Source organism: Boleophthalmus pectinirostris, unplaced genomic scaffold (genome assembly GCF_026225935.1).
Source record: "Boleophthalmus pectinirostris isolate CB_2022bp ecotype Guang Dong unplaced genomic scaffold, ASM2622593v1 HiC_scaffold_21, whole genome shotgun sequence".
Lineage (NCBI taxonomy): Eukaryota > Metazoa > Chordata > Actinopteri > Gobiiformes > Gobiidae > Boleophthalmus > Boleophthalmus pectinirostris.
The window spans coordinates 14,435,540-14,507,128 of NW_026571175.1; the positions used below are offsets into that span (position 1 = coordinate 14,435,540).

General features: G+C 38.4%; 5 protein-coding genes across 11 annotated transcripts; 2 read left to right on the top strand and 3 right to left on the bottom strand.

The window, feature by feature from the left end:
- The first annotated feature begins 9,041 nt into the window (after positions 1-9,041).
- LOC110167211 (hippocalcin-like protein 1) lies at positions 9,042-21,622 on the top strand. The gene is made up of 4 exons (XM_020932531.1): positions 9,042-9,137; positions 12,795-13,076; positions 19,176-19,281; positions 21,525-21,622. Exons 1-4 carry the CDS (start codon positions 9,042-9,044, stop codon positions 21,620-21,622), a joined length of 582 nt encoding a protein of 193 aa, XP_020788190.1.
- A 3,814-nt stretch (positions 21,623-25,436) lies between these two features.
- Positions 25,437-35,463, bottom strand: LOC110167271 (keratinocyte-associated protein 3-like). 2 transcript variants are annotated; one of them, XM_020932602.2, is made up of 6 exons: positions 35,331-35,463; positions 33,208-33,404; positions 32,830-32,889; positions 29,680-29,871; positions 28,117-28,272; positions 25,437-27,104 (listed from the first exon to the last, which is right to left on the bottom strand). In XM_020932602.2, the coding sequence occupies exons 1-6, from the start codon at positions 35,341-35,343 to the stop codon at positions 26,550-26,552; spliced, it is 1,173 nt and encodes a 390-aa protein (XP_020788261.1). In that variant the 5' UTR covers positions 35,344-35,463; the 3' UTR covers positions 25,437-26,549. The 2 variants fall into 2 exon arrangements, with proteins under 2 accessions (XP_020788261.1, XP_055013517.1); XM_055157542.1 differs by lacking the exon at positions 35,331-35,463 and adding an exon at positions 35,071-35,200.
- An 897-nt stretch (positions 35,464-36,360) lies between these two features.
- On the bottom strand, positions 36,361-38,550 carry LOC110167272 (gap junction beta-3 protein-like). Of its 2 annotated transcripts, XM_055157543.1 has the most exons (3): positions 38,506-38,550; positions 37,068-37,647; positions 36,361-36,492 (listed from the first exon to the last, which is right to left on the bottom strand). In XM_055157543.1, the coding sequence occupies exons 2-3, from the start codon at positions 37,632-37,634 to the stop codon at positions 36,427-36,429; spliced, it is 633 nt and encodes a 210-aa protein (XP_055013518.1). In that variant the 5' UTR covers positions 37,635-37,647; positions 38,506-38,550; the 3' UTR covers positions 36,361-36,426. The 2 variants fall into 2 exon arrangements, with proteins under 2 accessions (XP_055013518.1, XP_020788262.1); XM_020932603.2 differs by lacking the exon at positions 36,361-36,492 and having other exon boundaries at positions 36,655-37,647.
- A 1,350-nt stretch (positions 38,551-39,900) lies between these two features.
- On the bottom strand, positions 39,901-42,151 carry LOC110167306 (gap junction beta-4 protein-like). Its single transcript, XM_020932639.2, has 2 exons — positions 40,680-42,151; positions 39,901-40,426 (listed from the first exon to the last, which is right to left on the bottom strand). The coding sequence occupies exons 1-2, from the start codon at positions 41,213-41,215 to the stop codon at positions 40,141-40,143; spliced, it is 822 nt and encodes a 273-aa protein (XP_020788298.2). The 5' UTR covers positions 41,216-42,151; the 3' UTR covers positions 39,901-40,140.
- A 32-nt stretch (positions 42,152-42,183) lies between these two features.
- zgc:91944 (uncharacterized protein LOC436941 homolog) lies at positions 42,184-55,474 on the top strand. 5 transcript variants are annotated; one of them, XM_055157420.1, is made up of 11 exons: positions 42,184-42,364; positions 43,045-43,153; positions 44,728-45,151; positions 45,371-45,456; positions 46,853-46,963; positions 48,057-48,254; positions 49,728-49,884; positions 51,822-51,904; positions 52,446-52,541; positions 52,636-52,763; positions 53,868-55,474. In XM_055157420.1, the coding sequence occupies exons 2-11, from the start codon at positions 43,072-43,074 to the stop codon at positions 54,009-54,011; spliced, it is 1,509 nt and encodes a 502-aa protein (XP_055013395.1). In that variant the 5' UTR covers positions 42,184-42,364; positions 43,045-43,071; the 3' UTR covers positions 54,012-55,474. The 5 variants fall into 5 exon arrangements, with proteins under 5 accessions (XP_055013395.1, XP_055013398.1, XP_055013396.1 ...); XM_055157423.1 differs by having other exon boundaries at positions 52,639-52,763; XM_055157421.1 differs by having other exon boundaries at positions 42,185-42,364; positions 48,060-48,254.
- Positions 55,475-71,589: the final 16,115 nt, after the last annotated feature.

Genomic DNA, 71,589 nt, shown 5'->3' on the forward strand with positions numbered 1-71,589 from the left:
CTTTGTGTAGCTGTGGACAGGGAAGATGTCTGTGCTTAACTCTCAACTGGATTTAACAAAAATTAGATTTTTTAGTTTATTCCGTTGTTGTGACACTTCAACCAATCAGATTCAAATCAGATTCAAATGGTCCTTGTGTTTTCTGAGCGCTTTCATCGAGAGCCGTCCCAGATGTCGTATCGTTTAATGAACACTCAGAAGAAACTGTAGCTTAGTCTAAGACCACAAACAACTGCTGAAACCAGATACTATTCATAAAACACACTTTTTTAAGTGATGCCTTTCATCGCACCAGTGTTTGAGTAAGGTAATAGACTATCAAACCTTTAATATTGCAGCCACTTCAGCAAAATACCACGAGTGCCTAGATTTGAGTTGTGATTGCTAGACCCACACTGCCTCATGGAGAAAATGACAGTAATGGACCACTTTCTACCCAGCAGCAATCCAAAGTGACTGACGGCTTCCATAAAGAGAAAGAAGCTCCACTATCTCAAAGTGCCTCCATTGTGGTCAGCTAATGACTGAAGTTAAAGCCAGCTATGGAGTGCACTTCCAAGAAAAAAAAACTTAAATACGATAAAATCCTTGACATAACATGACATTCTCTCTCTGTTTACTTGAGCAAATGAGAAGTTTCATTTTGATGCAGAGGTGAAGGAGCAAGGTAATGTGTGTGTGTAAATGAGGAGTTCAAGGCAGAGAAGCTTTGAGGATAAGCTTTTTGGAATTGTTTTTGTAGGACTTGGAAAAATATTGTAATTTTAAAGAAATTGTGATTAAATTGATTGTAGACAGAAAATATTGGATTGGATCTGTTATATAAACAACTGTATTTTCATGCGTTAAAGGACACATACTTCTTGAGCTTTTACCCATGTTACAACATTGTTACCTCATCAAATCCTGTACCTCTGAGCACTCACAAAACTGTTGGTTTCTAATTTCTTACGTCACTGAGTCCAGATGTCTCCTGTGCTTTTTTCCATGGTCCATAAATGAAAGTCTGAGTATCTTTGGCTTTACAAATGCATACTTGTGTTAGAAATATTGAAAAATTTTTGTTGAGGCATTTTTAAAGGGCAGTAAAATTACAAATAATGTTATTAGTGATACTGGCCAACTCTAGAAATGTAAGAAAATTTTGATTAATTTAGGTCTTTTTATGTACTGAGTATTTTATCAGGAAATAAAACAGATATTTACGGTCCATTTATTTTGGTGTAGTTAATCTTTGTAGGATTATGCAAATATTAAGTCAAGGCTGTACTATTTTCTAGCTTGTGGTCTGAAATGCCCCCTCAAGTTATAATTATCACTTTGGCTTTGTCTGTATTTAGCATTAATTACAGCCTTTCAGCTCTGCAGGGCCTGGTTCCTGTCCATACTGTGAGTTGGTGATATTTCCCAGAGTATTTTTAAATTAACTGGCACCTTTAACTTCCCCGAATCCAAAGTGCAGAAAAACACCTTGCTGTGCTCCAGTGAAAACTAATTTAAGTTTGGTTGGCCGTACCTTCGCAGAATGTTGAGTCAAACCTCCTACAGAAGGCTGAGGGCAAATCTCTGGGCTGCCGAGTGGAATCAAAGGAGTATTAAAAGAATATTGGCCAAAAGAGACAGCACCATCTGAAGTAGAAGACACTGCTGGGCGATATCAGGTTTTAATAAAGGGGCCATTACTGCACGCTGGCCTAGATTTGAGAGGTAAATGGGAGAATTGATTGAAGTAGGGGAATACAAAATTAGGTGGCAGGAGAGTGCACACAACAAAACGAATCTCAGTCTTCAAAAGCTAGCTATACTGATTACAACTAGTCCCAGTTTTCATTATGTGTCAAAACATTATCCAGTGCAATTAGGTACTAGTTCAAATAGGATATGGTCACACTTAAGTAAATGTCACAAGGCTTTGGTGTTGTTCATTAAAGGGCCCATATTATGCTGTTTTCTGATCTTTTCTGTTATAATGTTTTTATTTAGGCTGATTTCTTCTCTCAAACACTGTTCCATCATGTGATGTCATGTGGTAATACAGGAAGTGCTCCACTGTGGTTTTATATTCCATGCACCTTCACTAGAATTCATTCATCTATCCATCCATCCATCCATCTATAATTTTTCTTCCACTTTATCCGGGGCGGGTCGTGGTGGCAACAGTCTAAGCAGGGACTCTCAGACTTCCCTTTCCATGCAGACTTCCTCCAGCTCCTCCAGGGAGACCCCAAGGAAAGCCCAGGCCAGCGGAGAGGCATAGTCCCTCCAGCTTGTCCTGGGTCTTCCCCGGGGCCTCCTTCTGTTTCTAAGGGAGCACCCAGCTACCCTGCAAACAGCAGAGATGAGTTCCTGTGGTTCCCAAAAAGGACCCCCTCCGGTTCCTGACTGCACCTAGAAATTCTGTCCCTAAGTACAATGAACAGAATTGGTGACAAAGGGCAGCCCTGGTGGATTCCAATATGCATTGGAAACAGGACTGACTTACTGCTGGCAATGCGAACAAAGCTCCTACTCCAGTCATACAGGCACCAAACAGCCCTTGGCCCCGGACCCCATACTCCCAAAGCAACCCCACCTGATACCTCAAGGTACACGGTCGCATGCCTTCTCCAGATCCACAAAGCAGGTGGACTGGTTGGCCAAACTCCCAAGAGCCCTCAAGCCCCCAGTGGAGAGTGTAGAACTGGTCCAGTGTTCCATGGCCTGGAATGGCTTAAAACTCACAACAATCAATTTTGCGCAATATAGGACCTTTAATGTTCACATACAGTCAGTAAGAGTAAGGTATACATTATTATATTGATTGATTATCGTTCAGTGCCATTGGTACATTTGCCAGGAACCACCAGGAGATCTTCCCATGGTGCATGTTTTGGGTTAATGAGGGATACTGGGGTGCTGGAGAAGGCTGCAGGAGACCCACCTAGACACAAGAAAAGCCCTATATGTTGCCTCATCATCACCATGAGACAAGCAGATGGCGGACCCTCCTCCAGGAAAGTTACATCAGATCAGTTATAAAACAGCAAAACGATACCAAACCAGGGAATGAGAAGTTCCTTGCCTTCTCACTCCTTAGCCAAAATGTCTTCCAAAGTGAATTCAAAAGGCGTACACAGAAGTGTCAATAAAAGTTATTGTACACTCGAAACTGTCAGTGGAGAAAGGAGGAAAAGCTTTTAGGTGCTTCTTGTGTTGGCACAAGAGCTACAGTACTGCGATCCTCCTCTCAAAGTCTTTCACTGCCCCACTTTCACTGGAGACTCAGACTATACTAAAGAATTCAGTTTTTGCAAGAAACCTCATGCATTCTTGTTGAATATTTAATACTTTCATTTGTTGGATTTTAGCAACAGAAAATATTGATGTGAACCCAGAATGCTTTGAATTTCCATCTTGCCAGCTTAGCCTATCATATCAGCCTTTTATACTTTATACTTTAAATAGTTCAACAAGCATGATTCAGTCATAATAATTACTTAAATTAAATTAAATTACTTATTATGCAAAATAGATTTTTGGGAGATTTCTACCATGTTATAACCCTCATCAAATATGCCTGAAGTCATCCATGCATGTTTCAGTAATTTAGTGATCTCTCCCAGGCCTTATTTGAACCCTGCTTACGTTTCATCTGAATTCTGTGCAATGCTCAGAATATAAGCGTACGTCGCAATTCTCCATATGCAAAAGCATGATACAAAACTGTGCACAACAGCTTGACAAACCTGATCCGATGTGTAGTAGTTTCATTAGTGGAATGAACACTGTTTGTAATGTGATATGTCTCTGAAGGAGAGCAAAGGGAGCGGAGACTCAGAGCACCAAAAACGAAAGTGAAACTTAGAGTTTTACAATTAGATTTTAGATTTAGATTTTATTTGCACATATAGTGAAACAACATTTCAAACAGGTAGAAACACATGCACACACACACAAAAATAAATAAATAACTGTGCTAGAGAGAATGAGAAGACCTTTTTGGTCTTGTAAGACTACTTTCCCTGTAAACATGGTTTTAGCAAGAGTTGATGTTCAGTAGTTCAAATATTAAATATCATTAGAAATCAATGTTTGCTTTAATTGTCTTTTAAAATAGTCCAGTGACGAAATAGGCCTGAGAAAATGTGTTAATATATTGTTATTTTTAAACTTCATTGATATTCACTAGAATCATTTGAATGATTTCAGCCCTGGAATTGCCAGTCTACTGAAATAAAAGTAAAAGGTAGTTGTTAAACTGAAAACTACCACTAAATGACATCACAAGGTGGTACCGAGCATTCTGAGATGTAGGCAGACTAATAATAAAGGATTACTCAAACATGTGTGAGTGAAACAAAACACAGCTCCAGGTATATAACTATAATAATAATTACAATATGTCTCAAAACTCACACGGGTACATTTTAATGCAGCACCTTTAAAAGTCATATCACTTTTTGTTTCTTTGCTACCTACCTTCCACTATCTTGCCCACAGTGTGGTCATTAGAATTATGGTCGGACATTGGGCCAGAAATGCGAGGGGGGATATTCAAACAGCAGAGCAGACAGAGCTGGAGCCATGTGAAAAAGCCACACATCAAAAACAATGACAACCTCCATTGATTTTCCCTTCGCTCTTCACTCGAGAGCTCCCTACCTCCTGTGCACCAATGCGTCGCAATAGGAGAGGCCACCAGACACAATGCAGACACCATTTTGCCCAATTTACACTATTATGTTGTATCCATGTGCTGTAGCTACCTCCTGGCATTATAGATTAGGATTTCAGAGCACGAAATCGCTCTTCTTCCAAGGAAACCTATTACCTAACCCATATGATGCCAGTTCAAAAGCACCCTACCATCCTCGCCTTCTCGGAGTAGAATCTCTTGAGGTTCTAGGCACTTACCATGATGACAGTATTGTAGCTTTTGACAACGGGGATATGCTAATGGGCTAATGAAATGGCATGCTGCTGTGAATTTCAATGCGTCATTCTTCTCAGAGCTCGAGTTGAGTGTAAGGTATTAACTATGACAACTTTGTTTGCTACTGGAAAAGATGAAGAAAAAAACTGCCAAGCTAGTTAAGAGAGCGGTTTGGAAAGGAATATGCAGTCTGGTTGTTGGAAATTTTAATGATAAGGTTTGTTGTGTTGTCTTATTTTTGTTGTGCAGAGAGGAAGTTGAAAGTTGCAAAAAGTGTATGAAAACTGGCTCTCGCTGAGGTGTGTTCTGGGTTTACTCATGCTTGCCTGTTAGTTGGTAAGAGAAGTTCAAAAGTAATAGTTGGATTTTGAGGACATTTTTTCAGATGGGGAAGAAGGTTTCAAAGTTTGTCCAATACAACAATATAGAAAAAGACTACATGTTGTAATTTTAACTATGCATATCTGATTATAATTACATGTATTCACATTCGACTCTACACACATGTGCCTCTGGTGTGTGTAGGGTTTTTCCATAATACTGATGAATACAATTTTTGGATTATATTATATTAATTTTGTAGAATTAAAAAAACATATTAAAATTTTCAATATGAATTTCCTAAGCTTAAACAATACGCCTACAACATTTTAATCATTGTCATTTAATCACAAATAGAGAACATTTTAGTGGTTGTAGACTTGTCGATTAAAAAGACCATTATCTTTGTTAGAAATGGGATTTTGTTCTTTTCTTTTCTCTCCTGTCTTTGCGTAATAATGTGGAAATTGCAATAAATTGTTGTATTTTAAAAAGACCCAGGCTGATTATTGACTATTAAAAAACAAATTAATCTCAGTCTCATTTAGTTACACAGCACTAGTTTAAAGTATCTGTTTCTGAGAAGTTACATTCAAGCATCACGCTATGAGTGTATTACTGGTGAAAATCTGAAATAATTTATTATTTTTTCCATTTAATTTTGATTGAATAATGCCATTGTCTTTGTTATAAGATCTTTTCATATTTGTTGTAGAGTTTGTATAGTCCAAAAAGCAATGGCTTCATGAATTTATCAATTTGGGATCACAATATATCGTGTGGCTGCTGAAAATTTTAATGATGGAGTTTGTTGTGATGTCTTATTCTTGTTACTACTACTATGGTTATTTTAGTCATGATTAGGCCATTAAATGTTGCAGCCCCACTCTAAGGCCTAACCTGAATAGGCTTCAACACTACAGGTATAATTTAAAACAATGCATTCATTTTTGATTATCAGCCACTATGCGTAATACATTCTCTTATACATTGTTTATTATTGACAATGACAAAATGACTCTTTTCTGCCGATATAAGCAGAGTCCCTGAGAATAGATTGTGCCACGGTGTCTTTATGGTAAAAGGCTGTTAGCAGGAGTGACAGAGGTGGAGGAGCAGAGGAGGATTGATGGCTCTACGGAACAGTATTGAAGGGAAGACGTTAATGGAGTGGTTAAAAATAAGAATGAGGACTGCTCTCCTGCTGCACAGGCTTTTCAGAGCATGGCAAAATCCTACTGGACCCACTCTGCACACTCTGTAGTCTTGGCTTAACGCTGCAGCACTTAAAATCATATACAGTAGCCTGAAGGGTCATTTTGAATAATAAAGACATGCATATATATTTTCCAGTTACTATGAGACTCTTTGAAACTCAGTGCATTCGTCATTGTCAGTAATGGATTTGAATGGGTATATATTCTGTGGTTTACCTGGTCATGGATGGCTGCTCTTGTGGCTGACTAGCTGGTCCACTGAGGGTTTTTTTTTTTTTATATATTTAATTTTCAATTCTTGCATTTTAAAGGTGCACTATGTAACTTTTTATTTAGGGTCCGTCACCTGCTTTTTCTATGGATATGTCATTGCTCTGCTTCGAATGTTCCCCAGTATGACATTAAACAGCTCTACTTTATTTATTTAATTACAAATGGTTTTATAACTCAAACATACCTAGAAAAACTGACAGTGAGCGGGGTCACCTCTCCACAGATCTCACATGTAACTTGATCTGGTTTGGTCTCCATGAAGATAAAAAGGTTTAATACCATATTGAAAACATTTCAGGCAAAGCAATATTGTCTCCATGGAGAAAAGCATTTGATGGACCCTCCACGATGCAGCTTTAACTACTCAGTGCACTTGAATTAACCCTAGAGACAAATAAAGTTATTGATTTATTTATAATCTTACCAAAATGTTTGTCATGCTAATATATGCTTTCACATTGCATTTTAAAATTGCACAGCCTCCAATAATGCTGCTTGTGTTGATAGAAAAAGCAGTAAATCACTTGGAAGACATAGTAATTCTTTTTCTAACTTTTGTAAAATTGATTTTGAATGGAGTTTGCACAGAAATACTGCTTACAAGCCATCCACGATTCCATGTTCTTTTCTAAAACCAGCTGCTGGCTCTGTAAACAACCTGTTTTTACCAATGGATCAAACTATTTCTCCTGATAGTGTCTCTCTAGCCAGATTACATTGAATTTGTGACTGTAAACCTTAAGTTGCTAGTTTCAAATCAAACTTTAAATAACTTCTAAATCCTGCACAAAGAAACTAACAATTAATCTCCAGCTCAATGAACCAACATTATCCCCAATTATCTGACATTTCCCTTGCCACCATGACAACAGGTATCGATCTCTGTAGCGCTTAATCCATCTCTTGATCGCTGCATCTTTGAAATCTTGTTCTGCTCGACAGCTTGAGCTCCCATTGAGATAAGAAAGCTTTTCCCATCACTATTTTGTGTTTTTGCTCTTAATGTCATTATAATTCAACTAAGAAGACATAAAAGCAATAAAGTTAATAGAGTAGATTACTGAATGCACAAGTGCTGGTATTTTGGTAATTTAAGATGTTGGCAATGCAATGAAGATAATAATAGCTTTGTTAGGGAACAAATCTCCTCCGGGTATAAACATGTGGTGATGATGGTCCAGCTTTTTCAGTTCTGATACCGATTTTGATACTACAGCAGCTTTAAGTATCTACTAGTGCAGAAACCGAAAACAAACATTTATTTCCATCAAACAAAAATAAAATAAGACAAAACTGATCCAAATGTGCTATGCAGCTGTGATGTATCTTTCAAGTAACTACAGAACAGCTTTGGATAAATACAAGTTCTTACTGGGCTGAGATCGATCAGTAAATATTCGGTACATCAATTCATATGGCCATCCAGGATATCAACTGAACTGATATTTGGAAGCCAATATCCAATACACTAAATTTTTCAGTATAGGCATCGATATCCAGTACCAGTATCAGATCAGTGCATCAGCATCAGTGTTAATAAGGAGGCTGGTGATTGTGATGCTGCTGTGGACACAGGTTGGTTGAGCTTTGCATTTATATGAACTAAGTAACTTCTCTGGCCCCTGCTTGTCTCCATGGAGATCCAAAATATGACTTTAAACATATCTATATCCATGAAGACAAGCAGATGATGCCAGCAGACCAAGTTACAAGTCAGATCTATAAAGACAAGATCCTGCTCTTAGAAATAATGCTGGTTTTGGGGGAGTATTTTAAGCAATAAAAAAACCCTGGAATTGAACGAATAATTGCAAGACTGTGGAACATTCCAGGCAAAGCAATCACACCTCCATAGAGACAAGCAAGTGGCAAAACCCTCACCGGAAAAGTTACATTGTGCACTTTTATGATGGAAATGGTTGAAAGGCAAAGACAGTTACTGTAGCTGAGATTGACTGACAGTACAGTGACTGAAGATAAAAATTAAGTAATATAGTTTTGAATTTATGCTCAAGGTTTATAAATGTGTGTATTGTGTTTTTGTCAGTTTTTCACAGTATCAAATGTTATCTCCATTTACACTTTCCAATCATCAGCACTGACCCACTCAGCTTTTCTTGAAATCCACTGACCCCAATTTGCCAGGCTATCATGAATTACATCTTATTCAATAGCCAGCACAGTTCTCACTATCCTTTTCTCTTCGCCTGATTGTTGATGTTTTGTCTTTTTGTGCGATTGACAGGTGTGAAACGCAGCCTGGCTAGCGCCGTAGTCGCCGTCGTCGTCAAGGAAACCCAGACTCCTGTCCGGTTGCCATGGGGAAGCAGAACAGCAAACTGCGGCCAGAGGTGCTGCAGGACCTCCGCGAGAATACCGAGTTCTCTGACCACGAGCTGCAAGAGTGGTACAAAGTAAGTTAGAGTTGTGCTTGTTGGAATTAAACTACCAGTCAAAAGTTTGGACAAACCCTCTCATTCAATGTTATTTTCTTTGTTTACTACTTCCTATATTTTATATAAATATGGGAGATATAATTATGCAAAGCAAGATGTTTGGAATGATGCTTAAAGAAACAAAAGTTTAATAACTCAACTGAATATATATATTTAATATTCAATCCTATGAGTAGCCACTCTTTGTTGACATCACTGCAAATCCTTGGACTTTTCTCAATGAGCTTCATGCTGAAGTCTCCTGAAATGGTTTTCACTTCACAGCTGTGCCATGTCAGGGTCAAGAAACGCCAAAGGTGCAAACCAGGTTTCAAACCAAAGAGTTGCTATTTTTAAATCTAAAACATGTTTGTTTTAGTTTTTTTTTTTACTTTATATTTGTTTGCTACATTCCATATATATCCATTAATAGTTTTGATTTGAGGTTCAGTGAGAATCGACAATGCAAAGAACCATGGAAATGAAGAAACATCAGTGAAAAAGTGTGTCCAAACTTCTGACTGGTAGTGTATATGGATTTATTGGGGGATTTCAGAGTAGAAGTTCTGAGACTGTGCAGTCTAAAATTGAATAAATTATAGGGATAACTCAATGTTCTACCCAGCACTGAACTCCATGAGCAACAGTGTGCCATTTGCCCAAGAAAATGAGAGGCCAGTCAAAGCCTTTAATTCAAACTGAAATGCCAAAAAGGTCAGAAACATTTGGAAAGGTCAAAACATTACAGTGACTGGGGTAATTTACCATTTTACCAGTAATTATGTGGGCAATATAGTTTCATCAGCCTCATAGAATTTGAATTAGAAAAATCAATATTTGGGTAAATGTGTGTCTTACATCAGAGCTGTCAAACCAGAGTTCATTTTTTTTTCTTTTTAATGTAGTAAGGTATTACAAATATTATGCTTCAGTACAGATAAATTGTAAAAGCAGCTGAAAATGAAACAGTTGTCTGCTTTCTACATTTTATCCTCTGTGAACCAGGAAGTATGCGGTTAACAGTCTAATTGCTTTATCATCCCTATGACAGCAAAACTATGTCCTGAAAGTTGAGAAAAGCAGTTATAAAACTAATTTGTGAGGATTCACTTTGGGCCATTGCAAATTTAAAATTAACCAGTTTTGTTTTTCAAGTTTTTTGTAAAAATCAGGTGTTACAATTACAACTTAACTTTCATTCAGTATGTTTGATTTGATAAATGTGGTCACACATACATATCATATACAGATTGCATGTGAGTGGAAGATAGTTAAAGATTTTATGGTTGGGTCACAGGTCCAATATTACTATAATCTTTATACTATAATTTAAAGGATCCATATTCTGATCTATGTTATAATGTTGTTTCCTCATCCCAAATATACCTGGAGTTGTGTTTTGCTTCATTCACATAAACCCTGCATATTTAGGCCATGTTCTTCTCTCAGACAGAAAACAATTCCACCTGGTGATGTCATGTAGTAATACAGGAAGTTCTCCCTTGTGTTTTTAAACGTTATACTTTTGCGCAATATATTACCTTTAACATTATGGCATCTTTACTAGTCTGACAATGCACAGACTGAAGATACATGTCTCTGTTCCAACATAGTGCTGTGATTTAAGCTTTTTTCCTGTTAATACCGACCCTACAGAAGCCCTTCACCAGTTTGATTATCCCGAGGGGGACTAGATTAGATTCTGGCGTGATAAAGAGCCACTGTGACCTCCTCGTGCAATTCCCACATATAGAGGAGTGTTTGTGGGACGTGTCTATGGCTTAATGCACGGATTAGATGTACAGGACAGATGTGTGTGGTCAGATCTGGTCCAGTCTGTCCCAGCCTGTGGAGCTAAGCATGAACCCAAGTCTTTTTTTTTTGTTTGTTTGTTTTTTACAGACAGTGGTCATAAGGGTGGGAGCTAACAACAAGGTGACCGCCTCAAGATGTTGTCATAAACACTCCCTTACTATTGCAGATAGACCCGAAAAGGGTCATTACGCTGTTTTCTCTAGTTTATAATGTTGTTTCCTCATCACAAACATAGCTGAGATGTTGTGTGTGCTTTCTTGTTTTGTTTTTTTCATTCACATATTTTAACACACAAACCCTGCATATTTAGGCTGGGTTCTTCTCTCAAAAATACTGTGTTCCACGTTGTGATGTCACATGATAGTACAGGAAGTGTTCAGCTGTGTTTTTAAACATCATACACTTTCTCTAGAATAATTTGGGTAATTTTAGCCCTGGAATTGCCAAACTCTACTAAACTAAAGGTAAAAGGTAGCTGTTAATTTGAAATCTACTACTTCATGGCATCACAAGGTAGAAAGAGCATTTTGAGCTTTGGATATGTAGACACACAAATAATAAAGGTTTGCTCAAACATGTGAATGAAGCAAAAGGCAACTCCAGATATGTTTTTAAAGAGGTAACATTATAACATGTCTTAAAGCTCACAAGAGTAAATTTTGTGTAATATAGGACCTTTACTTTTCCCTCTGTTGTCTTACTTGTAGTTGCACCTGCACTATTTGTTACCATGTCGAATTTGTCAATTTGCTTCATATCATGTCATATTGTGTTGGGACAATGTTCATACAATAGTTACGGAGCAAATATTATATTCTTGCCCATGCCTTTCTACACTTTTTAAACTGTCTGCGGATAGATCCTGTCTGTCTCTATTGGGGATTTTACAACCAATAAAAGATAGCAGTGAGTCCACAAACCGTGCTGGAGGAAAATGTCAAGCTCATAGAATGAAAAAAGTTATTATTAAACACTGAGGTCCTCCTACTTCTGTGGCCTTTTTCTTTAATATAATCGTCAAGTCATCCCAGACCACAATGGACAAAGGCATCTCTGTTTCAGTCTCAGCAGAGTGGTAAAAATGGATGTTATTTCTGTTGAACAAAACCGTGGCTGACATGACTTTTACCTCTCCTTTCTCTTTGTACACAATGAGACATTATCAAATGTGAGGCAGAGCTGAGGCTTGGCAGACTTTATAGAATGGATGATTTACTCCTTTATTTCTGCAGTGCTTAGGGTGATCATGTTATGTGTTATGCTAAATTATATCTATCTTGTGTTTGGGAGGGACCTTCTATTCTCTTTTTTTATGGATTATGTTTGAGTACAAGTACAAAACTTTCCCATGGTCATATGTTATTCATGGGTGTGTAATGTAATGGGATGTAATTGTGGTGATTTACTGGTTCAAGAAGAAATGCGCCATGCGCTCAAGCAGCTCTTTTTAAATTACATTTTATTTTATGCATTCATGTATTAATAACTTTTTATATGGCCTTTTACTGATTTACTTCCAAATAGTACTTTGCTATTACAGCCAGTATTTTTTCTCAAATTGGTTGGGCTGCTAAATAGCAACCCAACACTACAAGGTGTGTATTCATGAGTTGCTGCTTCCTGTTGATAGGCGCCATTTTGGGTGCTCCTTCCTTCAGGCAGATATGTTAGGCTGTGACTTATAGAACCCTGTCAGACCGAAGAAGCTACTTGGTTGAGTGCCGAAACTTATTCACTCTTAAAAATGTTTGTACTGTTTTAGGTGTATTCTTCAGTCTTTTAACTCAGTCATAATTCTTATCTGTATTCTTTTCTACATAGGGGTTCTTGAAGGACTGCCCCAGTGGGACTTTAAACGTTGAGGAGTTCAAGAAGATCTATGCTAACTTCTTTCCGTATGGCGACGCCTCCAAGTTCGCCGAGCACGTGTTCCGCACCTTTGACACCAACGGTGATGGTACGATAGACTTCAGGGAGTTCATCATTGCCCTGAGCGTCACGTCCAGAGGAAAACTGGAGCAGAAACTCAAGTGGGCCTTCAGCATGTACGACCTGGATGGAAACGGATACATCAGCCGTGAGGAGATGCTGGAGATTGTACAGGTGAGGGCCAATAAGATCTGAGACCCCTGGTAATATGATTGTGGTGCTTATTTGGGGGCTTTCTGATCTGAAGATCCAGTGTTCTATAGTATAATTGGCTTGCTGTGAATGGGCTTGCCTCTCCACAGACATTTTTCATAATTTGGTCTCCATAGAGATGCTGTTTCTTTGCCTGGAATGTTCTACAGTAGGATCATGGCATGCCCACCACTTAAAAATTACACCACATTAGCTCTTCTTGCAGAATTCAAAATTAGACCTTCGTATGTATTGTTAGGTAAGGTACTGTGGCTCTACTGTTAGTGGCCTGCTGACCAATTATTTCTTAAGTTTCACTGGAAAACTAAAATACTGGAAAACTAAAACCTAAACTAATTGGCCTCATTTGACCAACTTCTAGTAACATTTTACTAACGCGTTTGTTTTGATTTTGACTCAGCAAAAATATCAAGCTTTGGGCCTTCCTAATTATAAAGCTTTTCTTTCCCTGACTATATTCTAATCCCAACTGACCTCCCCAAGAGCCATAAGTACATTTTTTATGATAAGAGAGAGTATATTGGCCATGCAAAACTCATGCACGTGACTGAGAAACTATTACATTCCCCATTTTATTCTATTTTTTGTTAAATTCCATCTCATTTCATAATCCTATTTTGTCTTATTTATTCATATAATCTTCTCCTATTTGACACTATAGAGGCCAGCCTACAGTATAGAACAACATGAAATTTGACTGTATTTGAAAATCAGTTAGCTTGAGCTCATGGCATAAAAATAAATACCCTTTTGACATTTTAACACCACTAAAAAGTAATCTTATGTTAACATTATGAAATTACCCTGTTTTGATCAGTCCATATGGCACTGCTGATAACATAATACGCCTTATCAACCAACTGCTCTTTTTTAATTTAAATTGTAAATCACATCAATTCTAAACAACCATTGATTGCATGGTGGAAGTACTCATACTCCTTCAATTACAGCGGTAATAAGAAAGTGAATGAATTTGATAAGTGCAGAGTTTAATTATTTAAGTAATTGCATTCCGTGAAGAGGGCATTTAAGAAGGCTTGAGCACAGATATGAGGAACCTAATCTCCATGCCTAATGTGCTGACAGCAGTATTAGCCAGTGCAAGAGTGTGGCCGGACTGGTAAGTGCAGGGTCCATTAGTGAGGTACTTTTAATAATTTTGAGGGTTCAGGGAAGTATTGACCCTTTAAAATACTATATCATCAGAGTGTTCAAAATTCTACCATGGAAGCGAGTTGAGGCAAGTGAAATAGACGTAACACATTTTGAATGATTAACTGACAGCAGATCTAAATCATAAGAATTGTAACAAGTCATTTTAATCATCACATTGACTTTTTGAGCTTTTTACCATGTTATACTGTTGTTCTCTCTTCAGAAACATACGTGGAGTTGTATTTTGCTTCATTAAAATTTGTTTCAGTAATTAATTAATTCAAACTCATCTTCTCTAAGAACAAGTTAAGTTTTTCAGTTTGTCACTTTCACCTTTTTTTGTTGAAAAGCAAACACTTAAACAGGACCATGAATGCTCCTGAAAATGTCTTTTTTGCAGACAATCTTAAAACATTTTCAGTTGTGTTTGCTAATGTAAGCATTGTGTCACCATGGTAACATCAAAAATATTCCTCCATAGGCATACATGTAAAACACCCCGAGCATGATGACACTGCAAAGTATGTATAGCGACTGACACATATGACATGGACTAATGGCGAGTGTGTGTATGCTTATGTCTTCTCTATGGATTAACAGGTTAAATTGACCCCTGGGTTTATCCCTGAGTGTGCAGAATACTGGGATTATCCTACAGTGAGGTTACACACTGCTGGATTGAACGGGGGAAGCCTATTGTGTCACCAAGATGCACAACAATGAGAACACATATAGGCCACAAGATGATAGATAGTACTAGGGTAATGGAATTGTGTTTTGATTTGGCTGCTGACAGTGATGTATGATCTTTGTATTATCTGGTAAAATCTATCTTGTCTCCATGGAGATGTTATTGCTTTGATGTTGCTGGAATGTTCCACAATATTGTGTTAAATTTGTCTGTCTCTATGGAGACAAGCAAGTACCACAGCCAGGTCTAGCAATAAGATCTGTGGAGAGGAGACCACAAGAAGAATGTTCATTTTCAAGAAATTTCTTTCATTTCTTACACAGAGTTGTGTTTTGTTTCATACATCCATGTTTAACACACAAACCATGCATGAGTTCTTCTCTCAAACTGAAAACACTCCACCTTGTGTAACAGTAAAAGATAGCTGTTCACTTGAAAATTACCACTTGATGACACAGATGAGCTTTGGAGATGTAGACAGACTAATAATTAAGGGTTACTCAAATATGAAACAAAACTCTAGGTATGTTTTTGAGAAGGTAACAGCATTATAACATTGTTTAAAGCTCACATGAGTCAAGTTTGTCCAATATAGCCCCTACAAGACTTGTAACCTCACATTTTCCATGTATTTTATGTATTTTATTTGTGACTTTTATCATGCAACATGGACTTTTATTATTAATTCTCATTCATGCTGGCCAAAGTATTTTGAGCCTTGACTTGCAATGCTGAATACAGTTTAGTGGCTAGAAACAGACTCATTTTCTGCATTGGTTAAAATACTTGATTCTGTTTTAATGTGATGTCTGAAACAAATAATGAACACAAGACAAATGAATACTCAAGAGTGCCACATTTCTTAAAGGCAGTGCTCTGACCTTTTAAAAAAGGTCACCCTACGTTTATCCAATCAAAGCTATTGATTGGTACATTTGTCTAGATGCCTTTAAAGCTTGCATTTCTATATTTAGAGTCAGCCTTGTTGGCTAAGGAAATAGCAGCACCAGCAAGGTAGATTTAGGAAATATAACACAGGGGTTGTTATAATGTACTGAATCATGACTTAACTTTTAAATTTCCATGATGCAACTGCCATTTCAAAATCAGTTTGAACTATTACAGTCTCAAAATATTATTGTATTATTCAGTTTAGAACTTGATACAAAAATGTATTGAGCAACATAATATATTACCTCACTACTGTATTGTTTATTGCTTTATTGCTTTATTGCTTTATTGATTTGCGTTGTTAAGTTTTGATTTTGGTGCGTTGGTTTGACTGTAAAACTGATTTCCTTTTCTTTTAATTGAATTTAACTTACTTAAAATAAATACATTCATAGTCATTTTGATCCATATTCATTGCATTAATAAAATATTGCATTATTTCTCATTAAAATATTTCTCCATTCCCATTACTAATCTTTTTCATAATACATATGATTACATGTAAATGATCTGGTAAAGCATATTCCTTAAAGGCGCTGTAATTCATTTTCACTGTCTTAAAATCAAAAACAGACACAGACAAAACAGACAGAAATATTTTAAATGGTTTGCAGTGGTCCAAAGTTAAGCAAGAGGTGCTTATATAATGTATCTGTACTGGAGGAAGACAAATTATGCTCAAATACATGGAAACAAATTGGCTACAGGGTCTTTAAGTATTAATAGGTTAGTTCATCATGGCTCTTTACAAATGTAGACTTTTACACTAAGCACCTCAGAGCATACTTGACCCCTCTGGCCATCGCTTTATTAAATGTAAGACTTCTCGTCATACTAACAGCTTCTTCCCACAAGCTTTAACAATGCACTTTGAACTTTGGGGTCGCACCTTCATATTTTAGCTCCTTAATCTTTGTTTATTTCACAGTGTCATATGCCGCCTGTAATGATTATCTGTTGTTTGTTCATGTGGTTGTTTTTAATATCTCATGGTGCATTTTGAGCTTTTTGCACATTAATCCAATGTGTTTTTAGCTACAAAATTATGCATTTTTGTTTTGTTTTTTGTTTTTTTTAACAAAATTAAACTAAGCTTATATTGTACATTTGAGGAGTCCATCGTTTGTTGTCAGACAGTGAACAGATCACCTTAGTGTTGGTGATCTGGCTGAGCTTACACTCTTTCCTCCCAGCGGAACACATTTGGTGATTGTGGAGGCTGATTGCAGATCAGGGCCCGGGGTCGAGGATACTGCAGACCCCTCTCTCTCCAGGGCCAATCTCCAGGTTAATTTAATGCTGCCACAGGATAGGACGCACTTGTATCAGGCAACAGATAAAAATATATCATGTCAATACAATACAAGATGTGATCCAGCCTCCGCTCCACCCCCAACCACGACGCCAATAACAGGCTGATCGCTATCACTGTGGCCATTTTAAGACGCGCAGAACAGGGATAGAGATGTACAATATGGTACAAGTGGGTTTCTACAGCAATCTTGATAAATGCACACTTCAAAAGTTTTATGTGGAGAAAATTAGATTAAATAAGACTGTTGGGAAAATAATCTGTTCAAATTAGGAAATGATGTTGTTCAGAACTAGTTTTTCTTATGAAACCTTCTAGTGCAGGGATAAAGGCCCCCAGGAAAAACAGTTATTGCTGAGGTAATAACTAGAGGGGCAGCAGAATAAAGGGAAAAGGGTCTATTTCAGTAATCTATTAGGTTTTTCAAGTGCCCCCAGGACTAGGCAAAGACAGTCTGGACAAAACCAGCATCCTCATTTATAAATCGGTTGATGAAATTCTGAGTAAAATGTAATTGTGGTTAAAACAGAAAGTTCTCTTTCTTGCTATTTTGTGAATTTCTGGACCAAATCACTCACTCCCACATTAAATTGTCTTTTTATAGATTAGAACTCATGGGTAAAAATGTAATAAAATGAAGAATAATAAAAAATAAAAAAAAGTAAAGTGATATGTCAAGACCAGGACTACCAGCTTTATGCCATTTTGAGTCCCACACATTACTATAGTTTGTGTAACTATACCATTAAAGGTGCACAATGTGACTTTTCTAGTGGGAGCAAATAATGTTATCTCCATGGAAACAGGTTACAGACTCTTCATCAGAAAAGCTATTTACTACTACATTTTTGCTTATGTATTTATTTATTGTGTGAGTTTCTTTACAGTGCAGATGGATTTTAATGATCCCAAATATGTTATGACTGGAAGGACTGTATGTTTTATGCCTTATATATTTTGCAGTATTGATACTTTGCAGCGACATCATGCTTGGGGGGTGTTCTACATGTATGTCTATAGTAGTATGTATAGTAGTTATTTTGGTGACACAATGCACAATTGGCAAACACTGTCAAAAATGTTCTAAGAAAATACACAAAATGGATTTAAACAACAGTGTGTGAGCCTGTGATAAATAGTGTGTTCATTGTTCTGGCTTGTGTTTAATTTTCAACTAAATAAAAGTGAACAAATGCATTGCACAGTCAGATGGCCGATGTCCAGAAGCTTCTTTTAATTTCTAAATAATTTTGGGCAAAAAAACCTTCGTCATATAATTTTTCTTGCTTTGGACCACAGCATTCCAAAGCAAGAAAAATTATATGATGAAGGCTTTTTTGGGTCTGATGCAGACTCCTTGTATTTACACCGCTACAAAAACTTTGGTGTACATTTTCTGTTTTCATTTAATTTTCAACAAAAACATGACTGTAATGTTATTTTCAAGGGACAGCACAAATCAGCTCATCTATTGTTGTTCCATCTAAGTCAGTTCTTTCTGATCGGATTGTCTTCAAATAAATCTCCAATAAAAGTCTAACTTGAGGAACAGAGCTTCAGACAGAGTGGAGCCAACAGTTAGCATCACACCCCCAGGGAATGTTGATGACATCAGTGGCGAAGTATCAATAGTCAGGGTGGCAATAATAAAAAATGGTTATAAAATACAGAAATCACATTGAGTAGCTTTATAAAAACAGCTGTATGTTATTGTTGTTTCTCTTATTAATTTACTTGTATGAAATATTGCATTAAAGTTACTCAAAATTGGTATTTTTTCTTACTCGGGTACTTAGCATTATGATTTTTTTTTTTTTATATCTAGTTATTTTCCAACACCATTACTACATCTCTACCCTTAACATCACCATCCTCTCTTTAGTCCTTATGATCTCCCACTAACCACCCACTTCTCTCTCTTCTCTTTGCTGCGTCTCCCTGTGTCCCCCAGGCCATTTATAAGATGGTGTCCTCGGTGATGAAGATGCCAGAGGATGAGTCCACGCCGGAGAAGAGAACGGATAAGATCTTCAGACAAATGGACCTCAATAATGACGGTGAGGGCAGGAAATAGGACCAAATGGGACAATGAATGAATGCGGTGCACAGAGGGAGAGAGAGAGGAGAGGCCCACAGCACAGAGCGGTTTATAGGGCATTATTTATTGAAATGTGTTCATCTTGGCTGGAGAATGAGACATGGGGACATTAGCAGCCGAATTATGCTTGATAGGGTTAGCCAATCACGGAGCGTTATGTGGAACTTTGAGAAAGGCTTGGTTATAAATATCCACTTCTGCTGGACATTTGGAGCCTGGTGGAATAATTATAGCATAGAGTCTTAGATCTGTGTTCAATCAACATTACAATATTTCTTTCACAAATGGGACCCATCAAAGTCCGTTTTACTCAAAGGAATAGTTTTGTATCAAATGTTTTCTGTTGGCTTGAAGTGGATTTGAGTGATTACATAAACAAACTTATACTGTTGCCAGAAGCGTACCAAGCGCTGATTTCTGAAGATGGCTATAATCACAAATATGCTTTACAAATGAGTACTGCAGATCTCTGTGTGCCTTTCCCAAACTGTGGTGTGGTTCTATTTGCATTAAGACATAACATAAGATAGCTGTACTGTGCACTTTTAGAAGTGTGTTTATGGCATAGAATAGGAAAGATAACTATTCAGTAATACAAAAAGACCTCAGAATTTGAAATTTAGAGGATAAAATGTTTTGAACTAATGCCTTGATATTTATTAGCAAAGAAAACAATGGTGGTAATAGTTTCACAGGATAGCAGGTAAAACCATTAGCACAGTATCAATAGCATTTTATTCACTAGTTAAAATATATACTTTGTACTTTTATACGAATTTGTATTAAAAGTTGCATTCAATCAGTAACATAAATAATACATTTGCAAATAAATGCCACATAAATGTTACTGGCTCAGGCACAACTTCTAAAGATTATGCACAATGAAACTCACACCTTTGCTGTCGCTGTCCACAACTTTGTTCATGTAGATATACTCCTCATCTCCATCTGAGCAAAACACAAGACAGCAGTGGGATAGTTGGATCACAGATAAACTAACCCAGTGTTAGTTGTTATCCACACTTGCACTGATTTGGTCCAAGTTTGAACCAAGTTTTAAAATGTAGACTTGGGTTGGACCTGTTCCTGTCCAGCCCAAGCCTAGTCCAGTTTTAGTTTCGGATTTAGTTAAACCCAAATTATTCACCCGAGTCACAAAACATGTTTGAATGTTGTTTGTTAACTGAGAGTAACAGTTTGCGATTTTAAAATTTTATTTCATTTTTTTTTTTTTTGCTAGAACTACATAATTGTGCATTATATGGTACAATAAACAAAATATTAACATTTTTTCTGTCTAGGATCAAATAAATATAAAAATATTGCAAGCCAATTTTCCAACAAGGGCCGTACAATAGTAGCCTGATTCATCAGCCGGTTTCACTTCGTGGAAACCATCTGACCTCGTAGCATTAGGATTCATTCTCTCAATGGTAGGCTGGTACTTTTTTTATTTAACCAGTCGCTGCTATTTGGTCGCGATGTATGTAATGCTCCAAATCCCGTTGGAAGAGGGGCAGTAACATCTTTCCCCTTGATAAAATTCACCAAACATTCTCTTTGTTCTGGCTTTAAATCCTTGATCTCAGGAATCGTTGCCAACACAGAATGTATGGCTTTGTCTACATCCATCTCAACCTCTTTGTTTACTGTAGTGCTGTACCACAAAAAGGGACCGAGACAAAGACTTGAGTTTGATGTCATGGCTTCACAGCTCTCTCTCTGATTGGCCGGTGTGCAGTCTACAACTTCTGGGGTTCTTGCAAACCGTCTAGTGTATTCCCATTCCTGAGCTAGTCGCTGGAGTGAAATAAAATTGAGTGGAGGCACTAGGTTGCACCAGCCTGGCTAGCACAATATATGGCAGCTAAATAAAACCTGAATTCGAACTGGTGTTACTGAAACAGAAAAAAATTCAATGCATCTATTCTATTATTAGTTAGCAGTTCATATTTCAGTCTTCACTCAAATGTTTATATTCCAAGATATACGTTTAAAGGGTCTATATTACACTATTTTTAAAATCTATATAATAAGAAAACTACATAATTCCAACAGTTACCTACACCACCGTCAACATATTGATGACACCTCTTCTGGTAACTTATCTGGAACATTTTATGACATAATGTACTAATTTGTGTGGTTCCATATTTTATTCATTCATATTATTTTTGACAATCCTTCTTTTTGCCTCACCAGGAAAGCTCTCCCTGGAGGAGTTCATCAAAGGTGCCAAAAGCGACCCCTCCATCGTGCGGCTACTGCAGTGCGACCCCAGCTCTGCCTCCCAGTTCTGAAGCCCCGCCCCCTCTCCTGCACTGACCCCGCCCCTCTCACCTTCCTCTGTTACTACGGAAACAGTCACTCCAAAATAATGCATGATGGTTCTCGTCGCGTTTATCATATCATTTCTTTGGAGTTGTTGTTATTTTGTAAGGATGAAGTTATTGCTATAATTTAAGTTTTTACGAAAATGAGATGGGACTTTTTTGCCAGTGCGTCTACTCTTGTTCCAGAAAGGATCTTTGGATTAAGATGTTGAATTTGCTTAATTTTATTTTATGTTGTATTTTATTTTTTTGCTATTTGAGAGGCGGCGCATTCTCACTTTTAATATGATTTTTCTGTACATCATGTATATAACGTATGTCTATGTATATCATTACTTTAGTTGTCTACAAGTACAGTGCACATTGACAGGCAGTATTATGTAGCGTAGATTACTGATCTGGTCTATTGTTATACGGTTTGAGATTATATTGATAAACAATCTTAAATTTGAGATTTTTATCGACATGTTTTTGTTATTCTTCATTTGTACATATTTCTTTCTTCATATTTTATTTATTCATTTTTATTATTGTTATTTGATATGCTGAATAAGACGCTGTGATGGACTGAGAGAAAATGTGAATATCCGAAACATATTTGGGAAGTTAAAGGAAGGATTTGTGGATCTTAAAGGTAGGGTATGTACGGTGCATACCGATTGGAAAAGGAACTACAATCTCCACTCAATTTAGGTTGCCAGGGCCTAGAAAGTTTTGCGTTTTCTCAGTAAATGGACAGACCATGCCTCACTTGAAATCTCAGAACTCTCAGGCTCCACTAACACTGATTAATGATTGACTGAAGGTGCTGGGGTTTGGGTAGTGACGATTCAAATCAGAGAGAGTGCTTTTAGATTTAAAACAGCTGCTTTTAGTTTTAGGAACTGGCAACCCAAAGTGACTTATTCTGTTTTCTTTTTGGATATTTGGATTTGCTTGAGAACCACCAAATTACATAACAAACAACTTGGCCATCGTGTGTAATGTTTTGTAACTAGAATAACTTTAACTGCAAAATGGTTGTCGGTAAATGCAATATCTAGGGACACAGATAAGTCCTGTCTATGAAACACTAAACACAAATCTTACATACTCTCCCTCTAAAAACAATTTCCCACAATGCATTTTCAACACCAGTAGCACATATCATTTGAACCGCCATTTTGTGTCTGCGTATGGCACCTGTATGCTTGATGCTAACTTTAACAGTATTATCTAATTGTGTTGTTCTTTGTTTTTATTCTTTAATCAGGCAGTAAACGTAAGATACTGTAGTCGTAACTCGTCACTACTACTACTACTACTACTACTATAATAACTACTGCATGATCCTTCCTGATACAAGAAGAACATAGCAACAAAAGCAGTGCCGCACAGATAGCATACGTTTTCTGCAGCTTTGGTTCAAAATCTCATCTTTTCAGGACTATTTCTCCTCTCTTGTTTTCCTCCGACAGACAGAGAACTCACAAAGGGCTCCTACATCACTTTCTGGCTGAATGCTTTTTGTAACTTCCTGGATCAGTCTGCGCCCACTGCAGTAAGGTGAACGGATATGAAAATGGACCAAGTCTCTTCACTTGATCCTATTTGAAATTTTAAGACTTTTCCAGGTGGCTGCTTTGTTTACATAAATAAATGCATTTTGAAAGAATACTTTTAATGCTCTTGAAATGACTTAATGTTGAAATTGGCCTCTGGTTACATACACCAGTAACATTTAATAATAACTACACTTTGTTTAGCCTTACCAAAGCATTAAGAGAAAAAAAGGATTCAGGCTTAGTAACGCCTTATTCATAAACCTAGCCCCTAACCATAATTAAAGGTAGAATATGTAACCTTTTTCCCAAAATATAAACTATAATGAAAGCTCCCTTACTCTGAGCAGGCTTGCACTACCACAAACCTGACTCTTATTTGACTTGGAGGAGTGTCCCCTGCTTGATTCCATGAAAATGATGTTCCTTTGGCTATAATCTTCCACAGTTTGGTATGGAGAATGTGTCGATGTGTGGCTTTAACCTCCTATTTCCAAGGAATCATGCAGGTGATGTGCCACCTCTAGAAAGTTGCATACCGTGCCTTTAAGTGGTTACTAAGCCCGAATCATTCCTAATAAAGTATTTATTTATGATGAAGTCTTTGTTCATGCTTTAATAAGACTAATTAAGGTGTGATTATTACAAAGTGCTACCTGTACATCTTCTGATAGCAAACATTTGGCAATTGATTTCCATAGGCACCATTGCCAGATCACTACAGCCACTTAACCCAGTCTAATCTGATTAGAATATGACTTCATACAAAGTTGAGAAAAACAGACTTTCGCAGAAAATTGACACTGAAAGCTGAGTATAAGCATGCTATACTTTTTGACTTTATAAAGTGAATAGCCACTAGCTGACTTTATTATTATAAATTAAGTTAAATAACTGGGTCTCTCACTGTGCTCTGAGTACCTTTTGTGGTACACTTGCTCTCTCTAGTGGTCAGGCTTTTTATTTTACACCAAATTTATTTCCAATATTAAAACGTTGATGTGGTAACAAAATCACTTTCAATTTTTCAATTCAATTTGAATTCCTAATGTGCTGTTTTATCTTTAATACTGAATGTTCCTATAATCTCCTCTACCTCACTGATATATGACAACTGTGGCAAAGTGAAATGGCAATGCACGCCTTGCACTACAACAATCAGATCTGTTAAAAAAGTAAAAAAAAAAAAAAAAAACAAAAAAACCATCGTTTTGCACAGGAGCTTCCTTAACCAGCTGCACTTCTGCTTCGGAAATCTTATAGAGTCACTGCCTCCTGCTGGTAAGATAAGGAACAACAGTTGCTTTTCCCTTGACAGTTTTTTTCCTATTCTCACTGCCTCTGATCAAACCTTGTGTTCATAGACAATTACTGTACACCCTCTTTCTTCCTTCCTACTTTTATGTTGCATGAAAACCTCACGTGAGGATGTCATGGATATTCTGTTTGAACTGATGAAGAAATATACCTATGTGTTTCAAAAGCGCACGTGTCTTGTGTTTCTTTCTTTGGGTAATTTCTGTAATGACTGGAATGTATTTAGTGCTCATGACAGGGTTTTTATAAATATTACTTGGACTGGAGGGATAATACCTGTCAACACGTACCATGTACCACTGCTGTTCAGTGGTAGTATGTACGGAAAAAAATTTGAGAAGAAAAGTACAAAAATACAGGAAGTAGTGGTGAGTTCTAAAACTGAATACCTCTACCTATGCCAGCAACTCAGAAAAGTTGTTGACAAGGAGGCATTTGACATTTTAAACCTTTTAACAACATAAAGGTCTCACTATATATTTTCAGTTCTGAAACCATAACTGCTATAAAAAGGTTTTGGTCCTTGTGTACGTTACAGTATTGTATTATGGCAGACTCAGACTTTATTGATCCACAAGGGAAATTAGTTGGACACAGTAGCACAGTGGTATTATGCCTTATCTCCTGACCATGCCCAACCAAAATTATGTACCAACATTTTAAAATTAATTTCTTTTTAACATAATTACATTAACCGTTTCAGTGAAATTAGTAGTCTAAATCTAGCAGTCAAGTCACATCAGCTGCTCATTTGATGTCACTAGCACATGTTAATAACATGCACTTGACAGGTAGTGCATTATGCAGTTAACTGTCAACTTGTCTGGGTCCAACCTGTCGAACCTGTTGTACCACTAAGGCACACCATAATGCATTGACTAATTTCAGCCTGTGTACACCCTTAGAAAATACATAAGCATTAATAATGACCAAGAAAACACATGCAACTTTATTCATCAGACAGTGTAAACATGAAGGCACAGAGACACGTAAAGATATTGCACATTATTTCAAACCTTGGCAGCTGAAAATGTACTTACAGGGTGACCAAGCCCAAAATGCACATTGCAGTTGTGAAATCTTTATTATTTTTGTTTTACCAGTTGGCCGTAGAGCTAGAGAATCTGGCTTGGCTACATAGTGAGATCTTGAGACATGATATTCTCAACTAGTAAAAGCACAACTGAAAAAAAAAATGTGTATGCGAATGTATTATAACACATTTAGTCAGTAACTGTTCTGCCATTGTAGTGATAAATACATTCTAGTCTAGTCTAATATAGTTCAGAATAACACTTAAAACATAACATTAGGGAAAATTAATGAAGGATTTAGCTTTGAAATGGACTTTGCAAGGTAACCTGAACAAGAATTACAGGCACTAGACTAGATAGTAAACATGAGAGACAGTTTTAGAAATACTTTGCAATAGAACACCGCACAGTTAAAAAGGTAAAATAATGACCTATGTTCTGATACAACAGGTATTATAAAAATGACTTTTGAAGTTTGGACTGTCTCTCTGAACATAACCCATGAGGCCCATTCTCACTGGTCGTGTATTCCAGCTCATTGAAAAAGCACCAAAATACTAAAAGGAATTCTGTACATGTTTTTTTTTACATGTTATATTGACCCTCCTAACTATATGCGATCGGTCGGCACCTCACAGACACAGTCAGACATCAACCTTATGTCAGGATGAAACAGTCATGGGGTCATTTGTTTAGTGACCTATACAAATAAACTCACTGCATTTAACTGATCTGGTACATTCTAAGCTAGTGAGGTGAGAAATATGGACTTGAAAATGAAATACAAAATAAAAAATACATTGACACATTTTTTTTTGGTTTAAAATGCTATCTAACTATCCTGGAGAACAGTACATCACCTGCTGTCTCCATGGAGATATGATTGCTTTGCCAGGATTTAAGGTAAATGGGCAAAACTACTAAATCAAGTTAAAAACTAACACAAGCCAAGCTATTGCAGCTGTTAATTTATTGCAGTGCTGTCAGTCCTCCCCAAAATGCCTATATCCAAAAGCTGGTCCTCTCCATAGCCCCCCTCTCCAGTGGTTGGTGTCGAGTTTGTTGTCTGCTGAGTAGCTGGTGCTCCTCTGGCTGTCTTTGCCTTGTACTGGTGCTTGTATTAGTCCTTACCTCACTGGCCCTCTCCCTCCGCGGTTTGGCCAGTGGCTGCCTCTCGGATGGGGGCGCACTCTTATGCTGCCGTGGCACGTACTGAGGAGAAGTGGGGCGGGTAGTGGGCGCTTTCCAACTCTCCCGGGGCGGCCTGGAAGTGGCACTGGCGTTGTTGGGAATCCTCGCCGGTTCATTAGGATGAGACCTGCTTTGGCCGAGGCGCGTGGGGCTCTCTGTATATACGGCCAGTGGGGGGGCTGAGCTGGCAGAGTGCTGTGAGGTGGTTCGGCTGGTGCCTCTGGGGGGAGGAAGGGGTAGAGGGGGGATGGTCGCAGAGGATCTTTGAGAGGGAGAAAACAGAGGGTGATCTGGTGGGAGTAAAGTGCTGGTTCGAGGTGGGCTGAAGTGGGAAGGGTCAGCTTCCAGTGGTTTCACAACATTGATCTGAAACAAGAGGGTGCATAGAAATGTTATGAAATTATTTAATGATAAACAGGTTTCCAGTGGTGTAAGTGGTGTCTCAATTGTGTTACTTAAGTACAGAGAGTACAGACACAAGAGCAAACAAACACACAAGTAAAAACATAGTATCACATAAAAAAAAACAGAGAGGTAAAACTATTAAAATGGCAATTAAAACTGTACTTAAAGAGCAAAAAGTAAACGGTATTTCAAGCATATTTTGAGGTTTTATAAGGCTTCAAATGTAGTGATTTTGATAAAGATTTTTCAGAATTTTGTTCAACAGAAACAACTGAGTTTTTCACTTCTACCTTTCTGCTTTTATTTGTATATTTTTGTTTGCTGTTAATAACTCCTCAGCCTTTTCAGCAGGTTTCAAGCAATAATGAAAAATATTAGAGTAAAATATTTTTACTTCTCAGTCCAGTTCAAAAGTAGTTCTCAAAGGTAGAGAAGTAAAAGTAAAAAGCATCCAGTCAAGTTAAGTACAAATTACAAATACCTAAAATGTATATTCAAGTACAGTACTTTACTATTCTTATCTCCTTACTTTACACCACTGCATATTCCATCATCAACAAGAAATTACAAACTGAAGATTGTTACGCAAAACTAAGAAGATTGTGAAAAGATGACATTTTCTTGCTTTTTTTCCCCCTACATTTTAAATTTAATTAAAAACAAGCCAAATAATTCAGTAATCCAGATAATAGGTGCCATATCGCATTGCTGCTCATCATTGTTCCTCAAAGCTTAAAACTCATACAAAAGCTTACCAGGTTCAGAATTGATGAATATCTACAAACCAAATACAGATTATCAATTTCACAAGTGATTGGTTTTAAGAAGATCTTTTGTATCACAACAAACAGGTATTGCTTTAATCATTGGATTATGCAATTAGGAAGAGCTTCACCAAAAATTTATATTTCTCAAACGTTTTACCTCTGAAGAGAATGTGTACAAACAACCTCTCAATATCTCAAGGTCTCACCGATCTTGCAAAAGACTTGGACCCTTTCTTGTGAGGGCAGCAGCAGCAGGGGGGCAGTCCCAGGAAAGTGATGCAGACTGCAAAACACCGAGACAAGAACACCACCTGCACCACAGAGGTGACGATGAGTGGCACCCACAGGATCAGGGTGGTGCTCTGGGAGACACAGGTGAGAAAAGAGATTTTAACCATGTTATAATGGCATCTCCTCATTTGTATTGTCCTACATTTAAGGAAAATTTGTTTTCACCTAACCCCCCCCAACGCCCACCTCCCTACACTCCTTAAAATTAAAACTCCAGGTTATATATAATGTAAAATTAAAATATGTTAATGTTATAGTTTATTTGCCCCCCATCCTACAAAAACTCCACATTGAAAAATGTAGTTTTGAAATGCATCATTACCCAAACACAAAAATACAGAAGCCAGCTGGGGTGGGTATCTCACAGGAATGCCAGCACTCAATGAAATATGCAGTATGATATTATGATCTATACAGAGGGAATAAGGGCCTTTGTTAGTGTGCTGACTTGCAGACTACAAAGGGAATGGAAGTCACAAGTCAAAATAGCAAAGTCACTTTAGCTGGAATTTATGATGAAATATGCACAAAGAACAAAAACACAGCTTGCATAACTGCCATTTGCCTCTAAGCAACTATGAGAACTTAACTTCGGAAGTTCTATCAACACTTGGTGATGCAATCCGCCCTTGGGCATTTGGGTTCTCGCAAGATACAGTGCATTAAAGGACAAGGAAGAAATCCCACATAGAGTTTTGCCCAAGCTTTAGCCCAATCCAAGAGCCTTCCACTTCAGAGGTTAATGCTCTACATCAGTACAAGAGAGCACCTACATTCTAAATCTTAGTTTTGATGACAGTGACAATCTAAGAATGAACACATATATATGAAATGTTCTAAACACAAAAAATTTAAATAACTTAACTGAAAACATGTTTTAGATTTTCCAATTTCACAACTGTGAAGTGAAAACCATTTCAGGAGACTTGATCATTGAGAGAAGACCAAAGGTTTGCACCGCTGTCAACAAAGCAAAAGGTGTCGACTTTTGTACTATCTGCATAATTGATTGTGCCACAGTGTGGCTATTTTCTTGCCAGGATTCTCTCATTTCATTTATTTATTTAACAAGGACAATGTACTCCATGTTTATTTAAACTTTCTAGGACTTAGTTGTTCTTTTTAAGCTGCATTTTAAAATGTTACATCACCTGTATAAGATAGTCTTCCCAAGGACTACAGGGTTTATAGGTTGTAATGAATCATAAATAATCAACATTTATAAATTTGGTGCAACTGTAGAGTGAATACAATCTACTGCACACCTACTAACCATCAATGTAGAGTGCAATAACTGAAATGTTAAAAGGTGAGCTGTAATTGTGATAAGATAAGATTGTGAGAGGGGGACTCTAATGTGCATTTTTCATTAGACATGTCGTGTGGGCCTGCCAACATGATTTGTACCCAGCCCCAGATTTTAGTGCTACACTCTTGGACAGGAGCATGTACTAGTACGTGCATTCTAATAAACTCACATAAATACGTGTGGGGTCGAAAGGGCACTCGTTGGTGACGCTGGAGTAGCCGATGGCGTCAGGGAAGCGGCAGTGGCTGAGAAGGGTGCGGCCGTGGTGCTTGATGGCCATCACCACGGCAATGAACAAACCCAAGGCAGACAGCCCAGCAAGGAGGGCTGCAGTCAGGCTGAACACAAACACGGTCCAAGTCTATAACAAAGAGAGATGCATAGAAACTTGGTGCATCACAAAGAAAAATTTATTTTTTAGCATCTTGTGTTTTTTACCCATGCAAAAAGGAAAAACATGCTTTTGTGCTAAAAAGTTAGACAATGATAGTTTAAAGGATGTGTAAAAATACAATACTCCAATTCACTTCTAAAACTCCAGCTAACTCACTTCATTCCCTTTCTGTTGTTGCTACAGACTAAATAACTAAATATCTACAGCTCTAATACTCCTTGGTATATTTTCATATACAGGATTTTTATAATGTGATAATCACTACAATTAACAGCCATATACTGTACTTCTTAACCAATTGTAGCCATTGATTCTGTCTAATTGTAATGTGACAACATGGAAATCCAAATCTTTACTTTTTAGGTTTCACCGGACATACATAACACAAACCAAAAATGACCATTCCAAATACCATACAACGCGATGTCAACAAAATTAACAAGCACAGTGGCCAATCAGACGCCAGAGCTGTTTTCTATAGGGCTAAGCAAACAAATGCATAATCACAGCACATGTAAATAACAAGTGCAGACTCTAATCAAACTTCCACTCTGCGTACATACATACATACATGTACACACATAGCTGGACATATTGACTTTGCAAAGCTCGATTATCGCTTTCAGGAAGGCATGTTTACAAGAATCAGTGAAGAATCCTTCACTGCATATAATAAAGCAAATATTGAATAGTTATTATTCACATGGCAAACTTAAATAATGTCCTTTGTTCCAATTTCCTGGTCTGTCCTGCTTCACCTCTTAAAGCTGCACAGAAGTAGACCTATACGGGTGGTGAGAACACAAAGCCTGTCTCTCCAGTTTGTGTATACAAGCACATGCTGCCACAATATCATTAACAGTGATGGCATGGTGGCTGAGTGGCTAGCACTCATGCCTCACAGCAAGAAGGTTCTGGGTTCGATCCCCGGCTCTCCCGGGTCTTTCTGTTTGCATCTTTCTACCCATGCCTGGACGGGTTTCCTCCGGGTGCTCCGGTTTCCACCATCAACCCAAAACATGGTCTCCATAAACTGTGTGTGTGTGATGGTCGGAGGGACCGATGGCGCCGAGTGGCATGGCAGCTGTGCCTCTGTCAGTGTGCCCCAGGGCAGCTGTGGCTACAATAGTAGCTTACCATCACCAGGGTATAGAGTGAATGAATAATGCTGTATGAATGAATGCTGAATAATGCTCTGTAAAGCATCTTTGGGGACAGAACATTTCTGTGAAAGTGCTATATAAATAAAGAATCCTTGGTAAGGCTTCTGCTAAATAGTTACTTAAGTGGAATGCACAACGTAACATGTAAAATATCTGATTATGATCTTTATCTCATCTGTACAACTAATATTTCCTGTAAACAGAGATATACTTCTGAACTAATCTACATTGACTTGAAGAAAAATAGCACTATCTGTAACTGGGCTGTAACTGATGATAAATATTATGATTATTCTTTGTTGTTATCTTGTGAAATGCCTGTGGATTAGGGAAGTTGAAACCGGAAATGTTTTAATCCACAAACAAGCTTCATCGTTAGTAAGCACATGTGGTTTAGAGCAGAGTTCAGATTTTGGAAAAAGAATTGGAAAATGGAAATAAAGTGCTCATGTTGCTTTATTGCTTATGTTCAAGAAATTTATATTGAAATCCATTTTACCAGACCAGAAAGTCCAGATAATTTGCATTTTTTTTCTTAACAATTTTGCGGTGCACAACAATCTAAACCAACAAGAAAAACAAATGTCAGTGGGAGACCTCACAATCTCTAGTCCGAGTTGAAAATGTGCTATGACTTTGGTAAGAATAAACTAAATTATCCGCTTCATTAGATCTTCGTTTTTAAAAATGTAGATGCACCAACAAGTTATACAAGTTCACAAAGAGGAGCCAGAATCCTTGGTAGGGCTTCTGCTAAAACAATTTAAGAGATACCTCAGCGGTAAACCATAATCTAATCATGATAATACAAGCAGCACTCAGCCACTCTTCTGATAAACTACAGTGGTCACGTGACATAAGGGCATGTCGACGTGTGCATTAGGTGATAGATGGCAAACAGCTGAGCGTTGTGGCACTGCCTTTTCTGGTTAACGAACACGAGGGGAGACAAAGGCACCTGGGAGTGGTTTGGATCAGACAGGTGCTTAGTCATGGCCCAGAGCGCAGTACCCTGTCAGTCCTGCATGAGTGGTCACTGAACAAACAGCACATGGAGGCAAACCTGCTGCAAACACTGTATACAAGCCAAGAGAAGAACACTAGATAAAATGGTAAAAAGAGGCAGAAAAATAGGAGTGGGGGAAATGAACATCACAGTTTCATAGAGCCTAGATTATAATTTATGCACTTTGTATCATTAAATATAACATCTGGAGAGAGGTAACTGTTTGGGCGTAGAGGTGCATTAAACCCACCATTCTCAAACCAAGCTGTGGTCTTGAAAACATCGATCATGACTGTGCTAAACATGAAACACTATGAGGCATTAATCTTCAACAAAATTTGACTGAATACAAAGTCGGAACTTGCAAATTAATGTCTGACCCCCTCTGCTGAAGCCCCTGCATTAAATAACATCACACACACACTTCTGATCAGGAAAAACTAGTCTAGACTTCCCACACACTACCAAGTCTTGTTACGATTAAGACTAGCATTTATTGTTCCCAAAGGGAAATTTATCCACTGCATTTGGTCCATTCTTCAATGCCACTGGGGCAATGTATCAGAAGCAGTGGGCAACACAGGGCCATGTTCAAGACCCATTTCCAGATCTTTCAACTCAGCTTGGTCAAGACTGGAAGATTTTACCCATTGTGCATTTTTAGGGTTCTTTCCTTGGACTATGTTGCCCACTGTTGGCTCAGAAACAAAGTTTGTGGTTAAAATGAGACTATAGTAGTGTTTTCATGATACTCACCAAACATTTGCTCTTCTTGTTCTTGGCCAAGACAATGGTGAGAATGCCTACGATAATTCCCTGTAAACACAATAACATTGCTTAAACAATTGAGCAGTACATTTTCAGATTTCCTGTAGGATTAGTCTTAAGAATGCAGAAATAATTTTGTTAAAATGTTAAAGAATATAAAGTGACGTCTTTTTTTTCCCATGTGGTCCATTAGACACAGGTGAAAAATATATTTCTATATATAAATTTTATGCCTCAAAACTACTGAGGGAAGGAACAGAGAGACATTTCCATGGACAATTGACTGCTGCACCCTTTTGCAGGTAACATTAGCTTTGCACATTTAATGTCTGCACCAGTTTGGACCATGAGAATTTGCATACTCACCAACAGGCCTGACGTTAGGGTCACAACAGTGGAGATGGCGTACTCCAGAGCCCGCTGGTGCTTCTGAAAGTTGATGTGTCTGAGGACCACTCCCTGCACCAGAGCAGCCAACATGAAGCTCACATGTCCGATCAGGATCACTGTCAGCCCCATCTTCATCAGGGGCTTTGGCTGCTCCAGACTGCCACAACACAGACCTGCAGAGAGGAAAACATGCATGGAGTCTAGAAGTATACAGTACCAAATACAAATCAAATATAAAACGGAATCAAAATTGAAATTCTGATAATAAAACTAGTAGTTAAACTAGCATGATGATTATCTGAGCAGGTAACAATTCTAAGGTCACATTGACAGGACAGAAATGAACTTTTCTTGAACATCTTCAGAAAGAGTTTGAGCTGTATCAGAACATGTATTGACGACACAGGCTAATATATGTCCATGGAACACTGTGGATCATAGAGTACCTGGACACCTGACGGATAGCACACATAAAAGGCCCCATGGTAATAATAATAAAATAAAATAAAAACTTCTATGATTAAATGTTTGAAATCACATTCTTCTGTCAAAGTTTTTTTTTTATTTTTTTATCATGATTATGGTATCAAAGTCTTGGTATCAAAATCAATTTGAAATATATTTGAATAGTGCTCAAACTCACACAGTATTATTATTTAACTAAAGTGAATTATTGTTTAAAAAGTTCTGAAATCTGAATCAAATGTCAAGCCATAGTATTGAAAAAGAGTTTGATATTTTAGTATTATGACAACACTAGCCAGTAATACATCTATGGTAATGTAAACAGAAATGAGTATCAGTTACATTCACTCAAGTTGCAAACTACTATGGGAAGCACAATATTATTACAGACAACTCTTTAAGTCTACAAGTGACAGAGGCTTTAGGTTGAGAATATTAATTATTTTCTCATTCTTGTCATGTTTGTTCTTTTGAAAATACCATTGTTCATTACTTAATGCTTTAACCTTCTAATTAAATTAACCTACCGTAAATTTTAGCACAACCTGAGTAGACTATAGACATATATATATATATATATACACACCACAACTTTGATTAAGCAGTACTCTAATTAACAAACCATACCACTGAATGTATAGAGAAGCAGTAGTGAGTTCAGTTTTATTGATGCTGGACTACTGCATCGATCACAGAGACAGGTCAAAGCACCAGCGGTAACAACTGGTATTAATGATTAGCTGCTCAGCACATAATGTGGACCTGGAGAAAAAAAAACTGCTTCAGACATGTCATCAATGTTCTCAATTTGTGATGTCCACCCACAAACTAATTAGTTAATAGGCCACTGTATGCCACAGATCGAAAAAGATTCCAACAATATCAAAACTGCAAACTAGATTTCGATATGAATGTAGACGCTTAATGGGTCTATTCCATACAGAATTTTATACCAGAGAGAAAAAAAAAAAAAAAACACACACACAATTTTTGTCATGAACATAAAATGCACTTATGTACCTGGTCTATATTGTGAAATCCAATCTTCTTTACCATTTCATTAATTTTAATACTTATTGTACATATATGTAATTTTTATGTTTTTCTTACACAAATAGTTTATTTGATAGTATCAAGTGGTTGTACTACTTCTGAAAGATTTAAAAGAAACTTGCCTATCAAGCCTATCAAGTATTTGGCAACTCTACTACCTAAAAATGAAGGTATTCATATATTTGCTGGTAATACAGGATAGACTGTATATCAAGATAGGATTAATATCTTAATTGAGAGACATGTGGACATAACAATAAATCTGGTTATCAAGTTGGCTGATATGATTTCTTTTGCCTTAAGTTGTAGGATTTTACTTACTTGCTGGTCAAATGGCACTTGATTGAATGAACACAAGGCAGCCTTGTCTTTCAAATATGACCATGAGTTAAAACCCAGTATTTTTCCCAAAACCACAAGGCTCCAAAGTTTTCCTGGTCCCATTTATAATTGGAATTAACCACAGCAGGTGCAACGCCTTATATGCCTGCCACACCACACCCAAACTTTTTAACATGGATCAACGGCTCCAACTTTCTCATCCTTACTTTTTTCATCTACTGTTCGACTATTGTGGTTACCTTGGCCCGGCATGTTCGTCAGGTCACCATCCGCGTAGCTTGAAGTGGAGACCGGAGATGATTCAGTCGCGTGGTCCCAAAAGTCTGAGCTACAGCTGCAAAACGCGCACGGGTCCAGATGAGCAGGAATGACAACAAGTGACACCCAGCGAGACACCTTTGTGCGCTGCGCTGGCTCTTCAAAATAAAAGCTCCACTCTAAAGTGAAACCACGCGTGCGTAAAGGCTGGATAATAGCCTACAAGTAATATAACTTAGTTTGAAATACGTGAATCATTTTATTAGTAAAACGCTACCATTTGTCAAAGCGTTAGTATCAAATTTTCATCAAATAGGCCTAAGGATTTTCTACTGACGCAGATACTATTCCGAAGTTATTCTTACTTCTTTTCTATCGCAATTTATTTCGTTCTTTAAAGTGCATAAAAAATATTTAAAATAGGATTAAAATGAAGCATCTTCTCGGGTGTTCTACGCCTCTGAAGTGGTCCAATGAGTGTTTAGGGTCTGTGGCGCTGGTGCCATCTTGTGGCTATATTTATAATAGCTTTTTTTTTTTTTTTTTTTTTTTTTCAGTATATAGAAAGGCCACGCCTCATGTCAAAGCCCAGAACCTGCACAGTTCCCTCACTGAGCTGCAGCGGCTGCACTAACACTGATTCATGTTTGTGTGCAGGGACTGGGGTTTAGAGTGACCAGAGAGTCCTTTTAGGTTTAACCCAACTGGCATTTCAACACTCAAACTGTTAACACAAATGAGAGACTCAGGTGAGGCTCATTCTGCTTTCTGATTAGATAATTGTCTTTAGAAACAAAACATCATATTATAACATAAAAAAGAGACATTTTTTTTTTTTCGGAATTAAGATTAAATCAGCATTATAATAGTAAAAGCTGACTGAGTCAACCGTGTTTACCTCATATTTAGGAAAAGGGATATGTCAAATGTATGACATTGTATTACATTTAAAATAGGCGACAGTTCTTTTAAAAAGTTTATTTTCAAGCAATTATCAGATTCTTTTTGGTTTGATGAAGTTGTTTTGTCTTCAGTATGACACAGTTATCGTTTACTTTGCATGGTGATTTCCCTTTGCTATAGTAATTTCCGTTTGCTGCTTCTTGAGTTGTAACCACAATGCACTTTGAAGTTGGGAAGGAGCTGTACCAAAACATAAAAAATGTAATTAAAAAACTTAATTGTTGATAAGTAAACCCGTATTTATTCTATCAACAAGTTAAAATACACCAATGAACAAATGAGGAACTGTGAAAGGTTGAAGATTCTTGATGAAAAGTAGTACTATGAAGTAATGTAGTAGTATGAACATTTATCAAAATCAAACTACAAAATATGGACATTGTAAGTGTTGTTATTATGCAAAGAAAACCTGATTATAATATGAAAATGGGGGACAGCCACAGTTTCAAATTCTGGCATATTCATCAATACATTCATTAGACTACAACATGTCTAAAAGATCAAGATTTTTTTTTAAATAATACAGGCTTATAAAATGTGTTAACATGAAAAGAAAAAAAATATATATATATTCAAAAATCAACATTTGTCTTCAATTCGTGTACTGGAGTCTTTAAGTAGTGGCCATCTTAATCCAAAATCTTGTCACACTTGGTATGGACACTCCCTCTTTGCTTCATGGTCACTGCACGCGCCGCAATCAAGTAGAAAATCTCACAAACATTTAGAATGATACACACTACGGATGCGCCCACCATGAAATACGTGAACACCGTCTTCTCCGTAGGCCGAGCTATATAACAATCCACCAGGTTGGGACATGGGCTCACATCACATTGGACTTTCCGTGGCACTCTGAACGTATTGTAGATGTAGTGAAGCGTGTAAAGAAATGTGACCTCAAATGCAGTCTTTATGAACAAACTCATTAAGTATGTCCACCACAGGCCACCGTGCTTCTGTCCCGGGTTATCGTAAAGTCGTGTATCTTCACCGTGCTTGACTCTGTATTTGCGTTCTCGCTCTTCTCTGTACGCCACGTGGAGTACGACCAAGAAGGTTGGGCAGGTGACGAAAATGAGTTGGAGGGCCCATAAGCGGACGTGAGAGATGGGGAAGTAGTAGTCGTAGCAGATGTTGGTGCAACCGGGCTGGCGCGTATTGCAGTCGAAATGTCCCTGGTCATCGCTCCATACTCTCTCCGCCGCCACCACGAAGACGAGCACGCGGAAGACGAAGACCACGGACAGCCAGATCCGTCCAAATGCAGTGGAGTACTTGTTGACTCCACTGAGAAGATCTTCAAGAAACTTCCAATCCATTTATATTTTAGTCCTGAAAAACACAAGGAAAAGGTTTATAGCAAAAGGAGAAAAGCACAGGCCGAGTTACAGGTTAGATCTGTGACACAGCTGGTAAGGGTTTCTATTTTTCAAGATATTTTTAGCAATAAACACCTGCAAATTAATGCATGAAAGGTACGCCTAATCCAGGTGTAATCTCATATGGAAGTTTCCAGACAAAGCAATAAAATATTCATGAAAACAAGCAGTGCACCTTTAAGATGAGTTTGCATGTCCTCTGGTAAAGCTAAATTAAGTTGAGTTTGTATGTTCTCATGTTTCCTCCATATGCATTATTTCCCATACACCAAAAGCATGCACAGACAAATCCTCCCTTTATACTCCTATAAAATCCAGACTAAAGATAATCCCTAAGGGCTTCAATGGGCTCACACACTGCTCTTGAAAGGTTGTCAAGCATTATAGGATGGTCAAATGCAGATGACGAAAATGAAAAAAAGTCTTCTATCTCTATCTTAACTTTAAAATTTGTTTCATTTGTTGATGTATAACTTAACTTAAAGTTGTTGCTCATTCTTAGGTTTTTTTCTCTAAAAGTCCCTCACAAATGTAATTTAAAAAATAAATACCTTTTGTGCTAATAATACTTTCAGTTTTGATTTAGATAAGGGACATTGAAGCAGTTTGTCTTAGTAAGTTGAGTAGTTTAGACTAGTTATGATCATTAAAGTGTTTATTCAAGTGTATAACAACTGACTAAGCATTGATTAAATGTGCAACCTTGTATTATTAGCAGCCATGTTGTAATTCTATTGCCATGTTCTAATAAAATTCTAAAAAGGTGAGGCAAAGCTGCATAACACATTTAAAAATGCTAAGAAAACCTTACCTGAGAAATATTGGCCTTGAAGACAATGTGTTCCCTTCACGTTTCAGCAAGTCTTGAATGAACTGTGTACAGAACACTACTGTTGACCATAACCCAGAGGAGTGGCCACTGCTGGCAACCACTCAATATTCCTTTTTAAATGTCCAACACCTAACGTAGCCCAAACACTGCTGTTGATTAAAACCAAAGTATGTTCCTTTTCTGCCTGTATCTGCAAAATCAAATCTTTTTAAAATACTAGTATTTAGCAACTATGTACAGTTGTTTGATAATATTGCGCACATATAAAACGAAAACTTCAAGAAAATTCACATGCAAAAAGCGTGCTGACCTGGCCCTAACTCGCTGTACTTTTGTGACTGTTATCAGGTTAGTAAGAATAAACAGGGTTACCACCTACGATTAATTTGTTCAGACATTAATGCTATCAGATATAGCTGATATTACTAAGACTAATACTTGGGTGTGAAAATGCCAACGCAAAGTCATTCTGATATGGCTACAATCTACGGCTTAATACAACAATGAGTGAATGTGCAAAGGATGTAGCCATTGCGCCTACAGGTACACTGAAACTTAGGAGTGGTGTTTTATCAAAATGTCAATATTACTCCCATAATTACATGTCTATTGATTTAAACTTGTTTAGGAGACATTTTGGTGTGTCTGAGGTGATTACAATATACAAAAAATTACTCAAGTATATGTCAAATTAAGTTACTCATTACTCATGAAATGACTCCTGTAAGAGTAAAAAGGTAGTCATAGATATATAAAAGTATACATAGTTTAATTCATGTCCGGGAGTAATAAATTATATCTAAGTTCTATTGTTCTATTGTATTGTTTCAACAGTGCAGTCTTGTTTTGAGTATCCCTAGGGTCAAATCAAACAACTATTCCCAAACTGCCTGTGAGAAAAACCTCTAATATCCCATACTATCACTGGTACAACTTATTGTTCAATAGGATTATAATATATTTTTATCATGTGCACATTTCCTTCTCACTACTGGTACATGTTTGGTTATTATTTGGCTATATGATAAGATATGAACCGTAGAAGGTTGAGGGTTGTTTATTTATTGCAGCTTTTGAGTGTGTGTGCGCATGTTTTTGTGGTTTTTTTAAATGATTATTGCACATTTAGATTTGTTTTTATGGTATAAATCTGCTCTTGGGCTATTAGTGGCACAAATTAGTTTCAATATTATTATTTATTTATAATTTCTTCTACATGATGCTTCAAAATTTGTAAGCATGACAGTCCACAGGATACATGCTGGAGCAAATTATCATAAAAGTAAAAGTCAGTAAAAGTAAAAGTCAGTATGTGGAAAAAGAGTCTTTATTAATACTCATTATATACAAAATACAATCTTTATTTTTGTTCAGATGTGCTTCATTTGCAATATTTAAAGCATGGTTGTAGGAAGGCTTTTAGATTCAAAGGTTGGATAAATGATTAGCTCAATGCATGGGCTCACTGTCTTGTAGTGGTAAAAGAGTAAGTCTTAACCACTTGTTTGGTCTATGGATCATTGACATCATGTGTATTTAATGATAATATTTAGTCCATACTAAAACATCTACATTACGTATTTAATCCCCTCGATCACACATCAACACTATGGCTCAAGACAAGGCAACAGCATATGCTGGTGCAGAGGACTCTATGGTCACTTCTCCATTGTCCAGTTTGTCCATGACTGGTCCTTTGTACATGGAGCCACGCTTCTCGGTCAGAGGTATGCTGGGCATCATGAAGGAGGAAGGGGGATCTCGGCTGGACTTGTGCCTAGCTCCACAGCACTCAACCAGCCTCTTTCCACACAGATACAGGACCTCCATCAGAGTGAGGATGATGCACACCAAACTGGTGATCACCATGAAGATAGTGAAGAGTTTCTTCTCTGTGGGCCTGGGAAGTAAAAGATAAATAGCCATGAACTGCTAGATTCTTTAAAAATAATAATAATTTGTAACACAATTTTTGTTTGTTTGTTTTTTTGCTATTGTATCAACTTTAGATTAAAAAAATCAGTAGCCCTATATACAGATCAACTCTACTACTGAGGGACATGATCATGCTGGGCATTTCATTTTCAAACAATATGACTATTCTATATCTACAATACAATTAATCACTGTCTTATATGTCAAAGTACACCTACCTTGCAATGTAGCAGTCCACTACATTGGGGCAAGGATCTTCGCTGCATTTGACCAGAGGTGGAAAGAAGGTAGCCTCATAGATGTAGAACAACAAGAAAATAAAAACACTGTCCACAGTGATCTTAAAGAGCAGGCTAAAGAAGTAGGTCCACCATAACCCTCCACGCTTCTTCCCTGTGTTATCATATAGCGGGGGGCAGTCTTCTCCGTGCTTCAGCTTGTGTTTGCGCTCTCTTTCCTCTCTGTAGCTCACATGCAGGGTCACCAAGAGGGATGGGCATGTAACAAAGATGAGTTGGAGGGCCCAGAGACGGGTGTAGGAGACAGGGAAGTAATAGTCGTAGCAGACGTTTTGACATCCAGGCTGGCGGGTGTTACAGTCAAAGTCTTTCTGCTCATCTCCCCATACCTTCTCGCATGCCACCAGGAACACCAGGAGCCTGAAAATAAAAACAATAGCAAGCCAGATTCGGCCAAAAGCAGTGGAATACTTGTTGACTCCGCTGAGAAGACCCTCCAGGAAACCCCAGTTCATTGTGATAAACAGGTAGAAGCAATCGCAGCAGACTAGTTTGAAGAGACTGCACACACCTTATGGCACTAGTACTACAACTGCTTGACTCTTCAGTTAAAGGGGTGGGAAGAAGTGTGATATGCTACGCAAACATTCCATTATACTGACAAGTGCAATCACAGATCGTAAGAATAAGCAGCTGACTGTACAAAAAGTGATTTTAGTTGAAAACGCCTATAAACAAATCATGTTATATCATCCCATTAAATATAAAGGCCTGAATGAATGGGCTTAACTTAAACTTAAAGCTTTACCTCCACAGTAAGGCATAAAACATATAATGTTCCCAAGTATAGTTTTACTTTACTATGTCAGGGGAATTGTGGAAAGATTTTTTAAAAATGTATTGATACTTGCTTAAGTGTACATCAACACTGTGACCAATTAATATAATTATATTGTTACAGAATTAGGTTGTAGCATATGTATACATCTTTTACATCGCTATACTGTGTGATAAACATGCATTTTTAAATGTGCTATTCCAGACCACTTGTTATCAGAACTGGATGCAATGTTCTTTCCAGACAGTGTGGTAGCCTATGCACATAGACATACATGCCAGACACTTTACGCCCACTGTTATGCGCTGCAATGTCAAGTGTGATTGATAATGTATACCACTTCCTGTGCATACCAAAATAAAACATAATTGTCCAGCTATTCTGTACATTATGTACATTAGAGATCCTCGTGTTCTGGAAATGTCTACAGTGGAAAACAGTTTGTAGATGATACGACGGGCTTGCCAAAAGGTAGACTGGAGTTTCTTTTAGATGTCTTTATTTGCATTTGCGTTTGATGGCAGTAAATTCCACGTCTGTCTGTACTGTAACCGGAAGTTGTGATTATTACAATGTCTACGATTACAGTGGTGTCGGGTGAGGGGTCATAAATTGAAACAGACTCCCCACATTTGCATACTGTATTTCCCCTCTGCATAGCTCAAAGACAACATGACCCTGTACACTTTAGCTTGTGCACGCTCGTAACCGCTCTGTTGCTGCTGAAGTTGGATTTTGCTTTGGAGGACAATTACACTACTTTACCCAGAGTCTTTGCCCCATCTGTCCACAGCTGGCCGCGGCGATCGCTCCTCATCCGCCGGAGGTGGGTAAGATCTCCGCGGTGGGACATGGCTGTTAGCTGCTTTGCTAGCGCTATCCGTCGAGCTAACTGGTTAGCATAATGGCGCTGTCCCAGCTGGTTTTGACTAATGCATGCCATCGTGTATAGCATTTAACCCATTTGACAGTCTGCAATAACATAGGCTCGATCTAAATTAACCGTCCACACTGCATGTTGTCAAAGTTTAGTTATTAGCCAACACAAGCAGATTCAGAAAGTCATCGAAGACACGCTCGAACGGAATCCTGCAAAACATTCAAAATAAAAGCCGTCTTCGTTGCAAATACAGCCTACTGCTTAATGTTTTTAGAAACAGCTGGTGGAAGTAAATGGGAGCTAATTAAACTATTTTAGTTTTCACATGCATACATTTGTATTGAAACCATGAATGTTTAGTGAGTATTGCTTTGAAGGAGCGCTCGTCTATGTTTTTACGCTGTAGCCGTGCACTTCCGTTTTTGGTCTGTTTTGCAGCCCACTTGACACAACCTTTCCATCGCATCAGCTGCAGCTTGAGTTGCGCTTGCCTATCCCCGTACGGGCTGTTCTTGATTGGGGATGAGCCGCGACTTTGGGGCAGGACGGGTGATGCCACGGGACGGTGTTTATATTAACCACAGTCGTCACTAAGCTAAGAGCTGTGTGCGTCTTTTCTTATGCAGGTCTGGAGAGACGCGCTCCGCTGAGCCATGCGACAGTGGAGTGTCCCCGTTGCGACCCCACGCACCGAGCCACTCCCGGGCTGCCTCTCCGTGTCACCCCCGCCCGCAGGTAACCGGTCGGGACATCGCTTTCACATGCTTTATTAGTAGAGGAGACTTAAGGATGCTCTGATTGAAGTCTCCTTAATTCCTCTAGATCGGTGCTTACTTTAGATTCTGTAGCTATTACTGTATGATTCTTGGTGTAGATGGCATCAAGTACGTGGCTGAGTTTGCTAAATGGAATAATATGTATTTCCGAGACTCAGCAACCGACCTTAAAATGTTAATGTTATAAGTTCTATGACATGACACTTTTTAATTGGATTCTGCCCCCAATTAGACAAATGGGCCAGTAAGTATGAGATTTCCCGGAAGTTGTAGTTTTAATATGCTAGTGTCATTGCTCTGTCTGTATTTCACCCCAGACGTATCAAGCAAGGTTATAGTTTGTGCCAAGCGGTTGAACAGATGCCAGGATTTCAAATGAACTTCGACAGAGGAGAATGCAGCTGGTTCCATAAACCTATTTTATTAACACATAACAGTAATTAACATCCAAAAGCCACATCAGCATTCGGTGTGTGCACTAAGGTCCACATGTACTGTACACAATATTTGAATGCATCTGCCTACTTTTTGCCTTTATATGTTAATATTTCAAGTATACTTTTTCAGTTTGTAAATTGTAGCATAACACAAAGCATACACTTGTAAAATAATTAAATACAGATGTTATAGCCTACAATTTAGTTATGAATAGTTGCTTAGCCTAAATCTTTCTTAATTCATTAATTTAATCATAGATAGCATCTTTAGATGCAGGATATAATTCTTAATTGTACAAGTAAGTAAGTAAGTGTTGTAATTTCTCTTTATCTAGCTAAATGTCTTATTACATGTCTGCAAGCTAAATGTGTCAGCATGACTTTTCACATTTGCACACATGCTTTAATGGTGACTTATTGGCAAAAAGAAACATAATTACAAGCTTAAAATAGGGTTGGGCAGTTTATGGAATTTTAACTGTGATTTTCAATTCTATGATTGGGTTTTTGCAGTGGAGAGATCTACAGCCAATCCCTTGTCAACAACAGCATGTGGTTTGGAGCAGAGTTTGGACTTAAAAGAAATAAATTGGGCTATTTTCTGTGTTTAATGGCACTTCTACAGCAGTCTGTCTAGTCTATGTTGAGAACTCATTACTGAAAGACATTTTTATTTTCTGAAAAGGAAAATCAAACTGAATATGAAGATCGGTCAATATGTGAGAAAAATGTGAAAGTCCTTTAGAGTACAAGTAAAAATGCACATGTAGATCTCATGGGGGCTAGCAAGAAAGTTCTGCGTTCAATCCCTCGCCCATTTACATGTTTCTGTCTGGGTCTGGGTGAGTTTCATCCAGGCACTCATCACCCCAAAACATGTGCAATAGGTAAAAATGCTTCATCCAAGTTAGGTAGTTAAGACCAAGTCTAGCAACAAAATCACAGAGATAGGTCACAGACTACTGTGCTCAATGCTCCCGAGGAGATGCCCCAGTGGCACAGAATGGGACAAATTTCTTTATGGGGACAATAAGTGTACCTTAATCTTAATTCATAATCTTCTGATCTTCTTCTGATCTTATTTTTCTGTTCCCAGAGGCCACAATGGAGTGCTGTGAAGTGGAGCCACGATACACCATTGAACAGATCGACCTCCTGCAGCGCCTCCGCCTGTCCGGGATGACCAAACCTCAGATCATTCATGCCCTGGAATCTCTGGAGCGGCTGGACCCAGAAACACGCCCCGCTCACTGTGACGCTAACTCTGCCCCCTCCCAAAACAACAACAACAACAGCGCCCATACCACATCTTCATCCTCTTCTGCCTCCTCGCTGTCTCTGGCCTCTGCTACCACCCAAACCTCTGGCCTGGACGGAGCAGCGTTGTCTCCTAGCAACAGCTATGAGGCTTCACCCCCGCCACTGTACCCCCCAACAGTGGCAGTTCAAAGGTCATTCAGCTACGATATGATGGGAGAGGAGGAGTGGGACCTTGAAGAGAAAGTGGAGGAGTATATGAGGTAAGGGTGAGATTAAATGAGAGCATTAGAACAGCAGCTAATGATGGTAAATGTCTCCAGTGGCCTAGTCTTGTACTCCAGGATTGTTAGCCTGTTAATTCAGGTTGAGTGCTTGGGGAATAGAAAGGACACGGGAGGCATCAGTGAATAAGGTTAACCGGAGCAGAGGTTTGGATTGTAACTACATTGTAATACATGTATGTTGTGCTTGTTTCACAGAAGGGACAGCAACCTGGTGAAGGAGGAGATCAAAGCTTTCCTCAACAACCGCAGAATCTCTCAGGCAATAGTTGGACAAGTGACTGGTAAGTACAGTGGGAACATATTGGGCTTAAATCAGGTATAGCATGTTGACGGGTCAGACAAGTCAAACTGTTTTTAGAATACATTTTACAGCCAGTGAACATTTTGTCCTTAAAGGAAATACAATGCACATTTTAGAGATTGAGCCTGTGTTTTTTAGATATCAGACTACTCTTTACTAATGGTGCTGGTCTCTTACATTGTGGTATTCTCTAATGTGATTAACAGGACAGTACGCAAGAAAATGTGTTCTTTTGTTTCAGAGAGACTTCAGTATTCTTCTGTTCATATTACTCCAGTGTTTGTTGTGGGCCACTATAATCTAATGTCCCCCGTATAAATGAATCAAAAGTACAAAGATTGCATTCTCCAGAACATTGCAGTGATGTGGTACATGGAAACCAATGTGCAAATGCAGCAAGTGCTGACACTGTACTAACAGAGTTTAAACGGGCTATGTTTTTCTCGGGGGATTAGAGTGCTTATAACAGTTTGAATGCAACTAGGGCTCCAAGTAACACTAAGTTAACTAGTCATTAATAATTACCTTGTCTTAGAGCAGTCAACTAGTCAAACAAGTATTTCTATTGTTTTTAACCTTTCTGTGACTGTTGTGTGACTTCTGTTGAAGTATATTGTTATTATTACCATTTTAACTTGCCACTGTCTTTGTTATAAAATGTCTTTTGGCATGTGTTTTAGAGTCTCTATAGTCAGTATGACTCCTTTGAACTTTTGGCCGTATTATGATGCTGTTTCCCCTTCAAAAACATGCCTGGAGTTGTATTTTGTTTCATTCACACATGTTACTACATTTACAAAGCTCAAAATGCTTTGCCTCACCTTATGAAATTATTTTGTGGTAGTTTTCAAGTTAAGAGCTACCTTTTTGACTTCAGTTCAGTAGAGATTGGAAATTCCACAGCTTTAATGATCTAAATGATTCTAGTGAAGGTGTATGGAGTTTAAACACAGTTTAACACTTTCTGTATTATCACATGACATTGCAATGAGTTTTCAGTCTGAGAGAAGAACTCAGCTTAAATATGCAGGATTTGTGTGTTAAAATGAAGTGAATGAAACAAAACATAACTCCAGGTATGTTTGTGATGAGAAAGCAACATTATAACATCAGATCAGAAAATAGTGTAATAGTGTAATATGGGACCTTTGATTACAATTATTGTAATAGTAAACTAGACAATTATTTTGATAAACTGTTGCAGTCCTGTGATTGTTTGATCCATTGTATGTTAGGTATAGATATTTCAAATAAGTATAAGTGTTACATGCTCAGCTTGTTGTAAGTCTGAGTAAGTAATGAGGTCACACATTTTTCATAAAAAATGTGTGTTTCAGAATGTGTAAAAAATAAATATAGTACCTTTCACCCATCAGGCATCAGCCAGAGCTACATCTCTCAGTGGCTTCTGCAGCAGGGCCTGGAGATGAGCGACTCTAAGCGCAGAGCCTTCTATCGCTGGTACCTGCTGGAGAGGAACAACCCAGGTGAGCAGTGCACTCGAGCTGGTCATGTAACGCGGTCCACTGCCAGACTAAGAGCCAGATCAGATAACAGGAATGATGAATGCTCCCTAACAGATAAGGCCGAAGAGTGACTGTGGAAAACGCTTTAAGTGCACAAGGTTAAAGATAGATTTGAAAAAAGATAGTGTTTTTTGTCTATCCTGAACCATAGCTTGCTAAACTTGCGTTTGCAATTCTTTTATTCCTCCTTCCTGCATGGTAAACCCCCCCACCTCACTCACTGTGCTAACTTCATCTGATCATGTAGACTGAGGGCAAGCAAGGACTCTGGACAAAAAAAATCTATAATTTCAAAGGAAATACAAATGATAAAGGTAGTGCTGTCACTGGAGATGGGGGTCGATAGACTTAAGGCAGGTGAATGTGGTTCGACTGTGCTGGCTTCAGTACCAGTAATAGAACAGTGATTATGCCCAAGGTTACATGTAGGTTGGATTCTGAAGCAGAATCTTTTTTTGTACAGATTTAGCATTTTATAACTTAAATGGGCACTCTCCTGCTAGTAGATGGGAGACTTGTCACCAGAAAAGTTGCTCTGTGCACTTTTGACTTTGGTTGTTAGAATATATGCATTCTTGTTCAAATTAGTTATTAATGTGATAAAACAAATCTGTTATGCTGGTTGGTACATAGCGGTTCATATTAAAATCTGCTGACGGACTGCCTTACCGTCTCTTTGATCTTTATTTTTATTTTCGCCCTTCACCCACGCAAGCTTTGCACTAGCTTTCACAAACATCAGCAGTATCTAAAGCTGGGAGGTGCTCCTGTGCTGGTTTTCATTCCTACATGGCTAACAATCAGGCTATTAACTGTGATACTAACAATGGCTTTCCAAAGCGGCCACATGCTTTGCTTTCAATCTCAGCTCCTATTGACCTGCCACTCAGTTACTATCACTATCCAACTGATTGGGCATATTGACATGTCAAAATATTCTATACGAGTCATTTAATGATGGGTCTAAAGGAGTTTATACTATCAATTTCTTTTAATTAACCACAGTACATCTTAAACTTCCCAAGTCTATGCCTGACTGTTGGCTTTTGTCCAGAAGGGCTGAGATGGAGTGAAAACCAGCACAGCGTGAGTCCCTCGTCCAGGGGCAGGGGAGGAGACAGCACCCCCCAGCTCCTCCCCAACCCCAACACCACCCTGAACCCCAACGCGGCCCCGCTGTGGAGCAGGCAGAGGGAACTGCTCATGCACCTGCTGCCCTGGTACACCGCTGCTGCCTCACAGACTAACACAGGTAACAGCCAGAGACTCAGCCCCCTACAGGACAGAGTCCTGCACCGGGTCGGGTACCCGCAAATAGTTGCTAAAACAGGCGGGGTTTAACCTTCTGGAATTTTTATGGGCGGGTATGCAGGCAGGCAGTGATTTCACACAAGGGCAGGTCAGGACTAAACCAGGACTAAACCAGGACTACACCAGGATTAAACCAGGTCTTAACCAGGTCTAAACCAGGACTAATTTTGGACTTGAGAGAGAGGGAGAACCCCAAGCCTGTGGAGCACGGTGTCCACAAAGTGCGATCAGGCACGGCTGAGCTTAGCTCCATGGGGCACGGAGCTCTGTGCCGGTCCTTTCACCTGCAGTCACCCAACAACCTACACGGGTGCATCTCTGAACCCATCCTGACAGTCAGTCCTAGTTCAATCCTGGTTTAGTCCTCATGGTTCAGTCTTGGGATCAGTCCTGGTTTAGTCCTGGTTTAGTCCTGGTTTAGTCCTGGTTTAGTCCTGGTTTAGTCCTGGTTCAGTCCTGGTTCAATCCTGGTTCAGTCCTGGTTCAGTCCGTATGCGGCGCAAAAGTCCGGCATCTCGATCAATGGTTCTTCTGCTCAATAAATAATGCCTGTGAAGTAATGACGTATTTTTGACAGTATAGTCGTGTCTGTGAATTTGTATTCGTGCTGAAGAAAGCGTAATCATAAATATTCATTTTGTGATTGTAATTCTTGATGTCATAACTTTTCAATTCGTATTCTGATGGATAAAATACACACAATACACTTTATGTACGACTGGACTCATTCGAGAGTTTACGAATATTTATTTTATGGTCAGCTACAGCCAAATATGCATGGATTTCTGTCCTATGCACATGAATATTTCTGAAAGCTTTCTTACTCTGTACTATTGCCTAGTCAAACTGCCTATTCAATCCTCATTTAATGTCACATTGTTTGTTGACAGGCAAAGAAATAAAGTGCTTCAGTTAGAATGCTTTTAATTTGTGTGTGATTTATCACGGGCACGGGTGGATAATGGGTGGAATGTTAATGGGTTCGGGTGGGTGCGGCTTTAACTTTAATATAATCATGGGATAACAGGGGGGTGTGGTGCTGTGCTGTGTGGATGCAGGAGTTTGCAGGTCTCCAAACATGGACCCGTGCAGGACTCTACTACAGGAGAGCAGGGTCAGATCAAAGCCAACTATAATCTACTGAGCCCTCTGCCATATTATCAGCCACTATATATCAGGGAAAATTTACCATTGTACATAATGCTCTGCGAGGAAGATGGTTCCAGTGGCCCCCAGAAATGTTATGGGGTCACTGCTGCAGAATGCTGCTTGTCTGTTAGGCAGTCTCCAAAACTGAAGCTGTGAAACTGAATCAGCCTAAATCGCAATTACCTACAAGTGTATTAAAGGAGGACCATTTTTTAGTTATTATTCTATGTTGCTGAGATTGATTTATGTTGTGTCTCTGTTTCAGGGGCCACCTTGTCCATGCGCTCCATGGTGAAAGAGGAGCCCGACTGGAGGACTGGCATCATGACTGGGGAGAGGACTGGAATAGTGGGTGGTCCCTTAAGGCTGCGCAGAGGAAGCAGGTTCACCTGGAGGAAAGAGTGCCAATCCATCATGGAGAGGTATGTGCTTTAAATGGGCTGTTACTCAGTACTACCTCTTCTAAAATGCCTCTTACCATCACTTCTCTGAGCGATCAGTACTCATACACCTAGCTCCACACACATCACTCTTTCTGTGATGTGAGCACTGCCTCTGCTCCTCAACAGTGATTGGCTGGTACATACACTTCTGATTAGGTGCTATTTCACTAGTCTTGCTTCACTCGCACTGTTATTGTTGGTTATTTTTTAAATTGTGGTTATGCTTGATATTTTGTCCGAAGAAAGCAGGCTGAATTGGTTCATGTGGCTTGGATCAGCGTCAGAATAAACAGTGATCACTTTATGTTCTGCTGGGCACAGAGACAAAGCAGATTCTGAATTGTACAGAACCTCACATGCTGGCCTTTAGGGGATGCATGGAACATTAAATGAGAATATTCTCAATAGAGCATTGTTTTCAACCAGGCTTAAATGGTTCAAAGGAGCTCCATACATTCTTACAGCCGACTAAAGAAATTCTTGGTTGACCATAGACATGTGCTGATGGATTAGTCAACTAAAATGGGGGTGTGGCAAAAGCTCTCAAAAGTAATGTATCTCTATATGTCTGACTTAAACTGCACTCACAAGACTACAACTGCATAGAATTTCAAGCAAAACAACTATTTATACCTAAAATAGTACTAGGAAGTTGAAACTGCCTTTTACATGTAATGCCAAAAATACCAAATGTTCAGCATACTCACCCACTCACTCACTTCTCCTTCCTACTGTTGTCCCATATGTAATCTTAATAAAAATGATTAGTCAACTAAGACACCATCAACTGATTAACCAACTAAAGCCTTAGTAAACACAACCAAAGAATAAGCTGCAGAAGTTATAATTCCCTTGTGTGGCCCTTCACCACATTTTATTTAAATGGAACTTCTTAGCAGTGCAGCCAAGCTCCATAAAGCATGCCGTTGTCAGTTTTAATAAGCGTCCCAGGTGCAGTGTCCTTTAGTCTTTACCCCAGTTATTTAAAGCTATAGTCTACAGTGTAAAGTTAATTACAGAGCTCTACCTGTACAACACTATTTGTGGCAGACAGAAGTAGCGCAAGCCGCCCTGGAGAATGCAGAAAACCAGAGCAGACATTCCTGCACAGCTCCTTCCCCTCTGTGTCCAATTGATTTCTCTATTACACGCCTGCTGTAAGTACAAGGAGCACTCACAATAATAAGGGCTGCAGACGACAACACTCCGGATCTCTCTCACAGGATTGCGCAACTCCACTGCAGTGCCAATCCTGATGGGCCAGTTTATGCCCAAGGACAGGACAGCGGAGGTTAAGAAGCTGTGGACAGGGGAGGGCGAAGCAGAGGGTGACGAGGCACTGAGAAATTGATCCCGCTGTGTTTTGTAATGTGAGATAATCTGCCTTTTTTTAGCCCCAAGAGATGTTCCAAAGCTGAACAAAACGGCACAAAACTGTCTGCTCCTTCATCTGCATTTAAACATTGTCCTACTGAATTGCCATTATATGCCCTCTTTATGGGCTTTAACATGGCATAAGTGTTTCCTTATCAGATTTACTTAAAATTACATTTGGTGTGATTCATGCAAGCTTGAGTCATCCTTTATTGCCCTGCATTTGAGACTTTAGTGATCCAAAGTTTTCACCCACCCCCTATCCCCACCTACTGCTCTAAACTTACTTGTGATTATTCAGTCAATTCAGATACTCTTTAATGCTCCATAATGCTTATTTAATCTCTAATTTCTGAATGAATCCACTTCTTAATCTGGTTTAAACTGTATAAATGAAGTTGTTTCTCCTCTGCACTTTAGAAGGTAATGGGGTGTAAAATAAGGCTGTAATAAAGACTGTCTCTCAGATTAGTGCACTGGGCTAATCAGATGCAGAGCCGGTGATGCAGTGTAATTTACAGCTCTGGGATGTGTCCTTACAGTTTCTTCATTGAGAATCAGTACCCAGACGAGGCCAAGCGAGAGGAGATCGCCAACACCTGTAATTCCGTCATTCAGAAACCAGGTACAGATAACGCAATATTTTTCAAAATTCTCTCAAATGTCGTTATTCAATCATACATTTACGTGGTCACTATGGATTAAAAATGAGACATTATGTTATTTATTATATATTATATATTATTATATAACTATGTCTATAATGTCATAGAATGGTAAGAAACTACCTTGTAAAACACACATTCTAACTTTTAGCGAGTCTTAGGTTCATAATAATTCCTTTATAATAAGACAATGCATAGAGTTATAGTTAAGGTAATTTACCTGTTTCAAGTTTTCATTCGGTTTATATTCTTTCACTTAACGGACAGGTTGTTGTGACATTTTTGGCACAATGGAAATCAGTTTTCATGGTAAATTACTTTCCTTATCCCTGCATTTTTGCACTTCAAAGTAGATGACACTTTTGATGTTTGTTGAAGGTAAAAATAAGCGCTTCAAACAGTAATATTGCAGAGCGTATTTCAATATTAGTTCAATGAAAATAAAATGATGATATAATGACACTGTTATTGTAAGAGTAAATTGGATTTTATGTGTCCCAGGTTGTAAGCTGTCGGAGTTTGAACGTGTGACTGCACTAAAGGTTTACAACTGGTTTGCCAATCGCCGGAAGGAGATGAAGAGGAGAGCCAATATTGGTGAATGTTTTAAAATTTATTTTTTAAACTTTTTTTTTACTGCTTTTTTATGCTTCTTACATAAATTGTTTTATGGTTTCTCTAATACAACTAGAAGCTGCCATTTTAGAAAGCCATGGAATTGAGGTGCCAAGTCCCAGCTGCCATTCAAATGGAGAAGAAGTGGAGATGCATGAGTTTGCTGACCAGGTGAACCATCGCTTTGCAGAGCAAGTCATCCATGTAAGTTACAACTGAAGCCTGGTATGTCTGTTTACTAAGATTTTAAAAAGCAAAAAAAAAAAAAGTACAGTTTCCCTGGTTTGTAAAGTACTATCATTATTGTATTGGGGACTTTTTGAGTGTAGTTTGCGCTCATTGGATAATTTTTATACTCATCTTAAATGTTATGTTTTTGATATTAATATTACATTCTCCTATCATTAAACAGAGCAGAATTACATATGGCTTGAAGGGCTGCAAGATCCATCACAATAGAATTGAAATTGGTATTTGAATGTGTATTCTGAAAAATTATTCTTCTGTTAGTTTGTCTGTTCATATTTCAGTCTTTTTGTTTTTCTTCTGGATGTGTTTAAAAGAAACTTTACTATTGAATACTATTATTAAAACATAAATCTGCAATTGCAATTACAATCACAATGCTTGTCAGATAAATCGCAATTTGATCTTTTACCCATATCGTTCAGCCCTAAAGGCTTATGCTAGTGGTCCAGTTAATACCTGAAGCATCTTTTAGAGTTGTAAATAGCATTGTGTTGGCTCCAGCAGGTGACCAGAGGGCAGTCAGAGTTGCTACAGAACAAATGGATAAATTACAGGGAGTGAGTGAGGCAGCTGCACTAAGTCAGACCAGCTGTTTACTGTTCCCAGCAGACACGCGGACAAAAACATCTGACACATCAAAGACTAGTCTACAGCCCAGGACTATATATCAGCACCTATCAGCTATAAAAGGAGGAAAGGCTCAGTGCTGGTCAGATGAACAATATGTTCAATCATCATGTCTGTCATGGTATGGTAATGAGAAGAATTTTGAAATCCACAATATATTCTTTAAATGTTATATTGTTCAATATAGAGTTAACCTTTGTTAAGGAGTATGAGGGGGAAGCAGTAGGCATCTTTCCCATTTTTTTGACTGTTTAAGCCAACTGTACTTTCAATATTGCAGTCCAAATTAAAGACTCATGTAATCCCCATTCTATCCATGTTGGTAACTGTGGGCAACCATTGTATTTCTTCTCACAATGATTTAACATTTCACATCAGATCAAGGTCCATTTCTAAGATGCTACTTTTGACCATTGGGTTTGAATCCCACAGGAGGACGGCTCTGTCCAGAGGTTGGGAGACCCACAGGACTCTGCGTTGACTGCGACAGACGGCGCCTCTTTGCCAAGCCCCGCCCCTCAGCTGCAGGAACACAAGGAGGAGCACTCCAAAAGGGAGACAGTGGATGAAGAGTGACAAAAGCTGGTTGATTGGCACAATCATGTTTAAGCAAATGTAACAAGCAAACTAAATGTGTCCAGCCACAAAGAGCCTTGTGGGTGCATTGACACCCTATAATCAAAGGGAGACGGGTGCTGAAGCTTGCTGAGGTGCCTCTGATGAGGAGGAGGCCTCCGTATTTATCAACAGTAATCCTGCTTATATTTACGGCAATATACAGTATACATGTATATCTATATTGGTATATAATGCAGTTCAAGATGGTATTAATCAGTCTAAATTCTTAGTTGGATGATTATGTAAAGATACCTCGTTCATTTTAAGCTAATTTTCCTTTTCTAATGGCTTCCTGAGTTTCCACAGCGGCTGTTGGCTGAGCCTGCAGGTCAGGTGCTCTGGTGACAAAGGGATAACTGATGAGTGGTGTTTCTACTGTGACCATCAAAGCCCTGAGGCTCTGCTGGAATCTCAGGGAATGGTGGATCAGAGCAGTCCAGTACAGTGTGCTTCTATCTATAAGTACTTTTGTGTTTTTGTTTAACCAAACTAGGGTATTCACTATCTTATTTATACCTCTTTGTAACAGCAGAACAAGCCTCAGAATATTTGATCATTTTATGACTGAATGCAATATTTGTCCGCTTGTGAATAGCTTTCATTTTATTTCAGGCACAGAAACGCTCGACTAGTGAACTCAGATATTTCTTACTTCAGTGTTTGATCATTGCTATAAACAAATGTGAGTATCCAGGTGCTTCAGACTAGACTGTAACGCACCTTAATGTTGGTGTTATTATGTGATCAAAATAAGCTAAAGCTTAAAGCTCTAATGATTGACTGCAAAGCTTCCAAGCACCTCAGAGTGAATTCACTATAATGGTTCAGTGCACAACCTGCACTGTACACTATCCAGAGAGTCTCTTCTGTGGGACTCTCTTTAAATTAGAAATGTAAAATAATATTTGACTTGAATTATGATTTTATTTTTCTGTTATGTATTCCCCTGTATTGAATATGTGGCCCAAGGCCATGGGAGTTTCTCCCTCACAGTTCATGTAATGAACACACATGCTTTGTTTGTGAAGCGCCCCCTGTGGGTGTAGCCATGTTACCTCTTAATGCCAAAGCTATGCCAAGGTAGAGACGAGCTCCAGACTCAACTGTGCAGCAGCAGGACACAGTCCGACCATATTGTACATGATTATGTAGATGTTCTATGCTCAGTACAACACTAGCCAACTCTAGCTTACCTCAGACTCACTTATGTCATGATGTTACTGTAACACGCCATGACATGGACCGTATGTAGCAGTGTGACGAAGGGTTCCCCTGGATGAATGATTCCCCTCAGACAGTTCTCATGTGAGACTTTGGACACAAGCCCCAAAGTCTTACAACTCTTTGTGATTATTCTGCTCTACTCTATCTGCTTTTATCCGAAAAGACAAACTATACCAATAAAACCATGTAAGAGAAAACTGCCTTCTATTTTTATTCATTTATTTATTTATTTTCTTTATTTTTAGAAAGGTAAATAGTTTGGAAATCTTAGAACTATTTTGAAACTTGGAGTGAGATTGTTTGTGTGTAGTTACATAGATAGTATGTACACAGCAGGAGTTTTTTTTTTTTCAATATCTTACTCTAAGAATAAAATAAAATCTTCTCATTTATTTTATGAAGCAATTTTAAAAGTTCAACCTGAACAAACTAGCTTAACGTTTTCCAGGAGAAATCAATACAGTAACTCATCTTCAAACCACAAGATGGCAGCATTGTTTTACATGAATGAAAGCTCAAAACTGTCTCCGATAAAGATAATTGCAAGTGAATGATCAGAGTATTATGTAATTTTCAAGTAAATCATACAAAGTACTGGAGTCTATTTTTGTTTTGCAATAACTTTGGACCCTGTTGAGTGATTTTATTTCAAACAAATACAATAGTAATGCTCATTTGTGGTTTCAGTTTCAGTGCAAACCATGGAGATTTAGGGACACCACAACTGTAGAGTGAAAGGGTCAATGACAACTAATGTTAGCTAAAACAATTTCAGTGAAAAAGATCACCAGTATAGTTCAAATAGAATTGTGTTGGCAAATAGGCATTAGTGAATTACAACTGTACATGGGTGCTGATATACAGTATTTCCACTTGAGGGAGACACCAGCTCATTCATGTTAATGCACTGGTAGCTCTGAGTCAGTGTGGATTATAACAATGTAAAAGTAGTACTTAATTATATCTTTTTAGGTACCTGTACTTTACTTAAGTAGATTTTAAAATGGATACTTTTACTTTACTGCTTTGAGAGCAAGTGTCTATACTTTCTACTCCACTACATTTTTGAACAAGACTGGTTTATCCATCCATCCATTATCCGGGGCCGGGTCTCGGGGGCAGCAGCCTAAGTAGGGACTCCCAGAATTCCTTCACCCCAGACACGTCCTCCAGCTCCTCCAGGGGGGACCCCAAGGCGTTCCCAGGCCAGCCGAGAGACATAGTCCCTCCAGCGTGTCCTGGGTCTTCCCCGGGGCCTCCTCCCCGTGGGACATGCCCGGAACACCTCCCGAGGGAGGCGCCCAGGAAGCATCCGGAACAGATGCCCGAGCCACCTCAGCTGGCTCCTCTCGACGTGGAGGAGCAGCGGCTTTACTCCGAGCTCCTCCAGTGTGACTGAGCTCCTCATCCTGTCTCCCTTTGACTGGTTTATTTTTCACACATTTGTAGTTTGAGCAAACAAAAATATACAAATAAAGACAGCAAGGAAAAAACTGTTTCCTGTCGAACCTTAATCAAAATCACAACATCTGAAGACATAATACTTTAAACTCAAGGTAGATTCTTTTCATGTAATACTTTTTCTTGAGTATTTTTTGCTTTGATATCTGTACTTTTGTTTAAGTAACAAAATTAAATACTTCTTCCACCACTGCACTAAGGTTATATAATTATATAATTGTGGTTTATAATTACATAATGTCAGTACTTTAAATGTTATCAACAGTGAGTGTCCCTGAAAATGTTCAAAGTTTTATTTAATTTTCACATGATAAAAAGTGTCAAGTATCGCAGTACATTTGCAAGGGAAATGAGCATAGGGCTCATGTTTGTCTGGGTGTCTGGCATTCGGAAGTCATGCCCAGCACAAAAAAAATCTACCATCTGGTACAATCAAGAGCCTTACGCACTTGCCCATCTATTTTAGGATGAGAGAACTACAATATTCAGATTTGTCAGATGATGTAATCTGAAAACTATATCAAGTCAGTCATTATAAAAATGTGTCGTAGAATAAATTGAAGTAGTCACTAGTAAGAGCTAGAGATGCTGGAGTTCTAAGTTTATTTACTATCAGTACAGAACCCAGCACCCGGAGACATGAAGCCTCAACATATTGTAATAGTATTGTCCTTTTCAGTCTAGTGAAGTCCAGTAAGGCTGCTACCACTGTAGGGAGTATTTTACCTTTGATGATGTAGGCTGGTGGTGTCAATCTTTTTTCACCGAGCTTCACGTATTGAAAATGGAGTAAAGGGCCACTGTAGGATAATAAATTGAATCATTCAAAATGTTGAACTTTATCTAGGTTTGACTGAGCCACCACAGCTTTATTAAGGCTTGGAACATTTATTTTTTGTCATAATAACATGTTTGCTATTTAAGTTATTAAAGCAGATTTAAAAATATATATATTTCCAGTCCATAGTAATACTTTTCGGCAGTTGGGCCAACAAAAATTTATCCGAACACTGCATTTAGCTCAAACACCCCTGATGTAGGCCAAGGGCTACAAGGGCTGAGCTGGCACAGTAGAATTTACACTTTTTTCAGCTGTCATATGATGGAATCTGAGAATATAAATCAGGCATTAAAATGATATTTTACAGTTTGGAATTGCAGAAGCAGGAAAGAACCTTGGTCCCCTTTTTGTTTGGTCATATATTAATTGGCTTCATTACGACACTGTGTGGTTTTGCATTCCAAGAAAAAAATAAATATAAAAATCTCTAAATATTTTAGAATACAGTGGATTGATCACACTTGGACTGAAACTGACCAATAGTTTAAAGGTAAATGCTATCGTGCTACTTTGGTGGGCAATATGTGAAATGTATGGTACATGATTAAGCTATACTTTATAGTCCATGTAGAGAAAATCCTTTACATTTAACCCATCTGTCAAGGGCAGTGGTCAGAGGGTCTTCTCCTGCATCTTGAGCTGAGTTAAGAGCTTCTTGATCAAAAGAATAGGATAAAGGGCTATTTTCTGATCCATGTTATAATGTTTCCTCATCACAAACATACCTGGAGTTGTGTTTTGTTTCATTCACACATGTTTAACACATATCCTGCATATTTCAAGTTCTTCTCTCAAACTCAAAATACGCTGTTCCATCTTGTGATGACATGGTAATACAGGGAGTGCTCCATTATGTTTTTAAACTCCATACACCTTCATTAGAATCATTTGGATAATTTTGCCCTGGAATTGATAGTCTCTACTAAAGAAAAGATAAAATGTAGTGGTAGTTTTCTAGTCAACAGCTACCTGACATCACAAAGTGCAAAGCATTTTGAGTTTTGGAGATGACAGACAGACTTATAAACCAGAGTTACTCATGTATGGATGAAACAAAACAACTCTGGCTATTTTTTTGATGAGGTAGCATCATTCTAACATGACTTAAAGCCCACAAGAGTCAATTTTGTATAATGTAGGACCTTTAACATTGAAACAGTCTGAAATCAAACTTTGGACCAAATTGTTGAATAGAATGGATGGTTCCTTGTCAGTCAAAAAACTGCTGCAGAACTTTTGGAGACGTTTTCGCAGATCACTTTGGAGTGAATATCGAAATGTTGCTTACACACACATTTACAAAAGAGCCATTTTTACCAAGCTCGAGGCCAACTTGTATCCTTCACTCCTTCACCAGTGTTTTTCATCCTCTATATTCCCGATGGAGCACGGAATTCATGACCCGTCAACTTTCTGCTGACTGCACAGGCCATCCTCTGCTTCTGTAAACCATTTCCCCTCTACTCCACTCACAAAGCACCCACTGACACCCCTAACAAAAAAAAGTATTCAATTTGTCACTGGCTCTGTAGCGTCAACAGTTACATTTTGATTAGGGCTATTTTCTGTCGACGGGGTGTTCACTGGCCTGTTTTTAAAAGGGTAAAAAAACATTTATTCGGGAGCGATCTATTTCATGTGCCATCTTGTCTGATGACTTTTCATCTCATTGCAGGCTCACCGCTTTGTCCTTTTGAGAGGTGACAGGACCGGGTGGCAAGGAAAAGCGCTGGTGCTGGAGGAATAAATAAGATGGGGAAAGTTAAAGTTATCTTATCTAACGATCACAAAACAGCAGATTTTTTCAGGTAAGAGAAAATAACTTCTTGTGGTTGTTGCTTCGAATTCCATTTCCACAAAGATTCATGTTTAAAGATGCACTGTGTAACTTTTCTGATGGGGTCTAACACCTGCTTGTCTCTATGCCTTGAATGTTCCACAGTATAGCACATATCTACTGTTTTTATTGCTCAAAGTTGTATCACATTATTCCTATGAACAGACTCACGTACAGACTGGACATGAAACATCAGCATCTCCAGGGTGACAAGTTAGCAGACTAAAAAAGTTACACAGTGCACCTTTGAAGAACGTTTTTTTTTTGGGTTTTTTTACCACATTATGTCGTTATCCCCTTTTCACTGAGCATTCAGGAAAGCTCTGTTCCTGTTTTGGTAATTTTGTTGCGTCATTGATAAAACTCGGGAGTTCTCCTACTTATGAAATCCCAAAGTAATCAAATGTATTAAACACAAACAAATCCAGGCACTCTAAAGAAGTAAAAATTGCACAAGGAACCAAATAACAAAGCAAATGCATGTTTAAAACAGAATTAAAGCTAAAATAATGTTTCCTTTAAAGGTCCTACACAAAATTGAATCTTGTGAGCTTTAAGCCATACTAGAACGTTGTTTTGTTTCAGAAACAAGTTTGAGTAATCCTTTATTATTAGTCTATCTACATCTCCAAAGCTCATAATGCTCTGTCCCATGTTGTGATGTCGTGTAGTGGTAGTTTTGAAGCTGATAAACCTTTTGTTCAGTAGAGACTGGCAATTCCAGGGTTGAAACCATCCAAATGTTTCTAGTGCAGGAGTATGGGGTTTAAAAAACAAAGTGGAGAACTTTCTGTATAATAAATATGATTATAAGATTTGTGTGTTGAACATGGGCGAATGAAACAAAACACAACTCCATGTGTGTTTTTGTTAACATAGATCAGACTATTGCGTAATATGGGCCCCTTAAATAAAGCCTCACAGGTCTGTTGCCCTCAGAGGAGTGACACCACAGTGGATTGAAGAGTTTTACCATGTCCTATTTTGCAGTGAAATACAGAAGAAAACAGCGTACCTACTGCCATGTTGTGCCCTGATTCTGTCACTGGTTTTTGGTGGTACCTTCTGCACTCTGATATAATTTACACAAAGGACCCATTCTTCCATTCCTTTCCGATCGTGCTATATTTTTTTATTTTTCCCATCACAGCACCAAGTGGAAATGAGCACAAATGAAACTTAGGTATCTTTGGAGGCCCAACTTTTCTCTCAACTTTGCAGAGTCTATCACTTTCTGTATAATGGATCTTTGTGGTGGAACTTTTTTTAAACTGAAAAATACAAGTAACAGAAATTGAGGCCATTAGAGGACACATTTGTACATCTTTCATTTCCATTGCTCCACAGGTGTAAAACTTCACGACAGATAAAGCATAATGTAATTGTTTCCTACTGTCCAGAAAATAACCCTGTTTTGAAATGTATCTATCAACACTACTATCAACTATCAACACTTTCATATTGTATAGCTCATAGAAATCTGCTGCACATTCACACTGGTTCTGTTTAATCTACACTGCTTCAGTCTCTATTGATATAAAGGTGCATGTAACTTTTCTGGTGGAGGGTCCGCAACCTGGAATGTCCCATAGTGTGCCATTATGTTATTTCCATGGAGACAAGCAGCTCTTAGTAAGAATACATATGCTTTTCGAGGTATTTAGGGTATAAAAACAATGCATGATTGCTATGTTTCATATTTCCATACTCTGGAACATTCCAGGCAAAGCAATAACATCTCCATGGCGACAAGAAAGTGATGGAAACTCCACGACAAAAGTTGCATGGGGCTCCTTTAACCTAGCCAGGCTGGTGCCCCCTAGTGCCTCCTCTCAGTTTCATTTCTCTCCAGCGACTAGGTCAGGAATCGGAAGACACTAGACGGTTTGCAAAAACCCCGGAAGTGTGAGTTTGGGCACCAGCCAATCAGTGAAGAGCCATACATTCTGTGTTGGCAATGATTCCCGCGATCGAGGATTTAAAGCCAGAACAAAGAAAATGTTTGGTGAATTTTATCAAGGGGAAAAACATTATTGCCCTTCTTCCTATAGGATTTGAGAAAAGCTTAATATTCCAGTTAGCGGCGCATTACATACAACAACAACAAAAACAACAAATAGAAACGATTGGTTAAATAAAAAAAGAATACCCGTCTACCATTGAGTGAACAAATTTTAATGCTGCGAGGTCAGGCAGTTTCCATGAAGTGAACCCGGCTGATGAATCAGGCTACCTTTAATCTTTGAAGAATACTCTAAAAATGAAATATGAAAAATATTTAGTTGCAGAATACTGAATACTTGAATTAAAATGTATTTTGTAACGCATTCCGATACATGATCCAATCAGAATACTGTAGTCTGAATACTTTACTTACTTTGTTTGTTAAACATTTCCTTTTACAACAGTAATAGGATTATAGCTAACAGTTATAACTGTAGAAGGAACAATTACACAGGAGCGGTGTTTTCAGTTTTTCTCTCTAATACTGTGCGGTTTGAAGCCTTAATTTTGTGATCAAGTACCGCAATGTATTCCTTTGATTATAGTAATTGTAACTGTAGCTACCACAATCCAGCAACTCAAAATTAGAATTCTGGATACATAATTTTTGTACATGTGTTCAGTTACTTTTCAACACTGAGATCATACCAGAAAGAAGCGTCTCCATCAGCAGGAAGCGGATCCCTCCAACAGAAAAACTTACATAGCGTCCTTTAAGTGATGTTACCTTGGTAGAAATTGGGTATTTTTTTTTCTTTTTTTGCCATAATAGCTTCTGTAAACTGTCTATATTCATTACACACTGCCAGCGGAGGTCTCAGACAGGTCAAGTTTATGTTTATGTCTCAGTCTGGTATTTCATAATCAGCTTTTCTACCACACAAACCCTTGTCGTCTTTAGATACCAAGTTGTTTTTTTCATATAAATGTCTTTTGTTTTGTCCATCACATGGCTATTTAGATATGTGTCTAGTGTCCCTGCTGAACCCTTGCATTTGATAAGCTTTACTGAGCACCCTCTCCCCTCCACAGATCACAAAAATAGATTTCCTCGTAATTCCTGAAGCCACAAACAGGATCAAATGCTTAGATGTCTTCAGACTTGTCAGCAAATTTCTAGAACCAAACATTTGTAAGTGTGTGTGTGTGTGTGTGTGTGTGTACAACATAGATCTATTCGCTTGCTTAGTAGAGTGTAAAAGACTCAGAATGTCGTTTTTCACTTCACCAATGATGTGAAACCAAAGCATGACGCTATAATTTGAGCCAGTCGCGCGTTAGCATTGGCACTGTAACTCTTGCCCTTTAACCATCACACTCACTGACATCCATATAAATACCCATTCAGTCCATTATCACTTAAAAAAAGACCCTTATATAACATGCGCCTATGTCATTTTAATGGCCTAGCTGTGTCATGAATGTAAAGGAGGTATTATATTATAGGCCAGGAGATCTACAGAAAGGCTGTGGATTGCCAGAACTCCATTGTTTGCTTGATGCAATTGAAATAAAATGGTAGATCAGGGACTCAATTGGCTTCATCTCAGGTTCATGATTGCAGCAAATGTTACAGCCGGAGGGCGTAGAGAAATGATGTGAGGCCAACAGGAGTGAGAGGGGATAATAAACACAACAGAAGTGGGGCTATTTAATGCAGTGATTTGAAAAAGGAGCTCAAATTAATATGGGTCTTGGCTTGAGCGCTGTTTAGGCCTGATATTGACAGGTTTTGGTCCTGTTTCAGTGTGATGTGTGTGAAATTCTGAATGGATCCACATTGTATTTGACAAATGATATAAAATTTATCTTACAAATTTGTAAATGATTTTATGATTTAAATCCTAAAAACCTGTGTAACTCACACAATTTAAAACTACATCATGTCACGTTTTAGCAAAAATACATTTTCATTTTATGTTTTATTTATAGAATGTTTTAAATGATTTTCTTTTACCATTGAATAAATAATTGACACTGTGTCTTAACTATATACATTTTTACACAGTGTTAAAATATATTTCTCATAAGCTGAAAATGGTCTTTTCACTTAAAATATAATTAACTCCACAGGGTGCACTATAATCTAATAAGACAGATACAAGCTCTTTGATGCAACATTTAATAACATTCTAATCCTTTTGCTGTGGAGGTTTCAGTGAAGGAATTATAGTAATATTCATACCAATTTGATAAAGCCCAGAATCATTGTCTGTCACTCATTGATTCTGGAATATCACTTCCATTGTTTGTCGAGGCTCACCTGTTTTTTGTCTATAGAGAATCAGCACAGGAAATAACAACATATGCTATCATAAAGCCAATATATTTTGTATCCTGTAGACACTACGCAGCAGAATAAGTTTGAGTTCTCTTAGATCCTTCAATCACATGTCATACTCTACCTGCTGCACTTGTCTAACCTATAGCTCCATGATGGAATCACATATTTGGGTCTCCCTTGGCTGGACACTGCAAACTTGAAATTTCTTGTCTAGTATTTGGATATACATGCCTGGGACTAACACGGGGTCAGAGGTACATCTTCTTCTGGAGCAGCAGAAGTCAAAAGCAGAGGCAGTCCAGTACAATGCTGAGCCAGAGGTCAGCACTCAAGAGTAACCCAGAACCGGAAAACTGCATGTGGAAAGAACAAGCCCTCAGCTCAACTTCGCCTCCTCTCTTGTCCAAGCTCAAAATGTATATATACCAGCACTGTTGTTAAAAAAGAAAAACAATATTTGACTTCTGTATGGGCAACAGTGAAGTTTTATATAGCTTGGAGAACTGCAAAAAATGTACATAAGTTAAAATGACTTGAATGTATATACTGAATATTTCTCTTCATTTGAATACTTTCAGTTCTATTTTGTAAAGTAAAATGTACTGTCAGTAGAGTAAAATTCTTACATTTGAGTCAAATAAAATATTTTTTATTTAAAGGTGCATACTGTAATGTTTCTGAAGAGTGAAAGTGGGTTAATTGCTCTGCCTGAGATGTTCCAGAGTATGATATTAAACAAGATTTAAGGCTCAAAAACATGCATTCTTACTGTGAGTGATTTGCCTCTCTACAAATCTGACCAGAAGTTTGACCTTGTGGCATAACCTATGAAGAAATAATAGCACATTTAAAACATCTCCATAGAGATTTTGTGAATCTGCAGTAACACTCTGAGGTGTTTTTTTTTTTTTTTTTTTTCGCACTGGGGGGGATCCATTTGTGTCATTTGTCTACTCTACTACTACTACTTCTAATTAAAAAGATTCACTCACACACATAAGCACAAACACAGTGTACACAAGTGTGACACAGTCTGTAGGCCCCCCATCCCGGTTGATTGTCTCATGAACTTCACCACATCTTTAAACTTGACTTTTCTCAAACTACCAGCTAATCACAATTTCCTCCTCACTATCAGCTGCTCCTACACACTCCCTTTCCTCCCCCCACACACTTCATATTGCCAGGTACACTTCACTAACCTTGTCTAATTATAATTATCCTGAATACTGCAGAACTCTTGGCCTTTACTTAGCAGGTACAGCATAAACCGAAGGAGAGCTGTCCTGCCCTGGAGACAGTTGGATTGTGACAGCTTGTTTGAACCCACTGGTGGCTGGCCTGGTCCCTGCGTGGGAGGAGGAGAAGAAGGAACTGCTTTGTCTCCTACACAAGTAATTAATATGCTGATTACCTCCTTAGCACATATCATAATCAGAACTGCAGAGAGAGGGAGTGGGGGGTGGAGGAAGGACATCTTAATGGAATTCAAACTTTGTTCTTTAACTTGTTGTCAGCTAATTCAAACCTTTCTGTATGCAAATGTGTGCTTTTTAATTAATCTGAAGTGGTGGCTTTTGTACCATTGGTGTTCTCTTCTATTATATGTTTTGTAATAATTGCTGAAAAATCATTCATGCTGTCTGATTACTGCTTTATAGCTTGTTGAGGCAAATTGTTTGATATGATTTTAAAGATAAGCAAAGAAAAAAAATGTATTAAAAAGGTAAACCATAACATTTTTTACAGCAGAGCTTCTAATTATTTCAATTAAAGGGGCTGTACACATTACAGCAAAATAAGATCAGTGCGTACTCTGCATTTAATTGTGAGTCAGGAAGTAAGAATGGTGTGCTGTTAGGATTAGGGTGAGCTGTTTGTGAAAACGGATATACGGATATAAATATACACCTTAGGGGGGGTTCACCGTTTCTCGGATTTTTTTTAGTGCAATTTTTTTTTACAACGTATGAACGCGTATTGCGTATTACAGGCGGGTAGTAATTACACACGGGTGGGTCAGGACTAAACCAGGTCTAATCTTGGACTTAAGAGAGAAAACGCTGAGCAGTTTGTCGCAAAGCGCGATCAGGCGATTGCCGCGTTTAACTCCGTGAGGTACAGAGCTGAGCCGGTCCTTTCTCCTGTGGTCACCTCCAAGCCCGTCCTGACGCTGAGTCCTTTTTCAGTTCTGGTTTAGTCCTGGTTTAGTCCTAGTTCAGTCGTGGATTAGTCCTCCTCTTCAGTCCTGGAATCAGTCCTGGGTTAGTCCTTGTTTAGTCTTGGTTCAGTCTGTGGCGTAGGCAGCGCAAAAGTTTGATATTATCTCGGGTTAACGGGCAGGTGTGGTCCTGTCCTGCGCGGGTGCGGTGTTGTACTGGGGTCTCCAAAAATGGACCCGTGCGGGACTCTGCGCTGTAGGGCTCCATTACGGAATAAATGAATCTTCAGTTTGTTACATAAAGAAGGAGGAAAATAACACAAGGACGACAGCAGCAATAAGTTTTAAGAAGTAAGTAAAAAGGGTTGCACCTGTCCTGTGTGAGAAAAGTGTATAAAGTGTATAAAGTGTGTGCTGAGGGGTTTTACAGCCTTAACACAGATAGAATAATTGTAAAATATAAAGTCGACTATTTCGCGGATTTCACCTATCTTGGGTTATGTTTAGAACATAACCCCGCGATAAACGAGGGACACTGTACTCTCACCTCACAACCTGTGCACATGACCTCCCACTTGTCCCGACCGGGACGGAAAATGGATAATTTCTTGTACAAGTCATTGTTAAATGCGCATTTGTGCTTCAGCATGTTGCAGACTGACCGACTGTTTGTGTCTCGCTCCTTCTGAGTCACAGACGCCACGAGAGACGCTCAGTTTAATGAACGGTAATGAAAACCCGGACATTTGCATCACTTTATAAAAAAAACCCGGACGCCCTGGACATGACGCAAAATACGGACATGTCCGGGGAAAAACGGACGTTTGGTCACCCTAGTTGGGATGCTAGTTATTGTTAACATGATTTTGATGGCAAAACTCCATTCTGGCCTCTGAAAGTTGTGAAATGAGCTTATAAACTCCAACAGTATAAAAATACAAATTAATTCACATTAAAATAAGGTACAGTGCCTTTTTTGTTAAATAAAAGATAAATAAAAGCAAGCTAACTAACTGCACAATCTCCACTTCATTTACCTGCGGAATAAATAGGTCAGGACTGATGTTGTTTTGTTGTTGTTTTTATCTTCATTCATTTGTTTTTATCTTCATTCATTTAGTATTGCAGCTAAAAAGTTGTTTTTGTTACAATAGTATGTTGTAACTTGGGTAAGGACGATGTGAGAGAATTGAATTCACAAAGCACCACTATGTTAGACACAAAAAAAATACAACTTTCTTTAAAATTCAGCTTTTGTCCGCCCTTGGCCCTGGAGGTCGGCCGCTCTGGCTGACCTCACTACTGTACGGAGCTGCAGGTGGACAGTGTTCATTGAGGATGCAGAGCTGCAGATGCCCCGGGCCACATCAGACCTCATCAGGCAGCTGTCCACTGTCCACATGCAGGGTTACTGATAGAACACCAGCCGCCCCTTTCTGAGCTACTTTTCTGTGTCTGTGCCTGCCCTGTATAGTGTTCAAGCAGAAGTTACGGGAAGCAAAAACACAAGTTTATAATAAAATAAAGACACTGGACAATTACACAATAGGAAGTTAGACAAAACATTCAAAAGTTTATAATGCAAAGGTTCCCAAACTTTTCCACCTAAAGGTAAATTTGGCTTTTAGACCTGGACTAATAAGGTGTAAATTTGGGCTCAGTGTGTGACATTGGACTATATTATTGCCACAGCAGTTTTGACCAAGAAACTATGCAAAGGCGGATCAAAAAGTGTATAAAATTTACTACAATAAAACAAAACAAAAACAAAAAAAAAACAAAAAAAACCCAGAAACCTTGCATAAAATGAAGAGCTTTATATGTTTTAGAAACACAACATAATGCATCACTTATATATAGGGCTTTTCCAGACTGCTTTACATTGCATTATTCATTCAGTCTCCTACACTTGGTGGTTAATTTTATTTTCAATTTCATTTATCTTTGTACAGCCCAAAATCACAATAAATTTAGCAAAAATGTTGATTTAACCAAAAGAAAGTTTGAAAATCGAGCAGTGAGACAGTTATTGGTCAATAACAGACAGCATAACTATCCCAGGGTATCCGGCTGCCTTTCCCTTTCACCCTCCTTCTCGCCAATGAAAATAAAAAGCCACTACTGTATATACTGCCATAGCTCTCCTGGGACAAAGTGTCAAAGATGTGGCAACAAATCTGTGCCAAATACCTCTCCAACCACCACCAATCACATTCACAACCGCATTCACATTTGAGCATAGTTAGTTAGTGAAGTGTTTTGCCCAAAGACACAACAACAGAGCTAGAATCAAACCACCAACCACCTGCCCCACTGTTCCCCCATATATATCGAAGAAACAAGTAAAGGCCAATGAAGACAAATCTGACTCGACATGGGGACAGACCTATCACCTGGGCGCGTGGAAGAGGTTGGAGCTGTCGGCCAATCAGAGCAGGAAGAAAACAACAGGCAGAACAGTGGGTGCTCTCCACATGACCCCTCCAGCGCTCTGATTGATGGCTGCTTTGTTGTCTGTTTGGGTAGAAGAACTGCAGTTAAAAAAATGTTTATGTATTGATATAGTTTATGCATGCACAGCCACGGAAGGAAAGTCTCACTCTCTTCACTCAGGCCCAAATTCATCAATATGTGCATAAGATCAGACACTATTATTGAATTCATCGTGCACACTGGCCCCTGTCATCAAGGCGCTGTTTGGAAAAGCATGCCTAAGCAGATTTTCAGAGAGACTACACTAGAAATAAAGGTGTCACTTCATGTCTCTCAATTTGAGGAGATTGCATTTGCCAAAAGTTGATATAATTTGAGTTTAGTTTGAGACATGGCAAGCACAAGTGCACTGTTAGATTAGATTTATTAAAGACTGACTTGGCAGGAGACAACATTACATGCTAATCCTGAACTGCGCCAATCAGAAAAAAGAAGATAAACATATTTGCATTTTATTTATATAATATAGGTCACACTTTACACAACCTACATAATAGAGCCATGGTAACACTCCCATACACCAGCAACAATCTAACGGGCTATAAAGATACATAACAGTTATTTTTTCCTACTGCTATTCCCTTTCTAATTTCTACATACATGTAATATTTTTATTGGGTGCTTCTTAGTCATCAGAGCTTCTCTTTGTTCAGAATTGCTCCAGCTGTTGAGAGTTTTTTTGCCACTGTGTTTTTTTTACTGCCCCTGATGGGATTAATAAAGTTGTCTGAATCTGAATCTGAATCAGAAAACAGATCAGGACAAATGCAATGTTGTACATGAAATCATTTATCATGCAGCAAAACATACTTAGCAGAAATGTTCAAGACTCAAAAATTGTGAGATGAGAAATGGCTAAAACATGCTAGCCTGATTCATGAGCCAGCGATACCTTGCAGCATTACAATTTGTTTGCTCGACAGTAGGCAGGTACTTTTAAAAATTTATCCAATCACTGCTATTTGGTTGTGACGTATGTAATGCACCACTAACGGGGCTAAATGGTATATTAAGCTTTTTCCAAATCCCATAGGAAGAAGGGCAATAACGTCTTTTCCCTTGATAAAATTCAACAAACATTCTCTTTGTTCTGGCTTTAAATCCTCGATTTAGAGAATTATTGCCAACACAAAATGTGTGGCTCTTCGCTGATTGGCTGGTGCCTGGACTTGCACTTCTGGGATTCTTGCAAACCATCTAGTGTATTTCGATTCCTCACTGGAGAGAAATGAAATTGAACAGAGCCACTAGGTGGCGTCAGTCTGGCTAAAAGACATGCACCCAAGCCATCAAACAACAAGCCCACCAAGAACAGCTTAAGTCTTCAATATCAGACCACTACAAAAGAGAAAAACAGCTCATGGATGGGGACCAAGCTAAGGTCATAAGAGCAACACTACCATTTTTGGATCAGGGAGGCCACTGAAGTCTGAAAAGATGCCCACTGGAACTGTGAATTGGGACAGGGGGCCTGCCAACTCTCTCAGACCTGGGATACAGTTCTGAAGATTTCGGACAGCAGATGGCGCTGTTTTAATCAGCTAACCAGAAAACACATAACAGCAACAACACGTAACACTATTAAACTAGGCCTCAAAGTAAAGCTGCAGTTGTCACTATGTATGAAGCATGATTAAAAAGAGAATAATACAATACCTCATTATAATACTTTTTCCTCCTACCATCACTTTTATCTTGTAAATCAGTATAGAGTGGGTTGACACAGTACAGACCGCTTCCTATCACACCATCTTCTAAGCTTTTATTGGTTTTATAATTTCCATAAACTTATTACAAAACATGTAAACTCCTGTTCAACCGATAATAAGACACGGGCTTTTATGCTTATACATTAGCGATGGGATGACACGTTCCGCTCTGTAGGCCTGTGTAGTTATTGGCTCAATGCAAATCAACACGCACAAATTACAGAGGCTAACATACAGCTGCGGTGCACAGATAAATTAAACATGGCCATGGAACAAACAGAGTGCAAAATGTTAATAGGAAATGAGCCAGATGTCAACGGGACGCAGGCGAAGCTGAGTCACAACACGAATATTGTCCATGGGTAATGAACAAGAAAATATTTCCTCTACATAATTATGAACTTCCATGAATAATTTTTAGAGCTATGTGGAGCGAGGAGGAGATAAATTGCGTTTCTCTGTATAGTGCATAAAACATTCGACACAAAGGGTAATGATGCGAAAGAAGTTAGGAAGACGCAGCAAGGCAGACGCTACTTCACTTGTTTCAAAGTTCTGCGCTGGTCTGACGCAAAGAGCAAAGTGCCAAATCTTGTATTTAAGTGTGATTACAACCTTATGATGCACTTACAATGGCTGACTTAAAAATGACTCACGCACATATCTTAGAGGAACGGTATGTAGCATGTATTCTTACAGTCTCGAAAGGGTATTACAATCAAAACTGAACCTGCTAGTACTGATTGGGTGCATGCGCTGGTGCTTAGGTAGTGATTCAAACCAGAGAGAATCCTTTTAGATTTAAACCAACTGGATTTCAACAGGCCCTATAGAAAATGTCAACCTAAATGAGAGAAGCAAAAAACCAAATTACAAAATCAGCAGCTTGGCCAAGCATAAATCAGGATTAAAATGGTTACACACACCTTATATTTGGTGACACAACTACTTTAAAGCTGGGTACTTGATTTTCAAACCATGAAAAGGAGAAAGTAGGTATAAATCTGTCTAATTCTTAGCTTTCACTAACCCTTAATGGCTTTAGCACAGGGTTGCCCAAACTTTTTTTCATTAAGGGTCGCATATCAAAACACAGACAAAGCTGAGGCCATAGACTGATGGTCAATGCAGTGAATAACTCAAATTATAACAGCTTAGACTGAGCCACCAGACCTTCATTTATGCGTTCATCCTCAAAAGGGCACAGTAAATATTTGATTTTGGCTTCATCAAGTTAGATTTTACATAACCTTGCAGTAAAAAGTACTTTTTTACTGCAAGGTTGTGTAAAATTATTTATTTAATTAAATGTACGTTTTTTTCCCCTACTTACTTACTTTTTTTTTAACCACTTGCACTGATTCATCAGCCAGTTTCACTTCGTGCAAACGGTCATTAGGATTTGTTCACTTGACGGTAGGCTGGTACTTTTTTAATTTAACCAATCACTGCTATTTGGTTGTGACGTCTGTAATGAGCCAAACCCCATAGGAAGAAGGGCAATAATGTCTTTCCTCTCAAT

Coding starts and splice junctions, on each gene's coding strand:
- zgc:91944 (XM_055157420.1), top strand. CDS start 43,072: ATGCGACAGTGGAGTGTCCCCGTTGCGACCCCACGCACCGAGCCACTC. Junction 46,964..48,056: donor GCTGGAGAGGAACAACCCAG/GTGAGCAGTGCA, acceptor GCTTTTGTCCAG/AAGGGCTGAGATGGAGTGAA. Junction 52,542..52,635: donor GAAGAGGAGAGCCAATATTG/GTGAATGTTTTA, acceptor TAATACAACTAG/AAGCTGCCATTTTAGAAAGC.
- LOC110167271 (XM_020932602.2), bottom strand. Junction 32,890..33,207: donor CCCTAACGTCAGGCCTGTTG/GTGAGTATGCAA, acceptor TTGTGTTTACAG/GGAATTATCGTAGGCATTCT. Junction 28,273..29,679: donor TCGACCCCACACGTATTTAT/GTGAGTTTATTA, acceptor TGTGTCTCCCAG/AGCACCACCCTGATCCTGTG.
- LOC110167211 (XM_020932531.1), top strand. CDS start 9,042: ATGGGGAAGCAGAACAGCAAACTGCGGCCAGAGGTGCTGCAGGACCTC. Junction 9,138..12,794: donor AGCTGCAAGAGTGGTACAAA/GTAAGTTAGAGT, acceptor TTTTCTACATAG/GGGTTCTTGAAGGACTGCCC. Junction 19,282..21,524: donor AATGGACCTCAATAATGACG/GTGAGGGCAGGA, acceptor TTGCCTCACCAG/GAAAGCTCTCCCTGGAGGAG.
- LOC110167272 (XM_020932603.2), bottom strand. CDS start 37,634: ATGGATTGGAAGTTTCTTGAAGATCTTCTCAGTGGAGTCAACAAGTAC.
- LOC110167306 (XM_020932639.2), bottom strand. CDS start 41,215: ATGAACTGGGGTTTCCTGGAGGGTCTTCTCAGCGGAGTCAACAAGTAT. Junction 40,427..40,679: donor GTGGACTGCTACATTGCAAG/GTAGGTGTACTT, acceptor TTTACTTCCCAG/GCCCACAGAGAAGAAACTCT.